General features: G+C 39.0%; 7 protein-coding genes across 10 annotated transcripts; 4 read left to right on the forward strand and 3 right to left on the reverse strand.

Moving 5' to 3' along the window:
- Nucleotides 1-9,089: 9,089 nt before the first annotated feature.
- Nucleotides 9,090-10,886, forward strand: LOC141666397 (uncharacterized). The gene has a single exon (XM_074472384.1). The coding sequence runs from the start codon at nucleotides 9,090-9,092 to the stop codon at nucleotides 10,884-10,886; it is 1,797 nt and encodes a 598-aa protein (XP_074328485.1).
- A 47-nt stretch (nucleotides 10,887-10,933) lies between these two features.
- LOC141666398 (uncharacterized) lies at nucleotides 10,934-11,626 on the forward strand. Its single transcript, XM_074472385.1, has one exon. It carries the CDS (start codon nucleotides 10,934-10,936, stop codon nucleotides 11,624-11,626), a length of 693 nt encoding a protein of 230 aa, XP_074328486.1.
- Nucleotides 11,627-11,860: 234 nt separating this feature from the next.
- Nucleotides 11,861-19,801, forward strand: LOC141668754 (PWWP domain-containing protein 1-like). Its single transcript, XM_074475755.1, has 2 exons — nucleotides 11,861-12,987; nucleotides 17,785-19,801. The coding sequence occupies exons 1-2, from the start codon at nucleotides 12,138-12,140 to the stop codon at nucleotides 19,569-19,571; spliced, it is 2,637 nt and encodes an 878-aa protein (XP_074331856.1). The 5' UTR covers nucleotides 11,861-12,137; the 3' UTR covers nucleotides 19,572-19,801.
- Nucleotides 19,802-20,057: 256 nt separating this feature from the next.
- Nucleotides 20,058-23,065, reverse strand: LOC141668755 (formin-like protein 11). Its single transcript, XM_074475756.1, has 5 exons — nucleotides 22,967-23,065; nucleotides 21,647-22,869; nucleotides 21,371-21,555; nucleotides 20,932-21,167; nucleotides 20,058-20,805 (listed from the first exon to the last, which is right to left on the reverse strand). The coding sequence occupies exons 1-5, from the start codon at nucleotides 22,994-22,996 to the stop codon at nucleotides 20,077-20,079; spliced, it is 2,403 nt and encodes an 800-aa protein (XP_074331857.1). The 5' UTR covers nucleotides 22,997-23,065; the 3' UTR covers nucleotides 20,058-20,076.
- Nucleotides 23,066-30,027: 6,962 nt separating this feature from the next.
- On the reverse strand, nucleotides 30,028-31,847 carry LOC141666399 (uncharacterized). The gene is made up of 2 exons (XM_074472386.1): nucleotides 30,650-31,847; nucleotides 30,028-30,479 (listed from the first exon to the last, which is right to left on the reverse strand). The coding sequence occupies exons 1-2, from the start codon at nucleotides 31,845-31,847 to the stop codon at nucleotides 30,028-30,030; spliced, it is 1,650 nt and encodes a 549-aa protein (XP_074328487.1).
- Nucleotides 31,848-33,925: 2,078 nt separating this feature from the next.
- On the reverse strand, nucleotides 33,926-41,422 carry LOC141666400 (uncharacterized). The gene is made up of 4 exons (XM_074472387.1): nucleotides 40,819-41,422; nucleotides 36,266-36,629; nucleotides 34,748-35,996; nucleotides 33,926-33,937 (listed from the first exon to the last, which is right to left on the reverse strand). The coding sequence occupies exons 1-4, from the start codon at nucleotides 41,420-41,422 to the stop codon at nucleotides 33,926-33,928; spliced, it is 2,229 nt and encodes a 742-aa protein (XP_074328488.1).
- A 4,386-nt stretch (nucleotides 41,423-45,808) lies between these two features.
- On the forward strand, nucleotides 45,809-52,024 carry LOC141668759 (uncharacterized). 4 transcript variants are annotated; one of them, XM_074475764.1, is made up of 4 exons: nucleotides 45,809-49,210; nucleotides 49,641-49,743; nucleotides 49,871-50,071; nucleotides 51,653-52,024. In XM_074475764.1, the coding sequence occupies exon 1, from the start codon at nucleotides 45,991-45,993 to the stop codon at nucleotides 49,063-49,065; it is 3,075 nt and encodes a 1,024-aa protein (XP_074331865.1). In that variant the 5' UTR covers nucleotides 45,809-45,990; the 3' UTR covers nucleotides 49,066-49,210; nucleotides 49,641-49,743; nucleotides 49,871-50,071; nucleotides 51,653-52,024. The 4 variants fall into 4 exon arrangements, with proteins under 4 accessions (XP_074331865.1, XP_074331867.1, XP_074331863.1 ...); XM_074475766.1 differs by having other exon boundaries at nucleotides 49,641-49,734; XM_074475762.1 differs by having other exon boundaries at nucleotides 49,641-49,775; nucleotides 51,653-52,023.
- Nucleotides 52,025-53,129: the final 1,105 nt, after the last annotated feature.

Raw genomic sequence — 53,129 nt, forward strand, 5'->3', positions numbered from 1 at the left:
TCAAGGTCTACCACAGCATGTAGTCTCTTACCATCTAAATGGAGTGTCTGGGTGGTGAGCAAAGCTTCTTGAGCTAAGTCACTTGATTTCTGATGCACTTGAGAAGTGGATTGAAGTGGAGTTGGAGTAGAAGAAATTTTAGTATAAGAATTTGTTGCTCGGTTGTGAGTGTTGGTAGCTCACCCTGAATTGATGAGGGAGCTTCAAGTTATGTGTCCTCACAGTGTGTTCCTTCCTTGTTCCTCCTACCATACACTTGAATTGCTTCTTGTGCTGGCTGTGCAGACTCACTTCTGGTTGTTTTTACAACTGCATCCTGTTGAGAGAATGTAGAGGAGGGTAGAGTGGTCAGCTCAGTTTGTTTACTCCTTATTGATATTTTGATCAGAGGTGTCTCTCTTTCAGCTCTCTACTCACCACTCTCAATTATCACAAATAGGTTTATCCCCTTTCTCTTCTTTTTACTCACCTCATCCTTTTGAGAAGATGAGATGGTTGGTTGCCTAGCTTCTAAGGGTCTTGAAAGAATGGTTACAGCTTGGAAAGATCCCTGTTGTTGTTCCTGTGTTTGTACTTCCACAGGTTCAGATATCATAGTTGTGCTAGATTGTGCATTAGATCTCATGTCAGACATAGGATAAGGGTAAGTCCTAAACCTCTCCAATATAAATAAAGTGATTTTCATACTTACATTGAACTTATTCTTTGTAGTAAGTAAGCCAAATATTATTTTGGACACTTGCTTACAATTGCCTATTTTAGTACTATATATACCATTCAGTAGGTGTATGTCAGCTACTTTATTATTTAAAGTGGACATAATAAATCTAGGAAAGAAAATTTCCTTACCTCTACATGACAGGGGCATAGTTAGCCTAGTTGCAAGTTCTTCCAGGATCAGCAGACCAACATTCAAGTGTCTGTTGTGGGCAATTGAATACACCAACTTTTGCACCACACTTGAAATATTGTCATATCCTGTCTTCCTGCATGTAAAGGCTCTCACCACTGAATCAAAAATGAATGATCACTCATTCCTTAGATTAGTTCTGTTTAGGCTTGATAAGTTGATTCTTCCACCATAGTTGATGAAGTCCATAAACTCAATCAGCTCATCAGGAGTTGGCACCTCCACCAGATTTGCAGTAGGCAGTCCCAAATCTAGGTTCACATCCTGCTCATTAAACTTAATTTGTTGACCTCCAACTGAGCACGTCACTACCAAGGATACAACATCATCATGCATCACAGTCCTCACCACAGCTGTAGTCCAAAAAGCATGCAACACATCCAGGTACAACACTGGATTAGCAGTCAAGGCTCCTGCAATGTAAGATTCAGACATAAATTTCACAAACCCCTTGAAACTGTCAAGGTCTTGGTTAGCATCAGTAAAAGCCAAGTAGTTTGTTCCTTTCTCTGGGATAGTTGATCTAATAATGTTTTGTGTCATTGTAGTTTAGTAAGAGAGAATGGGTAAGAAGAATTTTTGAGAAAGGAGTAGAAACGAGAGAGAAATGGGTTTTTGCTTGAAAGACTAGGTCACTTTAGATCTCGAAGATGTAAGTATGTGTATGTTTCGAGAAGTCTGGGTATTTATAGTAAGTAAATGACTTGTCGAGAACTCAAAAATAGATGTTTGGAGAACTCAAAATTACTCTTTTAAAGAACTCAAAATCGACTTATCGAGATGTCAAATAAATACCCAGTTTGTCCAAAAAGTGGACTGAATTAATTCCAACTTTTATTTGAATAAATTCAAAATAAAATTAGAATGAATTTTCCAAAAGTATTTTACCAAAATAATTTATTAAACTAAATTATTTCAGTTCTGAGTTATTGATAAGTCAAAAATTATACTTGTAGAGAACTCTGTGAGTTAACACTACTAGAGAACTCTACAAAGACTTATCGATAAGTCATATTAAGCCTATCGAGAAGTCACTCGAGAAATCAGTAATTGACTTATCGAGGACTCACTCGAGAAGTCCTAAAATGACTTGTCGAGAAGACAATTTTTACTTATCGAGAACTCAGTTCTCTATATACTTTTGGTTTTTGTAATTCTGCCTTGTGTTAATTTTACATATTAAGAATGTAAATTAACAACTGAGCAGTTTACTTAGAATTTGAAAGATTCCAATTTGAATTTGAAAAACAAATATGCAGAGAATTCTGAAATATTTATAATTCATATTTCAGTTAATTTCCAATTTAATCAAATTAATTTTGATTTACTGGAGATTAATCTACTGCAAAACATTAGTTGAGTTCTTACCTTAGGATGAAGAGTTAAGCATTTCAATTTCACCTACAAATCTAGTGAAAGTTGCTTCATTCAAAAGTTTAGTAAAAATGTAAGCTAATTATTTTTCTGTTGGTACAATATTCAGTTTCAGCTGTAGAAGTTGATACAGATTGTTGTTTCTTGCTAAACTAGGATACAATACTTTGTCCAAGAAATTGACAGCTTCCACTAGTACTCTTTCTGTCAACCCTGCATCCAGCAAAATCTGCATATGTGTAACCAACAGCTTCAAAACCAGTTCCCTTAGGATACCATAATCCCAAGTTTGGAGTTTCCTTCAAGTATCTGAAAATCTTCTTTCTCCCCCTGAGTTTGTGCATTTAAATTCAGGTGTATGAGATGAGCTTCCATTTTCATGATTTTCCTGTTGAGTAGTTTCTTCATTTTTCTTTTCTGACAGACTTCACAAACTTTAACTTGAGCAAACTCCAGCTTAGGCATGTCTATTACTAACTCCTTTTTGACAAGGTGTTAATTTTTTTAAAATTCAAGTGAGACAGATTTTTATGCCATAGCTTGTTTACTTCTTCTGATGCCTTGGTGTAGAAGCAACAAACACCATCCTTATTTGTTGAGTCAAAATCTGCAACAAACAAGCTTCCTTTCCTTGCTCGTTTCAGAGCAACTTCACCAGTTTTCTTGCTGATAACAGTGCATTCTTCTTTGTTGAATAAGACTTAAGGCCTTTGTCTGCAAATTTGCTAACTCTGAGAAGATTCACTTCAAGACCAGCTACCAGTGCTACATCATCAAAGACAATATTTTCAGAAATTAAATCTTGCCATATCCCATTGTGAATCATTTGCTGTTGTCTCCAAAGGTCACCAGAGGACCAGCTTTCTCCTCAAACTATGATAGCAGGGCCTTATCACCTGTCATATGCCTGGAACATCCACTGTCTATGATCCAGATGACTCTCTACACTATGCCCTGCACACAATGAGTCTTAAGTGTGTTTGGAAACCCAAGCAGTGTTGGGTAGTTTCATCTTAGTAACTTGTTCAGCAGAAGTAGAATGAGTTATTTTAGAAAAAATAGAATTCAGTGATTTTTGTGCATGTTTTCCTTCTGATGTGGACTCATTTCTTGTTTCTTTAAGGTCTACTCTCAGTTTGTGGCAACTCTTCATTACTTTAAAGTTGCAAGGAATGCATTCAAACTTGTCACGGAATGAATATGAATTATTTGAATCTACTTCATTGTATTTGCAAGTTCCTTCAGTTGGCTTGCTAACAACCTTTTTACAAAGGTGAGTTAGATGATTTGCAGAGCCACATTTTTCACACTTCTTTCTAGGAGCATTTACAACATAAGCAAAATTATTGCTTTTGTTTATCCCTATTTTCCCATTTCTATTTTTCCTTTTCTTTCTTGCATCTTCAGTTTTGGTTTCTTTAACAGGAGTCTTGGGATTTTGTTTGTTCATGAGCTTCTCTTCAGTATTGGAAGACTGAACTGATTCTTCAGTTTTCTTCTCTTTATATTCATCAACAATTTCTTGTTTGATAATCAATTCTTCACTGAAGTTGACTTCACATGCTTTGAATATAGGTGTATTAACCTCTTTTAAAAAGGTTGGAGCACTCTCAGTTTTCTTTGCTTTCTCTTTGTCACCAACAGTCTTCTTTTTGTCATTCATGGCATCATAGTCAAGGCCAATAACAATGTTTGCACATGGCTTATTTTTCTCATGATACTGTCCGACCAGTTCAGATGCATTTTTGAAAGATTTCATCTTCACTTCATTCTTTTCCAGCTTCTCCCTTAGCACTGCTTCAATTTCATTTGCATACTTGAGCTTATTCTTTACATAAGCATTTTCTTGTTTTAAAGCTTCAAGCTCCACCAACAACAATTCAGTTTCTTGCTTCTCACTTTCAAGCTTCTCATTTATCTTTGTTAATCTGCTAACTTCTACATTAGCAGCAACCATGCTTGTGTGAATGTGAAACATTTATGTGCTCATCTTTTCAACAGTTTCCTTATATTGATTCATATTTAAATCAATAGTGGTAAGAGTTGGTGTCTGTGATTTAGATGAGGATGATTCTCCTTGCTCCAGGGCCATGAGTGCATAATTACCAAATTCTTCATCTTCATCATTCTCAGAGTCATCCCAACTTTTACCCTCTGCAATATAAGCTTTACTTTGATGTTTCCTTAGAAGAGCTTCATACTTTGCTTCAAGTTCAAGATAAGCCTTGTTTTTCTTTGCTTTCTTGGGTTTCCTGCATTTTGTAGCAAAGTGGCCTTGTTCATCACAATTAATAAGTAGTAATCATTTTTGAAAATAATAATTCATAATAATTTTATATTTTATGATATAACATGTATTACAATTAAAAGAGACAATATTAGGCTAGTGACAGGTTAACATGTATAAGTTATAAAATATATTTTTTTTTCTCAAGTTATAATAAGAACTTAATTTCTACAAATTGAAAAGAATAAATTAAATGTTTCCAAAACAATCTTACGCCAAGACTTGGGAACTTAAATGTTAAAGTTCAATCAAGTATTAATTGACCACAGACATTAATTTTAAAAATATGTTAATACTTTACGTCATTAAAAATATAAACCTTTTAAGCGTTTTATATGGATTCAACATATAAATATTAGTAGGTAAAATATCATATTTGCTAAAATTATTGTGCGATATTTGAACTTTTTAAGAACAATTTTGTATCTTACTATTACACTCTCATTCTCGAATTATTTATTTGTAGTAACATGATCCGAAATTGACTAAAGATATAAATTATCTTTTTACAATTTCAAAAAGTTGAAAAATATTTAAAGTAGTGACCCCCACCCTTCATGTTGCACAACGATCTAATATTAGATCTGTCAACATATCCATTTTTGTAGCCATTCTTGCTATCAGAATTGTACTTATTGTACTTCCCTTTTTCTTTCCAGCTGCTGTCTTTATTGAAAGTCTGTCCTTTACTCCTGAAGTATCTTGGCTTCTTTACTCAAATATTAGAGAATTTTTTAGCCAAATAGGCCATTGACTGATCTAGATCATCCAGTTCCTCAAGAGTGTAAAACTCATCTTTTTCTAATTCCAGAATGACTTGTTCCTGTGAATCATTTATTTTTTGCTCACTTGTTGAGGCAAGTGGTATTTGAGATCTTGACTCATCAGTCGATGTTTGGCTTTCATTGACAATTAAAGTACTTGAACCATCTACAACATGTCCTTGGTAAGATCTCAATGATTTTCTCTGAATTATTTCAAGTTCATATATTTTGAGAATTTCATATAGAACTTCCAGTGTTATCCTACTTAAGTCTCTTCATTCCCTGATTGCTGAGATTTTCTGTTCCAAATGATCAGGGAGAGTAAGCAAGAACTTCAGGTTCACTTCTTCAGCTTCATAATATTTGTCATGAAGCTGCAAATCATTTATCAGCTTGTTAAACCTTTCAAACACATCATTTATACTTTCCTTTGGCTTTCCCATAAAACCCTCATACTGTGAAATCAGTATTCTCCTTCGGTTTGACCTAACTTCTTCAGTTCCTTCACGGAGTATCTCAATCATTTCCCATATTTGCTTGGTAGTGTCACAGTTGACAATGTTGTTGTACATCACATTATCAACTGACTCAATCAATATTAATTGCAAGCTACTATCCAGGGAGACTTTCTCATTTTCAGGGTCAGAATACTCAGAAGGATCTTTTGGAGCAAAATGAGCTGGGATGACCATGTCTCTATCTGTAGATTCATCAACTCTATCCATATGAATGAAGGGTCCATTCTCGAGGATCTGAATGTAGAGTGGATTGGCCATCCTGATAAACAGCATCATTTTTTTTCCAAAGAGTGTAGTTAGTTTTTTCAAAAGTAGGAATTTTGATGCTACTAATTTTCTGTGTATTCATTCTTTCAAGATCTTGAATCTGTGTACTTTCAGATCTGATACCACTTGTTAGGAAATGAATAACACACATGGGGGGTGAATGTGTTTTACTGTTTTTGTGCTTTTCTTGAATATTTATGGTTGAACAAAATAAACTAAATCTTGTAATGAAATGTGTTCATGCAAAATTTAAGCTTGCAGAAAATAAAGAACACAGATCTTCAAATCAGTGTAATTATTTAGCTTTAAGAAGGGTTAGAAAACGTAGTTATAAACACTCTCTCCATGAAGTGAGAGGTTTGAATTTCTCTCTCCTTATTCTAAACCATTTAGAATTTGTGTGAGTTTTTCTGAGATCTGGCATGGAGAATCTAGACGTCTTGATGACTGACTTAGATATCTCAAATGAAGAGAATGTGGAGTTTTTTTTAGGATGACTTGGAGGAGGAAAGTAATAGGTTTGAGCTATGTGTCGTGGGTAGATTCTTAATCGAGAAAAATATCAATGTAAGGGCGATGAAATCGAAGTTGGCAGATCTGTGGCGACCAGCGATGGGAATAAGTATAAAACCTTTAAGGTCAGGCATTTTTCTGTTTCAATTTTTCCACAAGGATGATATGAAATGGATGTTGAATAATGGACCCTGGTCTTTCGATGGTGCCCTGTTGGTGGTTAACTCTGTTCGTATGGGGGAGGAGCCTTTAAATGTTTTATTGAATGAGGCGGAGTTTTGGATTAAGATATACGACCTTCGTAGTGGTTTTATGACAGAAGCGGTTGGAAGGCAATTGGGTAATTTCTTCGGGCAATTTGTCTCTTATGATCCTAGTAACAATGATAGCATCTGGAGAGAGTACATGCGTGTTCGTATTAAGTTGGATGTTAGATTACCTATGAAGAGAAAGAAGAAGGTCAATAGGAGGAATAAGACAGACTTTATTGTTAATGTCAAGTATGAAAAATTAAGTGATTTTTGTTTCTTGTGTGGAATGTTGTCGCACACTGAGAGGTTCTGTAAGAAAAAGCTGGAAGATGAAGCAGGTTATGTGGTAAGGGAGTGGGGAGGATGACTTCGAGCGCCGCCGAGGAGAGGTGTAAATCAGGAACGTAGTAAATGGCTGCGTGAGGAGAAGGACGAGAATTGGGGCGTGAAAGGCGGGAGGGATAACAGTCAGGGTTTTCAAAATCCTAATTTTCAGCAAGGAAGTAGTTTGTTCCATGATGGGAGGTATGAGGTGAATAAGTTGGCTATAATTACGGGATTTACAAGTAAGGAGGGATTTTCTGTTACTCCAGGAGCGGGAAGTTCAAGTTTGAAATTGATTAATGGGCCAGAGGAAGCGGAGTTAATTGGGCTTGACTTAGAGGAGAGGAAAAGGAAAAGGCTAAGCCCAAAAGAGGTTGCAGAGGCTGGTGTATAAAATGGTAACAACAACATGGATTATGTGCTTTCTAGTTCTGATTGTACAGAAACCAACAACACTTTTTTGGCTCCGCTTGCTAGGCAAGCGAGCCAGGGCCAATGAATTGTGTTAGCTGAAACTGTCGAGGACTTGGGAAGCCTCGTACAGTTCGTGTTCTATGCGATCTTGTTAAGGATCGTAATCCCGATATTTTATTTTTAAGTGAAACTATTTCAGTAAGTAGGAAAATTGAAGAACTTCGTATTAAGATGGGTTATGATAGTTGCTTTTCAGTTGATAAGGTGGGAAGAAGTGGAGGTTTAGCAGTTTTCTGGAGGAATTCAGCGAGGTGCAGCATTACAGGATACTCTCGTAATCATATTGATATTGTTTTTTCAGAGAATAATGTTGAAGTGTGGCGTTTGTCTTGTTTCTATGGTTTTCCCGACCGTGCCAGAAGGAAGGAATCCTGGAATTTGATTCGAGCTTTATCTAGATTATCTCCCCTTCCTTGGTGCATTATAGGTGATTTTAATGACTTGTTATACAATTCGGATAAACAAGGAGTGCATCCTCACCCTAATGCTTTAATGGAAGGTTTTAGAAAGGCTGTAGATGATAGTGAGCTTTGTGAGTTAGATTTGTTGGGTGGTTTGTTTACCTAGGAAAAAAGTCCAGGGAAGGATGATTGGGTTCAAGAACGTCTGGATCGAGCGTTTGCTAATATGAGCTGGTGGGCTAGATTTCCTTTGTGTAAGTTGAAGGTTATTGTCACTCCAGTGTCTGACCATGATCCTATACAGCTGGTGCTGTTTGATATTGAAATCTCGAAAAAGAAGTTCAGATTTAGGTTTGAAAATATGTGGCTTAAGGAGGCATCTTTCTTACGAGAAACCACTGAGTTTTGGAGAAGTATTCCTTTCTCTCATTTGATTCCTAAACTGCATTCAATATCAGATTTTATGGAGAAATGGGGTCGGAAATTTTTTAATAAGTTTAAGGAGAAATTAAAGAAGCAGAAAGCAGTTTTGGATTCGTTGAAGGATAAAACAGATGCTAGCAGTGTTAAAAGTTTTTTGGAGGAAAAACAGAAGCTGAATGAGATTTTGCTGCAAGAGGAATTATACTGGAAACAAAGGGAAAAGCTGTTTTGGTTACAGGAAGGGGATGATAATACGCGTTTCTTCCATGCAAGTGCTTCAGCAAGAAGAAAAGCAAATTGTATAGATTTTTTAGAGTCTGATGACGGAGTTCGAGTGGAGGATACAGAAGGCATGTGTTCTGTAGTTAAGGATTACTTTTCGAAAGTGTTTGCAGAACCTGATCATATTGCTCAGGGAGGTCATGAAAGTAGTCCGAGAATGGTGACAGAGGAACAGAATGATTTGTTGATAGCAAAGGTTACGTTTGAGGAGTTCACAGTGGCTATAAAACAGATGCATCCTGATAAAGCATCCGGTCCGGATGGTCTAAATCCCGTTTTTTATCAGAGTTTTTAGTCAATCATGGGGAATGAGGTTTATATATGTTGTAAAGATTGGCTAGAAGGGAATCCTTTTCCTGCTAGTCTGAACAATACGAATGTGGTGCTGATTCCTAAAAAAGGTGATGCAGCTTCGATGAAAGACTATAGACCAATTGCTCTGTGCAATGTTCTCTACAAAATCATGGCTAAAGTCTTGGCTAATCGTCTTAAAGTAGTTTTACCAGCTCTTATTTCTGAAAATCAGTCAGCATTTGTGCCCGATAGGAATATCACAGATAATGTTGTGGTTGCTTTTGAAGTCATTCATCATATGAGGAATAAAACTGGTGGACAGGAAGGGGAAATTGCTTTGAAGCTAGATGTTAGTAAAGCATATGACAGAGTGAATTGGAAGTACTTGCAGAGTCGAATGGTTTCGCTGGGTTTTTGTAAGCAGTGGATTGATTGGGTGATGAGATGTGTTACAATGGTATCTTATGATTTCTGTTTCAATGGTGTGAGTATAGGTCCAATAATTCCTCGAAGGGGTTTGAGACAGGGAGACCCTATCTTCCCGTACCTCTTTTTGTTTTGTGTTGAATGTCTTTCGAATGCTCTGGATGTAGCTGCAAGTAGTGGTCAAATCAGTGGATGCAGAATCAGTCTTAATGCTCCTGTGATCACTCACCTTCTCTTTGTCGATGACAGCTTCCTCTTTTTTAAAGCAAACAGGGATGAGGTTATTCGGGTTAAAAACCTGTTAGCTCATTATGCAGACTCTTCAGGTCAGGCCATTAATTTCCAAAAATCGGGCATCTTCTTTAGCTCGAATGTAAGGAGGGATAAGCAATTAGAGTTTTCGAATTTGTTGGGGGTTTATAATGATATTAGCACAAGTAACTATCTGGGCTTACCTTCACTGATTGGCCGTTCTAAGAAGAGAGTATTCGCTTTCTTGAAAGAGAAGATCAAGAAAAGAATTCAAGCGTGGGGTGCTAAACCTATTTCCAGGGCTTGTAAAACAGTTTTGCTGAAGAGTGTAGCTCAGTCCATACCCTCTTACTGTATGTCATATTTCTTGTTACCTAAAACATTATGTCAGGAGATTGAGATAATGTTTACCAATTACTGGCGGAAGTCTGATACTAATCAGCGCAAAGGAATAAATTGTCATTCTTGGGGATCCATGAGTATGTCTAAAGCTAAAGGGGGGTTGGGCTTTAGAAGTTTGTTTGGATTTAATATTGCGTTGTTGGGAAAACATGTTTGGAGATGCATATCAAATCCCCAGCTGCTGGTCTCAAGAGTTTTGAGAGCTCGTTATTTTCCGAGTACTAGTATTCTGGATGCTAGCAAAGGCAGAAATTCTAGTTTTATATGGAAAGGGATCTGGCAAGCAAAGGAGTCTCTGAAGAATGGTTTTCGTTGGGTGGTGGGGGATGGAAATGATTTCATTATAGTCAAGGATCAATGGTTGAGAGCGAAACATGATTTCAGAGTCGATGACCTGGTGATTTATGAGGGAAGGGATGAAAAAGTGTCTACTTTATTCTTGTCAGGATCCAAAGTTTGGGATGTGGGTAAGGTTCAGAGTTTGTTCAGTGTTGTTGATGCTTTTGCCATTCTGGAGATCAGAGTGCCAGACCATGTAGCAAGTGATCGAATTGCTTGGTCTAATTCTAAAGATGGTAAGTATGATGTTAAATCGGGTTATAGACTGTGGCATGATTGCAATATGGAAGCTGTCGTTCCTTCTCAGTCTACAGGATGGAGCAGAATTTGGCGCTTGAATCTTCCTCATAAAATGAAGGTTTTTGTCGCAATAATATGCCAGTAAGAAACAGGTTGAAATCTAAAGGGGTGGCTTGTCCAATTATTTGTCCAATGTGCAATGTGGACGTAGAGCATCTCATGCATACATTTCTCGATTGTAGCTATGCTAGAAGCTGTTGGCAAGTTGTGGATATGCATTTTAATTGGAGTCAGATTTTTTCAGCAAATGAGTGGCTTCTTGATATTTTGGAGGTATCCCTTGTTGATGAAGTGGTTAAAATTTGTACGGCCTTATATGGTATCTGGTTAGCTCGGAATAAAAAGGTTTGGGAAGATTTAGATTTGCCTGATTCGATAGCCATGAACATAGTTTTTCAGATTGTCCAGGAATGGTCGAATGCCAGAGTTTCTAAACAGAAGGGAGTGTTTTCTCATCCTGCAGGTGGTAACTGTGGTGATAGGAAATGGATTCCTCCGATTCAGGGGTCGTATAAGGTCAATGTCGATGCATCCTGGTATCCTGAGGCAGATATGTTTTCAGTTGGCATGGTTTTGCGCGATTGCTGTGGTACTTTTGTAGAAGGAAGATCTATGGTTTTGCCTAAGTCAGCTAATCCTTTTGAAGCCGAGTGTATTGGCATGAGGGAGGCTTTGTCGTGGGTGAAGAGCTGGGAAGAGAAGGACGTAATGATGGAGTCGGACTCTAAATTAACAACTGATGCGATTAGTGGTGAACATGAGTATGTTTTAGAAGTGGGTCACATAATCGATCAGTGTAAACTTTTACTTCACTCATTGCCTTGAGTTAGTGTCAAACATATTCGTAAGCAGGCTAATAAGGTTTCTCATGGTTTAGCTAAAATACTTTATAGTACTATCTGCTGTAATGTTTTCACGTCTCCCCCTACTCATTTGGTGGAGGCTGTATTGTTTGATGCTTTGTTTTAATAAGAATTTTGCTTTGGTTGTAAAAAAAAAAAAGAAGGGTTAGTATATTTTCCGACAAAAAGAAAAAAAGAAAAGAAAAAAGAGGGGTAGTAGATTTCAAAATGAAGGAATTAGAAATGTTTATTGTTGAGGCCGTGTGCAATCCCCAAAACTCATAACTCAAATATCCCTCTGCACAGAAAGACACAGATACGAGAGAGACAGAGAGAGAGAGAGAGAAGAGAGAGAGAGCGAGAGAGAGAGATACAAATAAGTGCAGAATACATGTGTTGGTGCTGGATTGATTGAGCATAATTGCAGAAAAGGTGGTACAATTTTATGTGTGATTGTATTCCAGTTTGAAATCACAATTGTCCTCAAATCCGAAATGGATACACAAATTGGGGAGAAATTAGAAGCAGCTGGAATTGGAGATTCCAAAGATAAAACTCGAGATGCGAAATCAAATATGCCTTTTAGGGCTAGAAAGGGTAAGGTAGAAGTTGTTAAGTTTTCTGTGGTATCTAGGTATGATAAAAAAGTGCTTGATGAGTTTGATGAGTACGCTTCCAATTCGATGAGTTTCGAAATTGGGGATATGGTTTGGGGTAAAGTTAAGTCACATCCCTGGTGGCCTGGTCATGTTTTTAGTGAAGTGTTAGCTTCTCCTGAGGTTAGGAAAACTAAAGTTGAGGGACAGGTTTTGGTTGCGTTTTTCGGGGATAGCAGTTATGGCTGGTTTAATCCTTGTGATCTTTTGCCTTTTGACTCTAATTTTTCCGATAAGTGTAAGCAGAAGACTAGTAATAGGAATTTTGTTAAGGCTGTGGAAGAAGCGGTGGATGAGGTGTCTCGGAGGTCTGGTTTGGCTTTTGCTTGTCGTTGTAGGAATCAGGATAATTTCCGTGATTCTGGAAATGAGGGCTACTTTTGTGTTGATGTTTGTGGGTATGAGCCTGGGAGTGTGTACTCTGCTGATCAGATTAGGAAAGCTAGGGACAGTTTTAAGCCAATGGAGATGGTTGATTTTTTGAATCAACTAGCGGCCTCGCCTACTGGTAATGATGATCAAGATATAGAGTTTATGAAGAAGAAGGCTGCGGTTATTGCTTATAGGAAGGCGGTTTATCAAGAGGTTGATAAGACCTATGATCAGGCATTTGGTGACATCCCAAATGTGCGTGCTTCTCTTAGGAAAACCCTAGGCACGGGCCACTCTACAAAACTGCCAATTAGAGGTATTCGATCTCTTTTACATAAATGCTTCACAAGTTTTATTTTTGTTCATATTAGCATCTATTTCATCCTCTTAGTGTTACTTTATTGTTATCCATAATAGTAATGCGCACAATGCATCTTTTGAAATGATATCTGTTTTTAGGTTTCTTTTTCTCCCTAAATAGACGCTGTAATGTCTTGTTTTTATTAGTCCAAGTACAGTTGATAGGCATATCTTTGTGTAAAGTAAAAATCTTAAGGATGTTTAAAGATCAAACGTGCAGCTGTTTTTAGTTAATGTCTAACTATGCATTTGGGTACCTAAGTATTTCATATACATGTCAGATAAGACTTTTTTCAGACATGTTGTATGGTTGTGTTGGAAGAACTGTTGCTAATATTATTCCTACTATTGCTATCGTTGTTACGTAAGGGGGCATTGTCATATTGCTGTATGTTGCAAACCATTTTTTAAGGATTGAATACTACAGAGGCAAAGACCTTCACATGATATAGTTCCGTTGGTTTTTTCTTGTTTTCACCTTTGACTGCATACTGATATCTAGGAACTGGAAATAGGTAAGTATTCAAATCAGTGAATAAAATCAACATAATAATGAGTGATTGATTACTAGGTGTGCAATACTTTTTCTTTCTGATGGCTATATTTTCCACTCTAAATTTGTTTGTAAGCAGCGCTCCTGTTATTTTGCAACTTCTATTACCTTTTTCAATGTCATATATCACACTTGTAAAAGCAAGAAACTGCATAATTGTCAATATATTTATGTGAAGTGATGTCTTTTACCTCTTCCGTCCCAATTTAAGTGTCCAGATTAACGTAATGCATATATATTTTTTAATGTCATATATCACACTTGTATGCATTAATATCGTATAAACAAAATAAATATATTGAGATATGTCGAAGGAAAGTAGGAGAGTGATGTGGGACAATGGTATAATAGGGTAAATCAGCTATCTCCACAGAAAATAAATATACAATAGATCCACAGAAATGTTATAAACTATTCATCAATGAATATTAGTCAACTCTGGTTAATTATTAAAATTAGAACAGTTTCAATAAATATCCTCTAACTTGGAGAACAAGCAAGGAAACTAATCCTACTTGGTAACGATTACCAAATACTATTAAAGAAAAGTGTTATTCAATCCTAATACACATAAACTAAATTACCTACAACTAATCTATCCTTATAAATAAATGTAAAATAATCAACAATTAATGCCTAATTTTACTTTTATCTTGTTATTTAAATAATGTAGTATATAAGTTTTATAATTATGAAGGAGACAACATTGCATAATGAGAATACATAAGCCCATGTGAAATGATGATTTAATAAGAAGACATAGTTGTTGCAGAGCCACAGAGTGTTACGATAGCAGCTAATTAGAGAAGAACATGGTTGTTATGTGACGTTAATAATATTCATTTGATAGTTTAGAATGTGCAATATTGAAGTAGTTATTATATGTCATATTTGGCATATAGTAGCTGAATCAATTTTTGAGTCTTGCACTAATTTTGGTCAAAGTAAGAAAAAACGGATGTCTAGCTATTGGCTAAATCTACTTTTCATGTTTACTGCTACTGCAGTTATTGCAAAAATTATTATTATAGTTAATGCACTTTAAAATAAATGTGACAAGTACGTGATTAAGCTTAGATCGTACTGATGTATGTATGAGACCTGACAACCCAGATCAAGATCTGTTCTTTAATATATGTTGCACATAATATTTATATGCATTAACGCATGATCCCTTAAAAAAGAAAAAAATTGTATGACCCACTGAAGTTTACAATCCAAGCTTCGCCACTTATCCAGATCACTACATACAATGAAGGGGAAGCAGTGAGTAACTTAGCTTCCATGAAAGGGAAAATAAAGTAAAAGAGGAAAGAGAGAGAATTTAATGACAATGAAATCAATTTAAGTGCTGCAATTTGGGATCTCTTCCTTTCTATTTTAGGTTGTAAAGGCTCTTTTTGTCTTCCTTATAAGGGGCTTGTTAGACCTTTTTTCCACCTGAGCTGTAGATTTCACTTTCAGTGAACACAGGTAGAATATGGGTGTGACGAATTAGTTGGGAATTTGAATGTATTTCTTTTTGTTTTTTTACCCAAATCAGTTTTTATCAGATCAGGCACATCTGATGCCTTTTTGTCTTTGGCGTTTGTGCTAATTTTGTCTTCCGGGACTGATATGGTTGCATGTCGTTTCTCTGCTCACCAAAGCAATAATATGAAAACTTTGTATGAAGCAATGGCATCTCTGTTTTGTAACTTTTGTTGGATATTTAAGCTTTACCAAAGGGGTCTATTCTATGCCAAACTTTTCTAAGCATTCTATATAAAACTATTTTGTGGCTGATAATAAGTCTAAAAGTGAGCAAAATTGGTAAAATGGGTGCTTAAAAAAGAAAAATAGAAAGACTACAAGGTTAGAACAGAATGAGGTAGCAATTTAATATAATGTAAACAACAAAAACGACGACAATAGTAGTTAAATGCAAACACAGGATATGTCCAAGTATTTTAGTTGACACTGGAATCATAATAAAGTGGAAGGTTGGAGTAACATAAACACCAAAAGCATAACAGAAAACAATGTCCATTTCTAACCCATCTCTCTTAAGCGAAAGAGCAATCTCACTTTCAATTCACCTGACGCGGACTCATTAAAACCCTTCGTATTTAGTGAATTTTCTAGTTAGCTTAGTTCGTCCCAGCAGTTTTATGATAGAATTCACATATGCAGTCTCATTAAGAACCTTCTTTTTTAGTGAATTTTCTAATGAGCCGAGTGCATCTTAGTGGTTATATAGAAGAAAATTGAAAAGGTTCAACATAGCATATTTTGATCTAGACCTCGAGTCTCCGTATTGTCAAATCCTTATGGCCACCTAACGTCTGGCTTGTTCTGTATCCTACCAATGAGCAGTTGTTAATTTTGGTTTGGCTAACCTTTTGTTAGGGGATAAACTTGGGGGATATACTAGGCACGCCTACACACTAGATATATGATATATATATACTACTTTTTACAATGAAGATGCAAACATGTTTACTACGACTTCATGGTAACATGACAGGCTTCATGATAATGTTGCCATGTGGACAATAAGGCATTCATGCTTGTGCAAGAGGATATGGCAATGATGTCATGATATTGTGTCAGGAACTCAATGTTTTGTAAGTGTTTTTGTGTATGTTTTCGGTGTTTTATGATTTATATGATAACAAACAGCAATAACAAGTAAATATGGATATATGATATAGAGATGGATCATAGAATACAAGAGAAATGAAGATGAAGAGAGAAATTGGATAGAGAGAGATGCCCAATAAAGAAGAGAGAGAAGAGATAGCTTGAGAGAGTGATGGGGAACGAAGTAAAGAGTTTTTATACATGTTATTTAAATACTTTAGGTGCGGAGGAAAATAATGCATTTATTTATATGTTTTTACCTTTTATATGTCACATGGATGCGTCCAAAGTAGGGCGATAAATTTTTATTATGTATATTTGGCCTAAAGTGTCCGAGTGTGTTCAAATGTTAAGTGTTGAGTGTCCGCCAAATGAAGAGTCGGGGTAACATAGTTCAATATAAATCATATAATTCTGTGTATAACTTCATAATATTGTTATATGTGAATATATGCAACATTTTTAGGATAAAATATATTATTATAAATTTGGTCTATTTTAGCATATATATAATTTTAAAATATATGTACATTGGCAAGTGCAAAGCTTAGTATAATTAATCTAAATACATAATTAATCCATTGGAAATGATTTAATTTGTCTTGTACACGATTGTTTTTTATTTAATTTGCCATATGTATGTGTAGGAAATATTAACATGAAGTTATAATTATGTAGTCGAAACCATATCGCTCCAGGCCGCTTATCACCATTGTTTTAAGGCCACGTGATGGCGTCATGGACACCGTGACGACTATGGAATGAGTAATTTATATTTATAATTTTTGTATGATGTGTGATTTCTGGCCATAATTTATTAAAATATGGAGTAATATATATGATAACTTATTAACATTGTGCGTGATATGCACATCGTATTGGGCACCTTGTATTTAAATTTACATCATCGGTAGAAGTTAAGGATAACTTATTATATCTCCATTAAAAGAGATCCTTTAAAGAAATAGTAACAATAATAATGAGGACTTGAAGCATTAGATTTGGTCTCCATGAAGGTCATTCCTATATTTCAAATGAACTGTTTAATTTCTAAAACAAGATTTGCGGTTACTACAAAAAACAACTTATCCCAATTTCCCTTGACGAGCAAACAAGTAACTCGATATTAACATAATGATCAATACTTATTTGGCATCGTGGAAGATACATAAGAGATGGACCTAATAAATTCAAGCCTGAATTTCAGCTTTTTATAGCAAGAGGTAATGTACCCACATCTCAAGTAACTGGTTTTAATGCTAGAGAGATGTATTACGTTCAGCTGCATTTTATGTTCATTAGAAAAGCTGGAAGTTTATTTGATTGTGTTTATTGTTGTTAAACTAAACGTGATTCATTGTTAAAATTTCCATTTTCCACCACTTTGGTTCCATAATCTTGTTGCTGATTTTTTCCCTGCTTTAGTGGTAATTTGATAATTTTAACAGCTGCTCATAATCCCAATTGTGTACAAGATAATGTGTCCTTGTTATTTTATATTTTTAGATTCACCAAGGTAAAAATATATATTTTTTTCTATTGTTTTTCTCAATTATGTATTTTTTTAATTTTTTTTAGCTCCACTGAGTGGCCCCCTGGTAATTGCGGAAGCGCTGGGTAAAGGAAAGGGGCTTGCTAAACCTAATAAAGGTAAGGTTCAAGCAAAGAAGGAACAGTACCTTTTCAAACGGAGAGATGAAGCCAATGAATTTAAATCTAGTGTCCTAATCAACCCAATCCCGGTCACTTCCTCGGAACAGCCAGTTTACATAAAGGGTTCATCTGCAAAAGTAGAAGATGATTATGTTTTGCAAAAGAGGTCTCCTTCAGTATCTACAGAGCCCTTGATTCAAGAAAAACAGGAGTTCACTGAGATGCGAGCTGAGAATTATGTCTCTGATACGAGTGAAGTACGCAGTGAGGGTATCGTCATGGAGGACAAGTTTGCAGCTGTAGAAGTCGGGACCGCTGGTGGAAAGAATGGCTCCTGCGAGTTGAAGCTTCCACAATTGCTTTATAATCTAAAAGCTCTTGCTCTTGATCCTTTTCATCATTCGGAGACCAGTCCAACAGTTATACAGCAGATAGTTCTTAAATTTAGATCACTTGTTTTTCAAAAGAGCTTGGCTCCTTTGCCACCTACCAACAGTGAGTCAAAGGAAACTCGCCGTAGTAAACCTACTGCTGCTGTTGCAAGCAATAATGTTTCTGCTGAGAATGCCAGAGAACTGAAATCCGAAAATATGCAGAAACTTGTGGTCAGGCCTGATGATCCTGCAAAAGGTGGGAGGAAGCGAGGGCATTCCGGTCACCTTGAAGAAATAGCTGCAAAGAGGAAAAAAATTATTGATGCCAAATTATTAACAGATCGAAAGACTTCTGAAAAATATTCTTTGATGCAGCGTGGAGAGGTGAAAGAAACAAGTGCATCAACAAAGAAGTCAGTTACGCCAGAACTTGTTAAGAAATTTGAGCCTCTGTCAAGGGCATCAGATCCGACAATGCTGGTGCTGAAGTTTCCACTCCATGGAACACTTCCATCCATTAATGAGCTGAAGGCTCGTTTCATTCGTTTTGGGGAGCTGGATCACTCTGCTTGTCGTGTACTCTGGAAGTCCTTGACTTGCCGTGTGGTTTTCCGGCATAAAGTTGATGCGAGGGCTGCATATAGATATGCTGCTGCATCTAACAGCATGTTTGGAACTACAGGTATAAAATGCTTCCTGAAGGAGATGGAATCGGGAGCAAATGAGCAGGAATCAGGAAAAGTCCGACGAGATGAAGTGTCAATGAGCACATCACAATTGAGAGATTCTACAGCTGAAAAAAGATTTGCTTCCGCTTTTGCATCCCAAACCGTGAAGCAGCCAGGAGCACAGGTCAAGTCCATCCTGAAAAGAGAATATGGTGACGAGGCCAGCGGTAATGGAGGTATCAGGGGAACTTCTAGGGTTAAGTTCATGTTGGGTGGGGAAGAAAATAGTCAAGGGGCAGAGCAATTGATGATTGGTAATAAGAACAGCACCAATGCTATTTTCTCTGAGGGTGGTACATCTACTTCTCATGCAATTGATTTTAGTAGTAAAAATTTTCAAAATATCACATCGTCTCCGTTGCCACCTCTTCTTCCAACCCCTACTACTGGTGCATTTCAATTTCCTGGACCACCACAGAGCAATTTCCAATATACCGTAGAAGCACCAAGAACTAACCATAACTGTAACATCCCCACAGCAGATCTAATTACCACAAGTACTCCCTGCATAGATATTTCCGAACAGATGATGAACCTGCTGACAGAATGCAATGACATTGTGAACAATGTGACTGCATTCTTAGGCTATGTCCCTTATCATCCACTTTGAATCTCATAGTTTGAGAGTCATATATGTGTTAATAGAAGCTATAGCGCTGGTGGAAAATTGCAATCGACAATTGCCAGCGGACCAAACTTTTGTACAGTTTGTGCCCAAAGTCCTGAAGAAACGTAGACCAGGAAATGTAGTAGAAACTGGGACCAGAGAAAAGGATAGATGTCAAGTGGGCAAGCTGTTTTGTTCTATAGATGTACCCTTTCTGTATGATTTTGGATCATGCAGCTGAGACTTATGTTATGTTGCAATCCCGGATTCATGGCTCATTGTTAGTGAGATGCTACCATCTCAAATAGACAAATACCATAAGATTTAGATTGTGTTGTTTGTTAACTTATTTTCTTTAGTTTGGGATTTACAATGAAATGTTTTCTAGAGACAAAATTACTGTGCAAAATAAGTTGTGCATTCAGATTGCAGGATTGCATTTCTTTCTATAACATTTTTTTGTGAATAGCTTTCTTATATATAGGAAAAATAGAGCAAAATTTCTAATCTATTGAAATGGAGCTAGACGATTAGATGCAGGTGGAACTTTAAAGTTCCTAATTTCCTTGCACACATGATCTAGCATACCCAAAAAATCTCGGACAATAACAAAGATTCGAAGAGGGTTCAATTCATCTTTGCTCACATTCCCATGAAAATACTCAGTCATCTCTCTCACAAGTACTAAAACTCGAGCTTTTTCTTCTTGCACTTCTTTTAACTTCTTCTCTGTATAGCTTATAAAAGATCTCATTGACAACACAAAACTTCCATTCTTTTCCTCCTTAGACAAGTCTATCTGTACCAGATGCTGCAACTGAGCCATGCCATGAAATAAATTTGATAGCGAGCTCGTGATGGCGTCAAAATCTATATTGGCTGTTTTCCTCACATTCAAGAGCTCTGATGTCAAACCTGAAACAAGATCTAGGCCCATCTTTCTGTAGGCTTCTTCTCTGTCTTCAAAAGTTTGACTCCTGTTTTTTTGATTGATCTTCCCTATAATGCTATCAGATGCTTTGATACCTTCTGTTCGAATAATTTCTTGGACAACAAAGTGAAGCAGGGTAGTTTTTCCATCAGTTCCTTTTACATCAGCGAGTTTAAGAAGTGCATCAAGTTTGAATGCTCTGGCTCCTCCTCGGGCTGTTCCGATATTCATCCTGTTTCCTGTTTTAAGTACTGCCTCGAGTAATTTTAGGAAGAGCCTACTTGATCGCAGTTCCTTGCAAGCATCCTAATTCCATTCAAAATATATCCAGTCACTTTAAATCTAAATATATTAGGCTGTTTAGGGCAGCAGCAAAGAAAGAGTGTGTGCACGGGGCAACGTGATGATATCGTATGGTTTAAGAGGTTTTACCTCCAAAATTGAGAAGGAGTTCCTGAGAAGAGCTATCTCATCTTCAAAAGTTTCTCTGTAAATCATGGCTTCTATCCTCGGAAATGCAAAGGGTATATCAAGTATTGTTTTCACAATCTTTTCCGCTGAACCTAATCCATCGATGTCTCCTTTGTAGCTTGTGAGCATGCCTTCTTCTTCCTTAGTGAGTTCCATCTTAATCAATGATTCCAGTTGCTGTAAACCCAGTCCAGCTCCTTTGTGGCAAACAATCACAAAGTAAAAACGCTGCCTATTTCAAAGTGTCGTTTATCTTTCAAATGTTTTTGAGTGTTGGGAGTCTTTAAAAAAATTTCCATGAATATTGCCTTATAAAATGCATTTCATAAATTCAAAGAATCTGACCTTTAAAATGACTGATTGACCATGTAGTAACCAAACCAAATAAAAAAGAAGTTACCTTGCATCAGTGCCTCACAGATGTGATCAGAGGTCACATTCAGAGCTTTCGAAAGTATGGTAATGTTTTGAAGTCTCTTTGGCTCAAGAATATGTTTTCTAGGAGAAGGGCTCTTGGCTTCATCGTTTCTCCAAGAATATTTCATATTATAACCAAATAGTGATTCGATCATTTCTTCATCAAATCTGTTCCATTGTCAGTAGTATCATACTTAAACGACAATGAAGGAATTGAAGGATTGCCAAGTATGAGCAAGAAACAAAAAGGAGTACTTACTCAAATGAGCTTGACCTGATTTTGTCCCATACCATAGAATGATCTGGTGCAGTTCTAACTTTGTCCCAGTGAAGCGGCTTCAGCTTTGGTAAATGGTTACCATCTTTGTCTAGTGACCTATATGTTTGAAGCGGAGATGGTGGAGGAGGCGGGCCTTTTGGAAATGGAGGAGGGAAGGGCTGTGGAATCTTGGACAGACCCTTCAAGTTGCTTTGAGGATTCTGATTTGATTCATAATAGTGATCTCCATTGGTAGTTAATGTTAAATTAGAAAGTGCAGAACTCACAGCTGTGGATGTCATTGTGGTTGAACGAGACGTTGAAGGAAAAATGTGATTTCTTTTGAGGGGAGGGGCTGGAGGGGGTGGAGGTGGTGGAGGAGGCTGGAAAGATGGTAAAAATGAAGAGGCCTCCGGTAAATTTGACTTGCACGGAAATACAGTTCCTGCAGTCTCACTAAGAGTAACTGATGATGAATCACTGGAAAATTGAGCATTTGATGAATGTAAATGATACGGTGAATGGAAAGATTCATTATCATCTGAATGAGCTTCCCTCAGAATTTTCTTATCATCAACCCGAGAGCTACAACCGACAGATGATTTATCAGTTTTATTACCAGATACAATATCTCCAACAGCAGAATAACTAACATTCTGTGACTCTGATCTTACCATCTCTCTATTAACCTTTTGTACAATCCCAACACCCTTTGATCTGCTATTATTTTCTATGTCACCGCTGTGCATAATTGCCATTGTACTTGTTTCTTTGGTTCTTTTCTTAAGTTCCTTGCATCCCCAGATAAGGACAATCCCCAGAAGCACAAACATGACACTAGCAGACACAATAAATAATACTACATTTCTTGTAATTAAACCCTGATTACTCTTCTCCTTCTTGATCCTACGACGCTGTGGTGCAGTGATACGAGGCCTGTGTGAGTGATGATGAGAATGTACATGGTGATACAACATGGGAGCTGGAGCTGGAGCTTCAATGGGGGAATGTGATGGTGACACATATCGAAAATCATGACTGTAAGATTGTTCTTTTCTCATATTAAAGCTTTGTAGTCCAAGTAAAGCTCTGAATTTTTCGAAAACTAGGCCTTCATTTTCTTCCTCACCTGATACCTTCTGAACATGATGATTCCCACTGAAATGCATTGCAGCATTCAGTGATGTAAGCATGAAAATGATGAAGATAATCATGTGGAGAATCTGAGAAACATAAGCCATGATTTAAAGAACAAAAATATGATAAAGAAAAAACTATAAGTTAGTTATATATTAATGTACAATTACTTTTTGTGCATACCAATCTATGTAGGCTATTGTTTGGATCCATATATAAAGGGAAGAATCTTTAATGCTATTCCATATTACCCTTTTAAGCTTGCAAGTTGTAGCTATACATACCCTTCTTAAATTTGCACATGTTCATGTCTTTTTACTGTTTATCATCTTTAGAACTAGTGCTTAATTACTATTTACCATTCTGAAAGTTCACTTTTCTGATATTTTTATGATCTTAATATCAAGTCGAATGACGATAATATTGAGATTGAAGACGAGCAAGCAACAAGTTGCGAAATTTTGTATTGAAGCATAGATCTACTTGATTGATCGCTGATTTACTATATTAATAATAAGGGCGTTCGAATACATTGTTTGAATGAGGAAAAGAAAATGCAGGTGATGGAAATGAAAATGGGAATGAAATAGGAACTAACGTTGTGCTCCGAATCTAGGATATAAAAGAAAAAAATGGAAATTAATTAATATTTCTTTCTCTTCTAATCTTTCCAAAAGTGGAAAGGAGATTTTGGAGACAAAAATAAAGAAATTTTTTTCCCAAATCTGCAACTTTCTTTTTTTTTCATAAAAGTTGTTCTATTCTTTACATTTATTTTCTTTTCTCTCCCAAAAAAAATTTTTGGAACACAGCGTAAAGGATTATGTAGAGTTTGATTTAGCATGAGATTCTCATTCTCCACCAGGAAATTACTAATTCAAATACTATTATTTGGATTTAAGTTTACGATTCTCGTTAACCGAACACATTAACAGTTAACCAAATACCCCCGTGTTTCGATGGTGTACATGTAGCAAGTAGGTCCCAATAATTGGCTGGACTTGACTTATTATATAGGAGGATAGTGATGGTGTAAAGCTTATGGAGCCCCACAGTACATGCTGGGGAATTAGAGAAAATAGTATTTGGTCCATCACTTTCTCTCACAATCACTCCTTCACTTACTGAGAAATCAGAATCTTTCTGGAACCAAGAATTTAATTAAATCATTTTCATGGCATCCTCCCTGAGTTGTAAACCCTGATAATTATGTTTAATTGGATTATAAAAATGTATAATAAATTTATATCAAGTGAAATGTGGGGAGGTTATTGGGGTGGAAGAATGTAGTAGTGTTAATAGTCGGCAAGACCAAAAAATATTAATAATTGGGGAGCATGCATGTTGGGCTATAAGGGTTCTGTTGGTCTCTTATCTAACTAGGCTAACAAAACATAAGAGGGAGGGGCCATCAATTAATCAGCTAAAAATTAAAGGCCATCAACCGACGACAAAATACTAGTTCTGTTGGAGAGTCAATTTGTAAAGGAAAATGGGAATAAATATATGCTACGTTATAAGTTAATTGGACTAGTGGATTATTTTGTAGATGGCTTGTATGAAGAAGATTGAGCTTTCTTGTCCCAGTCTAGGTTGTGTTGAAGTATACCAAGCATGACAAGTGTAATTGAATGTACATGGCTTTAAGAGAAAATTGAGCTTACTCGCTCCCGTCCGGGTTGTGTTGAAGTAGACCAAGTCGGACTAGTGGGATTGAATGTAGATGGCTCTAAGAGAGTGTTATAGGGATAATTTCGTATAACAGTGTTGTGGAGGTTGATGGGCGGAACAAGGATCAAGGGCGGTGTTTGAGGGCGGAGGAAGGTTATGTATGGTGGTGGCTGAGCTTGTATGTTGACTCCTTAAGAAAGAATAGGGTTTGTTATTCTCTATCAAGTATCGACTCATCTCTCATACAAGTGCCTACGTACCCTATTTATAGGGATCAAACCTTACGTAGTTCTTGGGGAACAAGTCACGTAGGCTAGGGTTAGGGTTCTCCAACCCGTGCAGCCCAAGCCCAAGATAAAGTCAGGCCTTCAGCCAATTAGTCACGTAAATCTCGACCGGCTCCACACGCTTCCTACAATCTCGCGGCATCTCCGCATTTCTTCCCGTAATTGTAGGAATAACCCGTGTCGGCCCCGAAATATACGAGCAACTCAGTCATCTATGAGTCGCTTTCCATGTTGAATATTAAGTCCTTTAATGCGGGCCGACCTGGTTACCTTCGGCCCGAACTGTCTTTCATGGGCTCAGCCTGCGTGTGGGAACCTGAGCCCAGCCCGCGTGTGGGTACCTGAGCTCAGCTCGCATGTGGACACCTAAACCCACCTCGCGTGTGAACACCAGATGGCAAGTGTGAGCCTTCCTTACAAGCGTGAGCCCAGCTGGTATGTCACGAGCCCAGCTCGCATGTCACGAGCCCAACTCGCATGTCACGAGCCCATCCCGCATGTGTTGGCCCAAGTCATATTAATCCATGGTTCTAGTCCACACGCGAGAGTCCAGCTATTCAGTGCACCTACAGGGACCTGTTTAGGGCCCATGGCCGAAAGCGGGCATAACAATTACCCCCCAAAATTCCTGGTCGCATCTTGAGGCTAAGAATTTTCTAGTATTTAATGGCCTCGCAGATGCGAGCCCACCAGGCCGCACCAAGCCGCCTCGCGTGTCTCGCCTCGCATGCCTTTCATCTAGCATGCATTTTGAACGCATGACAACTGTTGGACAGCTGACGTGGGGATTTGTGTCCACCTCTAAGATGGTGACACGCGTCACTCCCTCTTTCTCTTTCCTATCCCCTATAAATATGTGGGATTCTCATTTCATTTCTAACATTTCCAAGAACATTTGTCGAATTGCTGCTTACTTTGCTCAAGGATATACCACGGCGAAGATCATCATTTCCACAAGAACCGTCTACCGGCGGCGATATTATCCCGGCACAAATTCATCAGGATCTTCATACACCTCTCCAACAGGTACTCTTCGATTCGAGCCCACTTATATTCATATTTAGTCATTTAACTCGAGCACACACCACTTGTTTGATGCGAGCTCACACACACTCACAACATGTAATGTGAGCTCACACATTCTCTTATAACTCGATGTGATCACACACAATCACGATCTGCGATGCGAGCCCGTCTGCTCGTTTAGATAATCAGGTGCGATCCCGTATGAGATGTGAGGACACTTAGGTGCAACCCCATACTTATTTTTGTAGGGCCACACACTAACTTTCACCATCTTTTACAGATGTCGAGTGCGTCTTCAGCCCGCTCTTACGGATCATCTCGCTCCTCTTCGAGCCCGGCTCATTCCTCCGCCAGCCCAGCTCGCTCTTCAGCTACTCCTTCTCCATTAAACCAATACCATCTTGAGCAGCGAGGCTCAAAAGACTTCCAACGCGAGCTGACTTCTCTTTCTGTCCGTCTCAGCCAACCCATTTCCCCGGGTTCTGCTATCACCCCCCAAGGGGCCCTAAACATTGCCAGGGTCGAGAATTCGATGCGAGCAGGAGGTTCCGGCTCGCTCAATATTCACCTCGACCCGAACCCTGAGGATTACACCAGGGAAAAGAACATCTATGATTGGAGAAACATGCTTGTGGATCTCTCCAACATACCAGCTTCCTTCAGAGTGGAAGAACTGCTAAACCGCGAGCCCGCTCCTTTGGACAAAGAACGGGCTGAGGAGATTTTAAGGGAAATGGTTGAAGAGAGAGCGGCCCGCCTGAGGCAAGCTGCAGCTAACAACCTCGACCCCATTCATGTTGACTCGGAATCTACTGACAGCGATCTGGGGAGTGCATACTACGACACCAAGAAGAAAGGAAAGGAGCCCGTAGCTGCTGAATATCCCATCTTGGGGCTCGAGGGTGAAGAGGACGGCTCACATTGGTCCTATAATTCTCCTCAGAGCGAGGAGGTGGCAGATGTTACAAGTCAATTTAAGATTTGTAACTATAACTACGTCCCCGCGGCTTCTCCTGAACCCTACGTGTCTCCTGCCCAGCCCGAGCTCGAGGGTGAAATAATCATCAAAAAGCAAATCCTTCCTGAAGGGGAAGAGAGCTCGACTGCGACCGAGGAGGTTAAGGTGCTCACTTGTCGCGACTTGCCCACCTCGCTGACTCAGAAACATCTGACTGAGCACATTGAGCAGTTCCAGCTCGAGGGCCATGTTGTCTTGCCCCTACCTCACATGAGGTGCTACAGATTTAACCATCCGGAGAATGGAGGCAGGGTGCCTCGCATGGTTTTGTCTACCTTCCTTCTGAGGCTAGGAATCTCCTCTCCTCTTCATCCTTTCATCAAGGACGTCTGCGAGTACTACCAGCTCGCGCCTTTGCAGATCAACCCGAATGGATACCGAGCCGCCCTCGCATTATACATCATGTACAGCAAATTTGGGTTTCCTCCTCTCACAGCGAGGCAGCTCGACTACTTTCTTAATCTGAAGCATTCCCCCAATGACTTCGGATATTTCTATTTTTCTGTCTGGCCGTGCTTCAACTAAAAGAACCTCATCCACAACGGGCCGAGCAACTCAGGGAAGTGGAAGAGCCCTTATTTCTATATCCACGAGGTGCCTCGAGTCCAGACTCATTTTTATTACAATCCATGTAAGTCTTCCCTGGCCGCTCTCGTCTCTTCTACCATAATTCTTTTCTTTAACAAGAAATATTTTTATTTTTCTCATCTCCAGCCACCCCGCCTCGCACTGTCCTTGTGGGTCAAGAAAAAATAAATGCGGACAGCCTTCTAGATCTTTCTAAAGCGGATAGGGATATTCAAAAGCTCATAACGACCTCGAACCTGGTCGCGTGTGGGTTTTTGAAGGAAGGGGTGAGGCTGACTCCTCACAAGAAGAAACCTAGGAAGAGAGCCAGAAAGGGTAAGAATATCGGGCCGCGCATGCGACCCTGTCTGCTCGCATGTGCGAGCTCGTGTGCTTGCATTTTTACATTTCCCACTTGCATCTCACCTCGCATTGCACTTTACTTTTTTGCATTTATCTCCTGCTCGCATTACTTCTTTCCATTATATTTTGTTGTGACTAATACATCACTTTACTGTTTTATTTTCAGAAATGGCTATCTCCCCTATCCCTTTTATGGAAGAGGCAGAGTAGGCACCGGTCTCGGGCCCGGTTCAACCCGCGGCTGCGACCACAGCGGCCCGCTCTCAGGCTAACCCTCCATCCCGCATGACTACTCTGACCGAGCATCTCAAGGGGTCAGGGCCTTCTCCTCGGCTGAAACGGCATAGAAGCCACAAGGATGGGAAGACTGGCGAGCCCGACCCGAAAAGGCTGTTCCATCTGATGCCCCTCTTCCTACTTCTTCCTCTGTCAGCACAGTCGCGACCACATTCGACCCGCTCGCTCAAGGTCACATCAGTGACCAGGATGTAAAGTATTGGTCCTCTTCTGCTCTCGAGGTTAACCAGGATGCACTATCCCGTGCTGCGGCCGAGGTATACTACCGTCAGCTGTCTAAGGCTCGAGAGATGCGAGCCCTCAGCCAGACCAACACAAAGCTCGACTCTAAGGTCAAATCTCTTCAGAGCAAGGTCGCTGAGCATGGGCAGGAGAAAGTTACGCTGGTGAACAAATATAATCAGATGATACTTAACCTGAACGCTGCTCATGACAAGGCCTTAAGGGAGCAGAAAGAAGCTCATGACCTGGCCGCTGAGGCGTGGAAGAAGGGGAAGGATAGCCTCGAGGGTAGGGTGCTCGAGCTGGAGGGGTCAGTTTCTTCCCTGAACGAGGGCCGCGAGGCCGCCCTCGCTGATGCTAGGAACCTGGGGGCCAGGAACTTCATGAAAATCTTTATCAAGAAGGTTCCTGATTTTGATTGGGCAGCTCTAGGTGCGGGCACAGCCAGGCATACCGAGAAACTGAAGCTGGAGATGGAGCGGGACGCCCAGATTGCCGAGGAGGCCCGACTCGCAGCTGAGCAGGCCCGGGTCGGGGCTGATGAAGCTCGGGAGAAAGAGGCTGATAACCCTTAGATTTAATTTTATCTTGAAACTAGACTTTTGACTGGGTAGGCGGGCACCCTTCTTGCCTCGCGTTTGTTTTTAAAGTATTCTGCCTTGGGGCCTGACTTATTTATCTATTATCTGTATAAAATCCCAACTTTTTTGTGCCCGCATTCCTCTTTATTATGCCAGCTAGTTTCCTTATTTTGGTGTAATCTTACCATGCCTCTACTGACCAGAAGTTATCATAACCCTGGCCGCGTATGGCGGGCATTACACCTTCACAGCGAGCCTAATTAATCAGCTCGCATCATTTGTTCAGTCAAACAAAATTAACAAAAAATGCTAAGTGGAACAGGCTCGCATCATTACTAACTCACAAGTTTTGCACGCGTTCTCGAGCCGGGCATATAGGCTCGCATAATGCGACTCTGGCCATGCTTGATGGAGGGCTGGGCTCCTACTGTGGTCGCATTTGTGGTCCTGCGAGCCGGGGTATGGGATCGCATCGCGGGTCTATACCTCTTTTTACCTTCATTTTTTATCTGCTTTGTGCTCATATCTTTCTAAGCGGGTCGTGGCCCAGCTCGTTTCCTATACTTGTTGTCAAGCGGGTCGGGGCCCGGCCTGACTTGTGATTTTAACGTGTTAATAAAACAACCGTTCTGTCCTCGTATGGGTTCCCAAGGATGGGCTCCCCTGTTGGGTATTTAATCTATTAACAGGAGTTAAAATATCAAGTGCACAAAATAGATATCAATCGTTCATTCATAGATAATGGAAAGTGAAAGGAGTACATATTTGTGGTCTCAGAGAGGCACCTATATGACACTACCCCCCCAGACTTAGGAGTATTGTAAGATAGTACTAAGTCTGAAAAGAATAATATTACTGATAATATTTGCGGAGGTGTTCCGCGTTCCAGGCTCTCGGGATCAACTTGTCTTGCATATCATTGAGGTGGTATGTTCCCTCCCAGAGCACTGACTTTATCTTGTAGGGGCCTTCCCAGTTCGCCCCAAAGACTCCGTGACTCACCACCTTGGTGTTCGGCATGACCCGGCGCAGAACCAAATCTCCCACCTTGAAAGTCCGGGCTCTAACCTTACTGTTGTAGTGCCTGGCTGTCCTCTACTGATATGCTGCTACCCTGATCTGAGCATATGCCCGAGTTTCTTCAATCATATCCAAATAGAGCCGATGGTTGACCTCATTTGCCTCTGAGCCATAGTTGTCCCTCCGAAAAGATCATGCCCCCATTTCAACGGGCACCATAGCTTCACACCCAAACACCAGAGAGAAAGGGGTCTCTCCAGTTGTAGTTCGGGGTATCGTGTTGTAAGACCACAGGACCTGGGCGAGCTCTTCTGGCCATGTCCCTTTTTTCTCCTCTAGCTTTGCCTTCAGGGTGTGCTTAATGATCTTGTTAACATCCTCTGTCTGCCCGTTACTTTGGGGGTGGCAAACCGCACTAAAACTCTTATGAATCCCCAGCTGCTCACAAAATTCCCGCATTTCCTTGCTATCGAACTGTTTCCCGTTGTCAGATATCAACTTGTAAGGGATGCCATAGCGGCACACAATAGTCTTGTGTACAAATTCCTTGAGCTTTTTTGCTATGATAGTGGCTAGAGGCTCGGCCTCTGCCAACTTTGTGAAGTAATCTACCGCAACCACCTCATACTTGACACCTCCCTGGCCTTCGGGAGTTCTCCAATCAGATCAATCCCCCACATAGCGAAGGGCCAAGGGCTCATGAGGGATGTTAGGGGAGCCACAGGGCTGTTATAATAATTTGTATATCGCTGGCACTTATCACAGGCTCGGGAGAATTCAAAGGCATCTTTTTTTATTGTTGGCCAATAGTAACCTTGACGGAAGATTTTCTGAGCTAGAGAGCTACCCCCCGAGTGATTGCCACAAATGCCCTCGTGTACTTCCCTTAAAATATAATTGCACTCATCCCCATCTATGCACTTGAGGAGGGGCATGCTGAACCCTCTTCTATATAAGATCCCATCGTATATCACATAGCGGGCTGCTTTGTATTTTATCCTTCTTGCCTCATTCTTTTCGTCTAGGAGTGAACCATCTTTTATGTAGGCTAAGATAGGTGCCTTCCACGTAGGGCTGAGGTTATTACTGAGGCTGCCCGCCTCGTGCTTGGGCACACTAGGGTGCCTCTGTATATCAAGGGGCACGACCCCTAGCAGAGTGGCCTCGCGATGCGAGCCGAGTTTAGCTAGCTCGTCCGCGCCTTCATTCTGCCCGCGCGGGATTAGTTCCAGCCTCATCTCGTTGAACCTTGCGATTATCCTCTGCGCGCACTTCAGGTAAAGCTCCGTTCTCGGCCCCTTAGCTTGATACCCCCCGTTTATATGATAGACCACAATCATTGAGTCACTAAACATATTTAAATTCTCCACCTTCATTTCCAAAGCTCGCTTGAGACCGTTAAACAGGGCCTCATACTCAGCATCATTGTTGGTTGCATGAAAGGCCAGATGGGTCGCACGTCTGATCTTGTGCGCCTCTGGACTGATTAGCTCAATTCCAGCTCCTGCTCCATCACCATTAGAGGCTCCATCCACAAATAGGCTCCACCATGGGGCACTATTTTGGCTCTCCAGCCCAACTTCTTCTGAGCTAGGTATGACAACAAGGGCTCCCGGCTCCACTTCCTGATGTGGAGGAAATTCTAGCACAAAATCGATCAGGGCTTGGCCTTTGATTGCGGTCCTTGGCTTATAATCCACCTCGAATTGGCCGAGCTCAACCGTCCACTTTAACATTCGACCAGAAGACTCTGGTTTGTGCATCACTTGTCTGAGGGGGTAGGAGGTTCGCACTTCTATCTTGTGCGCCTGAAAATGGGGCCTGAGCTTTCGGGAGGCCAGGATCAAAGCATATGCTAACTTTTCGAGGCTTGTGTACCGAGTCTCGGCGTCGGCTAGCCTTTTACTCACATAATATACCGGGAGCTGGATACCATCCTCCTCTCGGACTAATACCGCACTTACTGCAAAGTCAGAGACGGCCAAGTATAGGACCAGAGTTTCACCTGCCATTGGGTTGGACAACATTAGAGGGCTGCTGAGATGCTTCTTTATGTTCTAAATGGCTTTCTCACATTCTTCTGTCCATTCAAAATTCCTCCCCACTCCTTTAATTGCTTTGAAGAACTCTTGGCATTTATCGGAGGACTTTGAGACGAAGCGGTTTAGGGCAGCCACTCACCCTGTTAAGATTTGAACATCCTTCACCCGTCGAGGGGATCTCATCTTGAGTAGGGCTCGTATCTTGGCGGGGTTGGCCTCAATGCCTCTATGGTACACAATAAATCCCAAAAACTTCCCCGATTCGACCTCAAACACACATTTCTGGGGGTTGAGCTTCATTCTGTACTTCCTCAGGATCTGAAACATTTCTGATAGGTGGAGGACATGATATTTTGCTTCTTTTGACTTCACAAGCATATCATCTACGTAGGCCTCCATGATTTTTCCCAATTGGTGTTTGAACATCTTGTTCACCAACGTTGGTGAACAGGTCTTTGTGGACAAGTCCTGGGCACAAGTCTTTGTGGACAAAAATTTATGCACAGGTATGCCAATATAGACCTAATCGATAGAAAGCTAACATACTTGCTCATTATATACTTATATCCTAATATCTAACGGTAAATTCTTAAAATTCTCTACTACGATTCTCCTAATAAAACCAAGACCTGGATAAACTTATTCTTTTTTGCTCCAAGAAAAAACTAAAAAAAATATTAATAAACTTAAATCACTGTAAATTACGACAAAAATAATCAATGTAGGTAACTAACATGGCAATAAAATAGTAATAATCAAAACAACATCCCTTCTATTAAGAGAGCAAAAGATTAATAAACTTACTTTTAACAACAAATTCATGTAATGTAAATGTAAATAGTAACAATTGAGCATAACTAGAAACTCAATAGATAACATCATAATTCAATATTCCAGGTTCTTCTTTCAACTTGACAAAAGCTTTCTCCTATAATTCATAAGAGAGTCCCTTTCCAATGAAAAATCAATACAAATCAATAGACAAAAGCTTTATTAAACAACTAACACATCATACCCATTAACACAATTAAGCATATATGTTAACACTTGTATACGATATGCATTAATTCTTATATATATACACACATACATAGACACACAGATATGTACGCAAATATATGTGTGAAATTACTTGTAATTGGCTGAATACTAGCCATAAGATGACTGGATCACAGTAGTTTGGGGAAGAAGACGGTTCAGGGAGGGTTTTGACGTGCAAGAGTAATTGTAACCGGATAATTATAATTGGGCCCAAGTAAAATTATATTTCTACTCATAAAATAGTATTTCGATAGGTCTTAATAATAAAATAGTATATAATTTTGTTATATATATATATTAAAATAGCTAATTATTTTATAAATTTATATATTAATATTCTATGATTTTACTACTCATAAATCCTTTTATATATTCTTAATAATGAATATATATTTTTAAAGAAACAATGTTAAATATAACTTTAAAATCAAGTTTAGATACATTTTTATTTATTGAGGTGCACTTGGTTGATAGACAAAATGCGAGTAGTATAAATATGTCAATCCGGACCCCTGACCGCCAAAATCAACTCATAATTCAGAATTTCGCAATATTTTAAAATTTTAAATAAATATTTTAAATAAAATACTTTTAATATATATATATACATATCAAATACGGAGAGTTTAAGTCTATATGCATTTTATCCCTACCAACTTAACTAGTAAATAAAAGAAGTCATGTTTATTGATTATACAATGTATATCATCATATAATTGATTTTAAGGCTTTTGTTAATTAAAAAAAATCAAGGCATACTTTTCATATTTTAAATTCTTATAATTAATTTTAAAAAAATAAGGCATAATTTAATTATATTATAATATAAATACTATTTTTGTATAAAAAAATTTATTGTTATAATTAAAAAAATAATATTTTTAATACCCTGTTCTAGTTGCCGGGTCGTAGATTCCCATTTTTTCAAAATGATTATATATATAAACAAACTCAACTAGTAAATAAAAGTCATGTTTATCGATTATATAATGTATATCATCATAAAATTATTGGTCAAACTACAAGGCAATTTAAAAATTAAAAAAAAATTAAAAAATTAAAGCATATTTTTTGTATATTATATTTTCTAGTTATTTTTAATATAAATTTGAAGGCGTATAATTAATTATATTAAAATTTAAAATTTATTTTAAAATAAATTTTAAATAAATAAATAACTAATTAAAAATTTTAATACCACGTTATAGTTTTAGCAACAGGACGTGGTCGCAAATACTATTCAGTCGTTACGAAAATTGTGCCAAAATTTGTAAACAAAATTAATTCAAATAATTTATTTTTGCGACTGCATGCGATCGCTAATACTCGTCGGTCGCTACTGGCCTGTGGTCGCTAGTTCAGCGACAATATGCGGTCGCTGATATTTGCATTGATGTGGCACTTTCAGCTACCAAATGCAGTCGAAAATAAAATTTCGGTCGCTAATAGTGAAGCGCCAAATTTTCCCATAATTTTTTTTTGGTAAGGTGGCGGTATAGCAACTGACTAGCTATGGGTGTCGGTCGCTGATCCCATGGTTAGCGACGCCATTACGGCGGTCGCAGATAGCGGTCGCCGGAAGCCAGGATTAGCTACCGACTGTGCGGTCGCTGATAAATCTGGTTGCAGATAAGGCTTTTTCTTGTAGTGAACCTTTGATACGTTGCCCCAGCGTTAAGGAGCCCGAAGGGCATCCCGATGTAACAATCGAGGCCCCGATCAGTAATAAATGAGGTGTGCTCCTGATCTGGCCCATACATGGGGATTTGGTTATATCCCGAATAAGCATCCATAAAGCTAAGCAATGCGTGCCCAGCCGTGGAATCAACCAGCTGGTCGATTCGGGGTAGAGGAAAACTATCCTTCGGGCAAGCTTTGTTCAGGTCGGTGAAGTCCATACACGTCCTCCATTTGCCATTGGGCTTCTTGACAAGCACGTGATTGGCCAGCCACATGGGGTAGAAGGCTTCCCTCACAAGTCCTGCCTCCATCAGTCTATCCACCTCTTCTCTGAGGGCCTCTGCCCTCTCTCCACTAATCGACCGCCTCTTCTGTCTGACCCCCTTCTTTTTTGGGTCCAAGTTGAGCCGGTGGCACATGACATTCGGGTCAATCCCTATCATATCAGAGTGTGACCATGCAAAGACATCCAAATTTCTCCTCAAGAATCGGGCTAGATCCTCCCTCAAGTCAGGACTTAAGCTAGAGTATATTCTGAGTACCTTGGAGGGATCATTTGGGTCTACCAAGATCGGGATTGTGTCCTCTACGGCCCCAACCCTCTCAACCATTGGGGGCATTCTCGGGTCTAAGTCTGCTCGAGCCTCACTAGATTCTCCCACTTCCGTGATCGTCAAACCTTCCGTATCCTCAAGCTCAGGCTGGTGAGCTCGGGCCGGATTTATCAAGCGTTCAGAGGTCGTAGTGACAGTGCGAGTGATTCCATTGGGCAGATCCATAGTGGTTGTTGTTTCTTCGCGTGCCCACTTCCCTTTCCTGAGTCTTGCAGCGATTTGTTCTGGGCTCTCTTCTTCATCACTTGCCTCTTCCACAATCCCTTCTTGTATCAACATGATAGGCTGAAAGGCTTCCATTAGCAAGGCCCTTGGGCGCGGTTCCACCTGAATCTCCATGTGCTCGAAATAGTTCTCGTGCAATTCCTCGATTGAAATCAGGTTACAAGTCTCGTGTCCCTCAGGACGTACTCTCTTTCGGCCCTCAGCCTCTTCCATTAGGACATCGCCTTCTGCTGGTTCAACCATTTCCTTTGATGCATTTCCTGACTCGGCCGCCCTGAGTGCCTGGTTGTAGCAGACCTTTGACTCGTATTGACAGCTCTTCAAGAAGCCTACCCCGTGGGGGTTGGGAACTTTACCGTCATGTGATGGATCGAGGTCACCATCCTCATTGCCCTCACAAGGGGCATGCCTACTATAACATTGTAGGCACAAGGCTGGTCTACAACTGTAAACATAGCGATCTGGGTGGCCACATGAGGCTCTTCTCCTATGGTCACCAGGAGCCGAATTGTCCCTTTCACTCCGATTGAGTTTCCTGTGTACCCGTACAGGTGTCCACCTATCGAGGTTAATTCTCTATCAAACAATCCCAACTTCTTGTAGGCATCACAGGTCAAAATAGCAGTCGAGCTCCCGGTATCCACCATTGCTCGGTGAACATTCACCGTCCCAATCTTCATTTTTATAACCAGGGCATCTGTATGAGGGTAATGCACCCACTTGACATCGTTTTCCCTAAAGACGATGTCATCAGCCTCTCTTTCAAAGAGCTCTGGGGACCTCTGGCTCAGATGGTTAACGTTGGTGAGGGGCTTGTCCTTTGCTTACCGGGCATACCTCTCCATCGCCTTCCGGCTATCTCTGCCAATGTGAGACCCGCCTAGAATAATATGAATGCTTCCGGCCCGAGGTACCCTCTTTTTATCTTCTGGGGGTGGAGAAGGGATGGTATGATAATCAGTTCTGTACCTTCGAACCTCCTTGACGACCCATTCTGTCAGCTTCCCCTGCCTTATCAGCGTCTCAATTTCATCCTTCAATTTTTTGCAATCGGCTGTATCGTGCCCCGCCCCCGTGGCCTCATGGTATGCGCAATACTTCGAAGTATCCCTCTTGTTATAGTCTGTGAGAGGGGTTGCCTTTCTGAATACTCCCTTCCCAGCATAGGTAGCATATATGTGGTCAATAGAGGCTACCAGAGGGGTGTGTGTCTGCCATTTGCTTGTATAAGGTCTCCCCAAATCTTTGTTTGTCTCTTTACCTCGGGCAGACTTTTTTGGGCTTGAGCTACGCCGATACGTCTTTCTCCTCTCGTCAGGGCTCGAAGACCGGTCTCTTTTATCTCGATAATTGTAACACCCCAAATCCGGGGTCGGGGATCCGAGTTGTCACGAGTTTCATTTCCCTTAATAACACCCAATCCTAATAATTAATCAACTACTCTGTACTGTGACCCCACAATAAACACACACACCACAAGTTATAGTCTCAGAGATGAACATCCAAAAATAATCACAGTCATTTTATTCCACAATTATCTGCCAATACACCTTAAAAGGTTTTCTGAATAAATTTACATTTCTTTGCCATTATTACAATTCATAAATATACATAATCTGGTACATCAAAAGTTGAAAGCCTAGCCTATTGGTAGTTCCTACCTCAGCTACAGCGACATCAACGCCTATAGGAAACTGCGGAACGTTTCCTATCCGCTCGCGAATTGGGAGCTTGGTCCTGTTCATCTTGTCTATCTGATGTTGTGTGATGAAAGAAGAAAGCAAGGGTGAGCAGCAAGCCCACCAAAATAATATGTATAATGATTAACAATATATGAGCCTTCTCATAGTACTCAGGAAAGTCTTGGTCAAAAGAAATGAACCAAGTTTGATATCTTTAATGCGATGAAGTCGCAAAATATTCAGTATATATATACATATATACTTTTCAAAATCTTGGAAGTCCTCTTCCATGTATAATATACACAAAGTTCCAGTTTATAATTGTATAAAAATATCGTTGCAAGGTGATCTCATATATCTAACCTTGTCTCAACGTTTTTCTGAAAATCTTTGTCATTCATAAGACAATTATTAACTAGATATAAGTTTAAAAGATGAAGTTACAAGATACTCCAATATACTTATATCTTTTCCAAATACTACTTGAACTACCACCGTTCAAGATATAATAGTTTCAAAAGTTCATCACATAGATGAGACTACAAGACAAGTTTTGAATATATTCAATCTTTGAATATCTTTATAAATAATGAAGTTACGAGATACTTCATTAAGTCCCGATATATATATATATATATATATATATATATATATATATATTCATATATATATATCTCCCATACATTTCCTGAAAACCTCTGTCATGTAAAGTATGAACAGAGTTGCAATATCCAATGAATTTGGAAGGAAAAGAATTTTGGCATAAACCCGATATCTTGCTGATCAGGCAAAGATACCAATAAGTAACCTTTTCTACTAGTAGATGGACGAACTCCCCACTGGTCATCACCCTGGTCGCAATAGGACCTTATGCTGGACTGCCACTCAGCCACTTATGCATTTAATGGACTCCCACTGAGCCACTTACACTATCATGGACGCCCACTGAGCCCATGTTGCTTATGCCGACTCGATAGATGGACTTACTTCCCGAACGTTGGGTAAGTAATCAATTCATTTACCAAAACTGCAACCTTGTTGCGAATATAAAATACACCACAGAGCCGGATCCCTTAGATTTTTGAGCGAGTATTCAAGTCCCCTTAAAATGGAAGATCTTGAATTTGAAAACAAGTTTTGGGATCCGCTCTACCTTTTAAATTCATTTTGAAGACTCGAAAACATTTTTAAGAATGTTTGGAGTAATGCTGATTTATAAAATAAATCAGTCCCAATATGAAAGAAATATCTGAATATTATTATTTAAATAATATTCCCATAAAGAATAATTGAGGTAGAAGTTGGAAAACTTATACTTGAAATGAATAGTAAATAATCAAAGATATACTTATACGAAAGTAATATCTTTATTTGAATATCAAAAGTAAGTCTGATTATCGAACATTATTCTTTAATAAAATAAATAATATTATTAAATAATAAGCGGAGTCATAATACCTCGAATGAATATTATAAATAATATTCATTAAATAAAATAAAGGAGTCATACATCCTCAAATGAATATCCAATTCATAATCATTAAATAATATAAACTGAGTCATAAGCCCTCGAATGAATATTCAAAATAGTATTCAATTAATAAAATAAAAGGAGTCATAAGCCCTCGAATGAATATTCAAAATAGTATTCAATTAATAAAATAAAAGGAGTCATAAGTCCTCCGATGAATATTCAAGTAATATTCATTAAATAATATAAAGTTGTCGAATAAACCTTATTCGATTACTAGTTTGGAAAACTATAACCATATATATATAAAAATATATATATTATACTCGGGAACATCGACTCCCGGTTTAGAAATATGTTCACCTTTGGGTCCCCTATACTAAGGGTATACGCAACTACTGCTTATCTCTAGCATAGGTATTATGCAATTATAAGCATCGAAATCAACAGATAGATAACCGGATTACGAAACAGACATGCATATATAACATATCAGCATGCTCCAATATATCGCAAAATTTGCTAATAACAATCATGCACTTATCACAAGATAATGCATATACATATATTTACATCACAACAACAGTATAACGGGTAGAAAACTTGCCTGAGCGACTGGGGGTTACAAATGGCTCGGGACGAGTCTGGTAACCTATAAACAACATGTGAGTTGGAATTAAACCAAAGTCACTTGTAAATCTATATTTTAACCAAATTAGACTCTAACGCTCGCTTTGCGCTTACTGATTCTCTTAAGTCACTCGAGTACCCTCGGCTCCACCATTTTTAATAATTTAACCATTACGAGTTTTAAGGCGATTCTTTCGCGAGTGTCTTATCAACTACCTAACACACTCTACATAAATGTTTCATGTTCCAATTAGTCATTTAAGGGCCTTAACCAAGGTTTCAAATTAAGGCGAGGGGTAAAGGTTCGTTCGCGAAACACCGTTACTTAAAACGGTCGTTTCTCCTAAACCGTACATCGGATTCAAGAAAACCGCATATCAAAACGAAGCTTGAAACATAACCTATCTAAGCATGGAAGTGGTTAGTTTATAAAAGTGGGTGTTCAGGTCCAACAGTTAATCACAAAACAGTTTATAGAAAATCGGGCATTACGACGGCTATAACCTAACGATTTCCAAAGTTTAAACTACACCAAATCATCACCAATTCAACAACAATCCAACATCCATCAACATCAAACTAAACCCATTCATCTAAGCACTATTATCATCCAAAAAAACCAAACTTAAAACTAAGGGTTCAAGAGTTTATACCTTCCTTGGAGAGTGGGTAGTCACTAACAAGCCTCTAGGAACCTTGATCTATGCTTAATCAACCTTAAGCTTTCATGAAAATCAAGAAAATCAAAGTAAGTTACTATTCACTACTATTCATCATCATCTTTGATGAGTGGATTAGCTATGCAAACCATGGAATCTTGATCTTAAACTCATGGTATAACTAAGTTATGAAATATAGGATCCAAGGAAACAAACCTTGTAATTTTCCATGGCCTAGAACTTGAGTTTTGAAAATCTATTTCTTCATTTCTTGAAAAGGCCGAATGGAAGAAGAAAGAAATGGGGGAGAGCTTTTGCTTGCTTGTCTTGCCTTGATATTTGTGCAAAGAATGCATGGTTGTGGTTAATTATTGGCTAAATATCTTGTTTTCACTTGCTTATGTCATTGCTTGCATCACTACTTTGCCACATGTCTCATTCTTGTGGTGTGATGATGTCACCTTGCTTCTAACCACATGTTTTAGCTTATATTAGAAGCTTCCTTCTCATGTTACTTGCATGTGCTTGCCCCTTGGACGTTTATTTGTTTTACGGTTCGCTTAACTCTCTTTCTCGTTGATCGTTTGAGGGATCATACCCGGGATCTTATTACTTGGGTTCCCTTAACCTTTCTCAATACATTATATTCCTTTTATAATCCTCTCTTATAATCCTTGAATTTAAATCCCTTTAATCATGTTACCTTATACTCAATTCTTTCGGTATCTGGTGGATTTTTGAGAAAAATTAAAGTGTTCGGAATTGGATTCTGACGATCTTTACATACACTTATTTACTTTATGGAATACTAATACGATCTTAGAATTTCCATAACAGTACTCCTATATAGCGTGGTCTGATAATTTTTCTTAATCAGCATCATCAGCAAAAGTTACTATTCATCCGTGTTTCAAAAATTCCAAAAATTGGGGTTATTACAATAATTCTCGCTGATTTTCAGCTCTCTCATCGACTTCTCTACCCTCTTAAAGGGTTTAGCTTGCTCATAGAACTCGGCCAAGGTTCTCGGCTCACTTGCTTGGAGGCTCTTCCAGAATTTCGACCCTTCTTTCAACCCTGCAATCAAGAAATTCTTGATAGTCTCCTCACTGGCTCCCCTCACCTTGGGGACTTCGGCGTTAAACCGACGAAAGTATTCTGCCAGGGGCTCCCCCTCCCTTTGCTTGATGTTGGCTAACGTGGCCACAGGAGGTGAGTAGTGGAGGGTGGACTGAAATTGTCTGACGAACAAGTCCTCCAATTGCCGCCACGTCCTTATGCTAGTCGGTCCCAACTTGGAGAACCATTGTTGGGCACTACCTCTGAGTGATGCCGCGAAGAGTCTACGACGGGTCATCTCTGGCACCTTATAGACTTCCATCTCAGTGTTAAATTGTATAAGGTATTCCGCTGGGTCGGCTTCACCGTTGAATAGAAGGTCGGGGTTGTGCCTAAATACCCGAGGTAGGGGGGATGATCGGATAGCAGCCGTGAACGGAGAGGGGGCAGCTGAGGCCGGGGGCCCTCTCTTCTCTCGCTCCATTTCATCTAAGATCCTTCTCAGGTCCCTTACTCTAACAACTTCTCCTTCTCTGTCACCTCCCGCGTTACTCGAATGGTGTGAGCCCTGAGGTCGCTCGCGTCACCCCCCTCCTCCGGCTCGCGCTTACGACTCCTCATCACGATTGTCTCTGCGCCTGCGTCGCTCCTCCCTCCTGGGCGAGGTGTGTTGACGTCTTTCCGGAGGGGTCGCTGCCCGCTATCTTTTCGAGCCTCTCTGATTCACGGGCTCTTTCTCTTCTCTCTCCTTCTTGCAGTTCTCTAATTTAAGCCTGAGGTCATGCTCACTTAGCTTTTTACCCACCCGGTCTAGCACGCTCGTCGACCTTGCCTCAGACGAAGCTGGCTTCTGCCCTGATCCCTTAGAGATTTGGCTGCCCGGCTCGTCACGACCTTGGGGTGTGTCTTTCTCTCCATGTGATGTCTCTTTCCTCTGCTTAGTCTCAGTCGCCGCATCATCAAAATCATGGATCAACCTTTTCTGAGGACCTTTGCCCTTCCAGATACGCTGAGAGACCTTGAGGCGGCGCGCCTTACGTTTGGCATTCTGGACCGAGCTTCTCTCTACCCTTGACATACGGGCGTTGATCTGATTCATCTGATCAGCTAGCCCTTCGAGATACGTCATAATCGCCTGCCTATCCACGGTTGCGATTGGTGGAGGTGGCGCCTGATTCTCTGGGGGCGTATGCTCAACCTCGTTCTGATCCTTCTTCTTGCTCCCGCTTCCTGGTGTCGCCGCTTGTTTGCCTTCTTTGGTCATCTCTCCTTCCTAAGATGAAATCCCCCTCCTTCTAGCGCCAATTGTTATAGGGAGAATTTCGTATAACAGTGTTGTGGAGGTTGATGGGCGGAACAAGGATCAAGGGCGGTGTTTGAGGGCGGAGGAAGGTTATGTATGGTGGTGGCTGAGCTTGTATGTTGACTCCTTAAGAAAGAATAGGGTTTGTTATTCTCTATCAAGTGTCGACTCATCTCTCATACAAGTGCCTACGTACCCTATTTATAGAGATCAAGCCTTACGTAGTTCTTGGGGAACAAGTCACGTAGGCTAGGGTTCGGGTTCTCCAACCCGTGCAGCCCAAGCCCACGATAAAGTCAGGCCTTCAGCCAATTAGTCACGTAAATCTCGACCGGCTCCACACGCTTCCTACAATCTCGCGGCATCTCCGCATTTCTTCCCGTAATTGTAGGAATAACTCGTGTCGGCCCCGAAATATACGAGCAACTCAGTCATCTATGAGTCACTTTCCATGTTGAATACAAAGTCCTTTAATGCGGGCCGGCCTGGTTACCTTCGGCCCGAACTGCCTTTCTTTTTAATCAATAGATACAATGTTTCCTTCGTTTTCATAAGATGTGGGCTCATGGGCTCAGCCCGCGTGTGGGCACCTGAGCCCAGCCCGCGTGTGGTCACCTGAACCCAGCTCACATGTGGACACCTAAACTCACCTCGCGTGTGAACATCAGATGGCAAGTGTGAGCCTTCCTTACAAGCGTGAGCCCAGCTCGTATGTCACGAGCCCAGCTCGCATGTCACGAGCCCAGCCCACATGTGCTGGCCCAAGTCATATTAATCCATGGTTTTAGCCCACACGCGAGAGTCCAGCTATTCAGTGCACCTACAGGGACCTGCTTAAGGCCCATGGCCGAAAGCGGGCATAACAGAGAGAAAATTGAGCTTCCTCTAGTCCGGACCGGAAGTTGGATCGATTATGGTGGTTTTTTCCTTCCTTCGATTTAAATTTTTGATAGTTGTCTTACCTCGAAAATAGCCTCGTAATGATGAGTCGTATTAATTAATGTATGTATATTTATATACATATGTTTTTTGTGTAAAAACCGGAAATGGACGGTTTAGATTCTGCCACGTGGCTGTGACTTTATACACCCCCTTCTTCTAGCGCCAAATGATAACTCCGGTGTGCGGGGTTGCTCCTTCACTCACCGCGCCTAAACCTTTCTTGCTATTGAGGTGTAGCTGTTGTGGCCCTGTGGGGTTTCTGTAAAACAACATCGGTGGGGTGTTTCGACCCCGCGGCGTCTCCGGTGTGAGAGTAATAATTCATTTTGGGAAGATGAAGATAGATAAGGATGGAATGTGCCTGTGTGTGTATATGAGTGCGAGAGAGTGATCAACTCCAAAATCTCTCCCCTCTGGGCTACTTATAGACCAAAAGTAGTTTTAGGGGTTGATACCTTTGAATCATAGTCGTTGGTCTTAGGAGCGGATGCCACCTGACTAGAATGGATGTCTTACATGTGTCTAGGTGGGAATGGTTAAGTAATGTTCCCAATATTCGCAGACATGTGTCCTGGTTATTCTTGTTATTGATTAATAGCGGCGATCATTGTCACGCGTTTGGTCATGTGTCTCGCGTACTGGGTTTCTTGAGAATTGGGTCGCGGGGGAGTCATTTTTCGTAATGAGGCGAATCCGGGCTGAGTCGGACTCAAATGAAGCGGCGGTGCTGGACTCAAGTAGAGCGGGATTCCGACATCCCGGACTCAAGTAGAGCCGGAAAGGGCTTTATATCCTATCAATATATACGACTCCGCAATATAATCACTGTGACCAAATTGCAGGTGGCAGGAGGAGGCTGTTCATCATCATCAACCTACCTGCCAAATCATTTTGTTAGGTTGAAATACTGTTTATTTTTGCCACCAAAGGGGGAAAACATAACTATTAGGAAAATTCATGCCCCCATTATATGAGAGCATGTGATTCGAAGTTCGATCTATAAATGAAATTTCGAGTAAGGAAAATTATTAAAACAATTAATAATGACCTTCTCCGACACTGCAAAATTTTTCAGATAAATGTGGTACTCAACAATATTAAGTATCTATCTTATTCCTTTGAACCTTCTTTCTTTATAAAAATAGCAATCTAAGAATGAGATTTTAGAAGGTCCGGAATGAGTCGAATACATAACTATTAGTAAAATTACTGCCCCCAATATGGGAGCATGTGCTTTGAAACCAATAAATAAATTTTCTAATAATGGAGAGTATTAAAACAACATTAAAAAAATGTCAGTAATGACCTATAAATTAGTTGTTATGAAATTATTCAGACTTCAAACAAAGCATGCATGGTTTGGTATGCTTTATTTTGTTGGCTTGATTGCAATTTGAATTTGTAACCAAAATAGTTAATAATGATTAATTCTTTTATCCCTAATTTAAAGTAAAAACTAAAGAGGTGCATTTTTTAAAAAAAATCATTAAAACTAAATGATATATCCAATATTATTTTCAAAATTACATAGGGAAATTAACAAATATACCAATTTTGATGTATTTATTTGCAACTCTATTACCTTATTAAAAGTCTTGCAAATTTACTATTTTTTTAAAAAATACACACAATTAAATTGCAAAAATACAATTCCTCTGCTCTCTTTATCATCCCCGTCCTTTCTCACCTCATCTTCCTCCACCACAACCTCCTTCCACCACCACCACCCCCGAACCTCCTCCTCCGCCGCCACCCCTGAAACCACTTCCTCTACCACCACCTCCGCCGCCTCCAGCCCCGAATCCACCACCTACACCCCCAAATCCACCACCTCCGCTGCCTCCACCATCTTCGCCCTCGAATCCACCTCCTCCACCACCTCCACCCTCAATCCACCACCACCTCGAATCCCTTTGACATGATCAAAGTAATAGCCACTCACTAAACCCCTAGCTTTCGAAACCTTATTACTCTCATTTTCTCATTCAACTCCGCGGTGAATCTCGTCCTCCTCGTTGGAGATCGTTGATGGATCGAAGTCGACGTCATCGAGCTTGTCGATGCGATCATGGGATCCGGAGACGATTTTGAGGTCGTCGGGATATGTATAATTGAAATATACTTTGTGAATTAGATATGTATAATTTAGTAAAACTATATATCTAATTAGCAATTATAGTATTTTAATTAGCAATTAGTTTTCCATGGTTGCTTTTGTGGTATTAGTATTGGCCCCGGGGTATTCATTTTTTGTCATTTGCAACCACCTATACAACTTATTTTGCAACTAAATGTAATTTTCAACAGATTTTTTCAAATTTGTATTGTGGTTGCATATATGGTTGCTAGCGGTTAGAGATATAGTTGTAAATGCAACCTCCGTATTTTTACAAATATTTTTTGAAAGGTAGTATTTTTGCAATTTGTTTTAAAAACTGACAGTATTTTCACAAAAATTTTATAAATTTTAGGTATTTATGAGAAAAGCCCAAAATATTATGGTAGTACTTAGAAAAAGAAAATATAATGGTTTCGGTTAGAATAAAATGAGTAATATACCGACTCTTCACTAATTCAACAATCAAAAATGAATTACATTTAGGATCTATTTATCAAATTTTAAATATTCTGGAATGTACATCCTCTTAAAATTTGTATATCCATTATAAATTATTAAAAAATTTAAATCGAAATATAGAAAGTCAAGTCGCCAAATAAACCCGAGACAGTCCCGGAACAGAAAAATGGGCACAGTTGTCTCTCAAATATGTTAAGACCAGCTTCAACAGAGCACGGAGATCACGAAAATGCCTCTGCGGCATTTCATCAAACACTTCGTCTTCGACAAAAATACAGTTTCTTCGAAGCTGTTTTTGCGGCATTTTGTCAAACACCTTCCGTGCAAAACATATTCATCTTCAAATGTTTTCTATTACTCTCTGTCCTCTAACACAAAACCTAATAAATTGTACCCTTATCTATTCTGCACACTTATTCACCTCTTTCTCTCGTGTCGTCGGCTCTCGAAAGCCATTGAAGCCTTTTCAGCCATGAGAAACCACGATATCGTTCCGGAACTAGCCTCCTGGAATCGGCTTCTACTTGAATTTAATGATGCTGGATTGGTGTCTCAAGTTTGGAATGTTTACTCTGAAATGTTGTCTTGTGGGATTGTTCCGAATGTTGCGACTCGTAATGTTGTTGTTCACTCTTTGTGTAAAACTGGTAGTATTAGTTTAGCTCTTGATATGATTAGGGATAATTATAGTGAATGTGATACTGTTAGTTATAATACAGTTATATGGGGGTTTTGTAAAAGTAGAAATGTTAAGTTGGGTTTTGCGTTGTGTTCGGAAATGTTTAAAAAGGGAATTCCTTTTGATTCTTTTACTTGTAATATACTTGTTAAGGGTTTTTGTGAGTTGGGTTTGTTGGAAGATGCCGAGTGGATTGTAGATAGAATGACATGGGGTGAGAATGTTGTGTTTGATGTTGTTGGTTTTAATACGTTAATTCATGGGTACTGTAGAGCTGGTGAGGTAAATTATGCTCTTGCTCTGATGAGGAGTTTGAGGAATAAGGTTGTGTGTCCTGATATTGTTACGTATAATACTTTGATTAATGGGTTGTGCTACACTGGCGATTTTGTTGGCGCCAAGAGACTTATTATTGAGCTCTTGCAGGGTGAAGAAGTAAATACTAATGGTGACGATAATGTAGAAGATTTTGTTGCAGGAAGGTTGGACGTAAAACCCAATGTTGTAACATACACCACACTTATTGGTAGGTATATTGAACAGGAAGGGCTTGACGGAGCACTTTCTGTACTTGAAGACATGAAAAACTATGGAATAGTTCCTGATGTTATTACTTATAGTTCTCTTATAGATGGGCTTTACAAGAGCGGAAGAGTAGAGGATGCTGATTTGCTTTTTGAGGAGATGAAAAGGGTAGGTGTGGAGCCTAATCATGTAACTTACAATGTGCTTTTGGATTCATTGTTCAAGACGAGGAACACAATGGCAGCTTTGAAGCTTCAAAGTCAAATGTTGGTCCGTGGAATCGCCTTTGATGTTGTTTCGTGGACTATGTTGATGGATAGGCTTTTTAAGATTGGAAAGCACAGTGAGGCTGAAAACATATTCAAGACTATCCTGATGTTCAATTTAGCTCCAAGTTGTGTCACTTATACCGCAATAATTGATGCACGGTGCAAGGTAGGAGACGTACAGGGTGCCGAGTCTGTTTTACAAGAAATGGAGCATAACGGTATTCTTCCAAATGTCATTACATATTCTTCTATGATCAGTGGCTATCTAAAGAGGGGAGCGCTTGATGTAGCAATTTATTACACAAGGAAGATGGTGGACCAAAATATAATGCCAAATGTTTTTACCTATGGCGCGCTGGTTGATTCCTGTTTAAAGCTTGGAAAACGTGAAACAGCTATTGAATTTTATGAGGAAATGAAACTGAGGGGTGTGAAGGAAAATAATTACATACTCAATGCTTTCATAAACAATTTGAAAAGAACAGGACAAATGGACGAGGCTGATGCATTCTTTAGAAATACTACATCAGCGGGACTGATTGCAGATTGTGTAAGTTACACATCTCTAATTGATGGATATTTTAAGGCAGGAAAAGAGTCAGCTGCACTCGACATCGCTCAAGAGATGATGGAGAAAAATATAGGGTTTGATGTTGTTGCATACAATGTCCTAATTAACGGACTGCTTGGACTTGGAAAGTATGAAGTTCAGATTGTATATGCTGAAATGAGACAGCGGGGTCTGGTACCAGATTCTGCTACATTTAACACCATGATCACTGCTTACTGCAGGCAGGGTAAAGTTGAAAGTGCTCTTAAACTTTTGAGTGAGATGGATAAATTTGGTGTGTCTTATAATTATGTTACCTATAATACTGTTGTGAAAGGGCTTTGCGAAGCCTCTCAGATTGATGAAGCAATGAAGTTTTTAAGCAAAATGCAAGATATGGGTTTAAGACCCACTACAACTGCACATAAGATCATATTGGATGCTGCTTCAGAGAGTAAACGGGCCAAGATAATCTTTTTAATTCATGAGCAGCTTGTAGGTATGGGTCTAAAACTTAATCAGACAGTCTATAATACCCTTATATCCGTCTTTTGTAGGCTAGGGATGACTAGGAAAGCAACCACTGTACTAAATGAAATGAGAGCAAACGGATTTGAAGCGGACATTATCACCTATAATGCCCTGATACGTGGTTATTGCAAGAGCGCACAGTTAAAGTGGGCATTTAAAATATATTACCAGATGTTAGATGCAGGACTTTCCCCTAATATAGCAACATACAATAATCTACTAGCAGGTCTTACAGCTGCTGGTTTGATGAAGGAGACAACTGGGTTACTAAATGATATGCAGGGAAAGGGTTTTTTACCTAATGCTAATACATATAATATTTTGGTTTGTGGCCATGGAAAGCTTGGAAATAAGAAGGAATCCATTAAGCTTTACTGTGAAATGATAACCAAAGGTTTTGCACCTCAAACTAGTACGTATAATGTGCTAATTAGTGATTTTGCCAAGACTGGGAAGATGAAACAAGCTAGGGAGCTCATGAATGAGATGCAAGTCAGAGGTGTTCCACCTAGTTCTTCAACTTATGATATACTAATAAGCGGTTATTGCGAGCTATCTAATCGAGTGGATGTGGAACGGGTATTAAAGATATCGTACAGGGCTGAGGCCAAACGTTTACTCAAGGAGATGAATGGAAAAGGTTTTATTCCATGCAAGACTACTCTTTCTTTAGTTAGCAATGTTTTTGCCCAGGAAGGAAAGATGGCTGATGCCCAGTGGTGTTGGATAACTTATACAAGAGACGCCTAGTGAAAGAGCAAAAGAGAAACTACAAGGATAGGCGGGGGTGAATGCTGGGAAGAAGCTAGCAGTGCCGAAAAGAATCAAAGGGTTATATAATAAGAGATCTTATCGGACTTGGTAAACTCACTGTCAGATAAATCTTCATTTGAAAGTAAGTATTCCTTATACTCTGCAATTGTGACAGGTCTAAGATTGTTTCTTCTTTTATCGTTGTTGATGCCTATAAATCTGTCAATTAACTATTTCAGATTTTATAAATTATAGATTTTAGGCCGGTTTTATCCACATGAAAATGTTAGGAGTATGAATAGACATTGCATCTTGACAGCACTGCACAAGTCGTTTTCTTAGATACAAAATTCTTGTATTTTAGTCTGAATGCACGAGTTGTTAACACTGTTCTTTCCCTCGAGCTAAAGTTAACTGCAATAGAACCATTCCTTTTGTGGCTGTAACCATTACCTATATACCTCAATGAAATAATAATCTGTAGTCATTTTTTAATCAAATTTTGTCCCTTTAAATAACTTATGTTTCTGCTCAAAACATCTCTTCTTATAGTAATTGCATCCCAATGTCAGGTAATTGGGCTGTTCCTCTCAAAATGTTTTAACCAAGATTCCCTCTTGAGATGTCACCTGTGAAAGCAAAGAAGCAATCACTTACAGCATTCAGGTGCAAACGGTAGAGCTATAACATATCTGTCAAATTTTCAGGTTCATCCTTAAAAAGATTTAACTAGTGACCGAATGTATTATTAGGAGATTTGTATGAGTAGTCATGCCTTGTCTACTTTATGTGTCATGCCCAGGCTTTGACAAGAATATGACATGACAGCTGAAGCTTTTGCTTTTGCTACGGAGTCAAGTGAAGAGCTGCATAAACCGTTAGTTTTGTTTGTTCAAAGATTATAAAGTCCAGGGTACTTATTCTGTGATCAGATTGCATTAACCCTGGAAAAAAGTTCTTGTTCTGCAACAGCTGGTGCCTCATTCAAGCTTTTCCGTGGAAGGTCAGATTTGCTTGGAATTTCTTGTATGTGCATGCTTTTTTTCATAGAATAACCTTTGACGTGACAGGTAAAATGTCGGCTTGAGTTTAGAGTTGCCAATTAGCTAACTAAACAAATCATGACCATCTACTTGCCACTTGGAATGGTGGAGGACTGTGTCATGTCAAAAGAAAAAAAGAGTAAAGATTTATTTTTTTAATTTTTTACTTACTCTCTGAAAGGATAGAAAGATATCGCTCCATTGAAAACCAAAACTAGGCTAGAAACTAAAAATTTGACATTGATCACTAAATTACTTTCAATAATAACCAAATATATAATAATTTGGTTGGGTAAAAAATTATATAATTTGCATACTAATAATTTGGTGGCGATCACTAAATTACGTAAAAATAGTCACTAAATTACACGAGATTACTACATTACATACTACCGATCACTAAATGTAGGGGGTGGGGGGTGGGGGTGGGGGTGGCATCAGTTACAAATCTATAAATGGACTAGTTACAATCACTAATTATAACTACCACGATAACTAGTTTCTAGCTTGTCTTTGAAATTGGTTTTTATTTGATAATCGTCTATCTATATATGTATAGTTCCATGAAGACTTAGTTAATTACTACTACATTACATTTAGTTAAAAATTGAGTTATTTTGTTACAACTAAATCTAGTGGTAAATTATCAGCTATTATTGACGGTCTACTGCATTATCTCGAACAATTTAGAAACACTTTTTGCTATACTATTTATATATATATTCTTGATATGATTTTGAATAATTTAGAAATACATTTGAGGACTGGCAGAATGTTGGGAGTGAGAACCAAAAGCAGTAACCGTTGTTTTTAAATATTAAAACAATGAATCATAACGAGATTGCAAAATTGATAAATTGCAGAACTGTAGAATACTTAAAAAAACTACTAGAAATGCCAAAATTGATCAGGAGATATTAAGGTTAATGAAGAAAACTATCTGGATAAGAACTGAATTAGGCAAGGAAGAATACAGCGGTGAGCCAGTGATGATATTTAGCTTTTTGGATTTAGAAAAATAATGTATTATAAAGTTTAATAACACACACTTCTGTGGAAAACGTGATCTGATTTTTTCTGTTCCTTTTTTGGGTGTTTTTACGTAATCTACCAGCAAGACAAGAGCATTTTATATTTCGAGTTGCGAGCAGTTGCTTGAAGAGGTCAAACTAGAGGCTGAATTTCCTTCGGGTAGCTAGATATTATAATTTGGTTTGTTGCAAGTAGAACTTAAAAATTTTTTGGTGACTTGAACTTGGTAACATATTTTGATTTGTGATTTTGGACCAGTTAAGCAACTGCTTGCCTGTATATTTGAAGGGTTTTAGGAATTTCTTTTATGTGAAATCTAAGGATTGTTTTTTGCTATTAAAGTTAAAAGATTGTATAACGTTGTAAAGGTGAAACAATGCTGCCAAGTGGTTTGACAGTAATTTTTTGTGGCATTGTTTAAAGTTATAAATGTGTTGCAGTAGACTCCTACAACAATATTTTAGACGGTGTTGCAGTAAATTACAACATATTGCATTTGGCACTTGCAGCGGCCAAAAATGTTGCCATAACCTTGAAGCTAATACATTGAGGGCATACATCAACATTTTTCCAGTATTACAGTAGGGCAGGGATAGGGAGCTTGTGTAAAGTTATAATGCTCAATTTGGTCCTGTTCTAGTCGGCAGGTGTGTAATTTTCAAGCTTTGTGTGGCTAGTGTGAAACTAGCAAGGTATTACTATTACCCATCTAGACCTAAATTGATCCTGACGTTATTGTTGCTGGTATAAAAGGGGGTACTAATTAATCATCCAATGAGAGCTCTAGGCTTACCTATGCATGTAAATGGAATAATATACAATAGTTATTTTTTTTTAAATGTTTAGACCTCTACTTTGGACGGGCAACCCCCATTTTCCTACTTTTCTTTCCTTGGCGCTTGTTTTCATACCATTAAAATTGTACGTTTGATTTTAAAAATATTTAACCATACCGATTTAAAATTTATAACCGAAAAGTACATATTAAAAACTAGCAAAAAAATAAAAAAGAAAGCACTTTTTGAAATCAAATGTGACACCGATACTATGAAGTACTTGCTAGGGAAACTAATTAGAAGCCATGAAAGACCAACAAAGCAGTAAAATTTCACATTTTGCTTCCATGTGGTTCTGTGATCTTTTTTTTTTACTTTCTATTTTAAATGTTTGCAGATGGATGTGCACTAATATCACTTTGTTCCGACCTCTCGTTCACCAGCAATGAAAAAACGCAATTTGATAAGTAGAATAGGGGTGAAAACTTATGGATATTACGATTGTACCTAACAAAAAGGTCTTAATCCGAAAAATCAAATTGAAATTCATGAAATCGAAATACGAATCATATAATTCGATAACTATCTGAAAATCAAATCGATCCGAAAATTACCTGAATCGAAATTGATCCGATTATAAATTGAAAACGATCAAATCCGAATAATATATTATCCGAACCAAATACACAAATTTAAAAATGAACAGGTTATGATCCAAAAGTATTCCGATTTAAATGATCTCCAAATATATCATAATATGAAAGTGGATCCGATCCGGAATCGATCTGATTATTAGAATTACCGGGTCTAATTATGCTGACAGACAAGAGTTTTATAACTTCGATAGTAGATTAGGGTGAAAATTTATATAGGTCAAGAGTGTAAAATTTTTACCAAGTCAAAAGGAAAGCTATAGATAGGTGGGTGTATGTTTTCTTACCTGAGTTGCCTCCAGCATTATAGGCACACTTAGACCCAATTATATTAAATAATCTTCTTTAGTGTATCTATGGCCATTAACTTTAAATAAAGTAGTTTTTTAATTAAGATATTAAGCCAGAATTTATGTAAAACATGAAACATGTTAGTGTCTAACATATCAATTTAGTGATGTTTTAGAACTAGAAAATATATATTTATATTAATTTAAAAGAATGGCTGAAAAAGAGAGATTAATTTTCCCTTTTCAAATTAGACTTAATTGAACTGT

This window comes from Apium graveolens, chromosome 6 (assembly GCF_009905375.1).
Source record: "Apium graveolens cultivar Ventura chromosome 6, ASM990537v1, whole genome shotgun sequence".
NCBI lineage: Eukaryota > Viridiplantae > Streptophyta > Magnoliopsida > Apiales > Apiaceae > Apium > Apium graveolens.

Coding starts and splice junctions, on each gene's coding strand:
- LOC141666397 (XM_074472384.1), top strand. CDS start 9,090: ATGGGGAATGAGGTTTATATATGTTGTAAAGATTGGCTAGAAGGGAAT.
- LOC141666398 (XM_074472385.1), top strand. CDS start 10,934: ATGTGCAATGTGGACGTAGAGCATCTCATGCATACATTTCTCGATTGT.
- LOC141668754 (XM_074475755.1), top strand. CDS start 12,138: ATGGATACACAAATTGGGGAGAAATTAGAAGCAGCTGGAATTGGAGAT. Junction 12,988..17,784: donor TACAAAACTGCCAATTAGAG/GTATTCGATCTC, acceptor AATTTTTTTTAG/CTCCACTGAGTGGCCCCCTG.
- LOC141668755 (XM_074475756.1), bottom strand. CDS start 22,996: ATGGATCCAAACAATAGCCTACATAGATTG. Junction 21,556..21,646: donor ATCAGGTCAAGCTCATTTGA/GTAAGTACTCCT, acceptor ACAATGGAACAG/ATTTGATGAAGAAATGATCG. Junction 21,168..21,370: donor CTGTGAGGCACTGATGCAAG/GTAACTTCTTTT, acceptor TTTGCCACAAAG/GAGCTGGACTGGGTTTACAG.
- LOC141666399 (XM_074472386.1), bottom strand. CDS start 31,847: ATGGCAGGTGAAACTCTGGTCCTATACTTGGCCGTCTCTGACTTTGCA. Junction 30,480..30,649: donor TCAGAAAATCTTCCGTCAAG/GTTACTATTGGC, acceptor GAACTCCCGAAG/GCCAGGGAGGTGTCAAGTAT.
- LOC141666400 (XM_074472387.1), bottom strand. CDS start 41,422: ATGGAGCGAGAGAAGAGAGGGCCCCCGGCCTCAGCTGCCCCCTCTCCG. Junction 36,630..40,818: donor GAAAATCAGCGAGAATTATT/GTAATAACCCCA, acceptor CCCCTCTGGTAG/CCTCTATTGACCACATATAT. Junction 35,997..36,265: donor GCGATGGAGAGGTATGCCCG/GTAAGCAAAGGA, acceptor TAACCTCGATAG/GTGGACACCTGTACGGGTAC.
- LOC141668759 (XM_074475764.1), top strand. CDS start 45,991: ATGCCTCTGCGGCATTTCATCAAACACTTCGTCTTCGACAAAAATACA.